We start from the raw sequence: 72,089 nt of genomic DNA on the forward strand, positions 1-72,089 counted from the left end.
ACAGGAAATGACAGGATCTTTAGGAGCATTGATGTACAGGGGGATCTTGGGGTCCAAGTCCATAGCTCCCTGAAAGTAGCAACACAAGTAGATAAGGTGGTAAAGGAGGCTAATGGCATGTTTGTCTTCATCAATCAGGGCATTGAGTATAAGAGTAGAAAGTCACATTGCAGCTGTATAAAACTTTGCTTTTGGCTGCATTTGGAGTATTGTGTGCAGTTTTGGCCGACCTATTACAGGAAGGCTTTGGTGAGGGGTCAGAAGAGTTCACCAGGATGCTGCCTGGATTAGAGTCTTAGCTATAAGGAGAGGTTGGACAAACTTGGATTGTTTTCTCTGGAGCATCAGTGGCTGAGGGGAGACTGTTTTGCTCTCCACAGATGCTGCCTGACCTGCTGGATATTTCCAGCTTTTTGTTTTATTCCTGATAGAGGTTTGAAAAGCTGTGGATGAGTAGAAACCCAACAAGGGTCCATATGCTCAATAGTTTTCTAATGTTTTCTGCAGGAAAGTGCATATAAGTATTGAGTCTGGATAGCATTGGCCTCGACTGCAATTCTCCTCAACTATCAATTTTCTTTGTTCGGGCTCATATATATACTTTTGCTAACTGACATTATATTCATGGGTTGTCAAAGTTGGTTGATTGCAAAAAAGAATCAAAATGGGTAGGTATGTCACTAGAGAGAATGATACTGTAACATTCTCATAGAGTCATAGAATTATACAGCATAGAAACAGGCCCTCCAGCCCACCACATCTATGCCAACCATCATGCCTATCTATACTAATCCCACTTTCCTGCATTAATTCCACATCACAATATGCCTTGCTCATTCAACATCCAGATAGCTCTTAAATATTGTTACTGTTCCTGTCTCCACCACCTCCTCTGACAACTCAACTACTCTTTATGTGAAAAGTTCACTCCTCAGAGGCCTTTAAACCTCCTCTCTCTCAACTTAAACCTATGCCCTCTAGTTCTAGACACCCTTACAATGGGAAACAGACACTGGGTATCAACCCTATCTATGCCTCTTATAATGTCACCTCTCAGCCTCCTTTTCTCCAGGGAAAACAGACCTAGCCTATCCAATCTCTCCTGATAACGCGAGCTCTCCAATCTAGGCAACATCCTTGTGAATCATTTTTGCACTGTCTGTAGCTTAATCACGTCCTTTCTATAGTGTGGTGTCTAGAATTGCACGTTTTGTCTGATATTTAATTAAATATCACAAATACAGCACAGAATATACAGATTGGTTCAAAATCTACATCCTCCTCAAACCACCAAAAACTTATTAAAAAACATTTAATCTACATTATTGCTCTCTGAAAATCCCTTCCATAGATTTTGTGCCATGATCTTTTTCTTCAAATGAAGCAATTGTTGGTTCCTTGAGCACTCCACATTTACCTTCAAAACATGAAAATAAAATTCTGTAAATTTATAAGACACAGTAACTTATTTCAATCTGCCTTCTGATTTTTCTTGAGTTTTGATCCATGAATTGGGCCTTCCCCAACGTCATTTTCTGTACCTTTGCATTTGTGGAAGCAAACCTCAGTACACATTATTATTACTTTTTTTTGCCATGCAGCATCTTGTGCTTTTCAGATCATATCTGCTAGGCTTAGCTGCCCTTGGAACTCAGTCAAAATTAATAGTGTGAAGAGGGAGGAAGAAGTGAGTAATTAGATTTAAAAAACCTAAAGGATAAGAATGGAAAGAAAGCCATTAAACAAAACAGGAAGAAAAGGTGATAGCTTAGATAGGAAAAAAAAGAACTAAGTAAGTTTTTATAAAAGTAAAGTGTGCTTCCTAAGAGATTGCAAGAGTTCATTTCCCTTGACTCCTTATGATTATTTTTAAGCCATACTTTGTATCATCAATTATTTTGAATTCTTAACAACGATACAAAGATCCACTTTGTTAAATAAGGCTAATCATAAAATGTGTTGTTTGTGGCAAAATAAAGACATTGATATGACAATGCGCTGTTGCAAGGAGACATGAACAAAGGGGTTTATACAGTGTCTCAGGATTGAGGATGACTAACTTTCAATCTCATTTTGTGGGTTATCAGGTGGTCAATGAGGCCACAGGCTCTTCCATAATGAGGGCAGGGGGATGGTTTGTGATGTAGTCCACTCCTTCCACTGTTTACACAGGCTTGGATGCATGGACTCAAGGTTCTCAATACCATCTGATTCTTCCTTATATACTTTGAGTGGTCATAGACCTGAAGTTCCCAGTACTCAGTGCGGATGTTGCATTACTTCAAGGAGGCTTCAAATAAATTCTTGAATCTTCTCCTGTTTGCCTGGTAATCTCTTTGCATGACAAATCTCAGAATAAGGTGTCTGTTTTTGGAGTTTGATGTCAAGTATGTGAATGATGTGGCCTGCCCAATATAGCTGACTAAGTGTAACTAGGCCTCAACAGTGGGGATGTTGGCTGAGAGAGGACACTGACGTGGTTTGCTAATCCTTCCAGTGAATTTGAAGGATTTTGAAGAGACAGCGCCACAGCAGTTAATGCCGTGGCCTCACAGCTCCCTCAATTCTGTTGTTTTCTGTGTGGTTTGCACCTTCTGCAGTGATTACTTGGGTTTCCCCAGGATGCCTTTGTTTCCTCCCTCATCCCAAAGTTATGCTGGTCAGTAAGTTAATTGTATACTGTAAATTACCACTAGTGTGGTTGGGTGGTAAGAAAATTAGGGTGGAATTGATGGGAATGGCAAAGAAAATCAGTTACAGGGAAATAAGTGTGTGTCTGTTGGGGGGGGGGGGGTACAAAAAAGATTACTCTGAGAACTGGCGTGGACCCGATGGGCCAAATGGCTTTCTGTGTTGTCTGAGAATTTATGTATGCATTTAAGAGTTTAGTGGTCAGATTTTAGAAATGGTAGATCTTGTATTATATTTCCTTTATCCTCTTTTCACTTAATTGATATCATCGTCCATGGTTATAAGAAACAGTTTGGCCTATCGAACTTATTACGCTGCTGGAGTCTTAAGTGAGACGTTGTGGCCCATTTGCCAAACCAATTAGATTATTTGTGTTGCGGCCTTTTTCGGAAACAAATAATTTCCTCTTTAGTTGCATCCTGAATCTTTCCCCGTAAGGGTCACCAGTCTTTTTAAAATTCTGCTGTTCACTCCCCCAAAAACCCACCTTCCTGCAACTAACCATTTACTCCACAATTTCTCCAACACCCAGTTTAAGGCATCAGCCGTGTATGCACCCATATTAACAAAATTCTTTCCAAAACTACGCAGACAAAAATATAAATCAGCTGTGCCCTCAAGTATTCCTCAAACCACTTCTGTTGCATGATTTAAACGTTGAAAACCTCACCTAACTTCTCATTGGTACTGACGCCTGCCGTAATTCACAGTGCTGGACGTGATGCTGTAAAATTTGATTGGCGGTGTCGTGCTGCAGCCATGGAGATGACCGAAAACTACAGTTAGTGCCGTTACAGGGAGCAGAGGCTGTGAAAAGAGTAACGCAGCAGGCTTTGTGCCAAGCTATGAGGTCCGTCAGTTATGTGGAGAGGGTGGCGTTGGACTTCACTGGAAATTTGTTCACACAGGCCATCTGCCTGGGTGACACAGACAACGACGGGGTAAATCGTTTGGGCGGTCGTCCCGGATACTCGTTATAACCAGCGATACAGACCAGGAATCAGCACCACATTACGGCAGGAACTGGACCAGTATCAGGCCGGTCCCCATAATATGTAAAGGATCTATACCTGTGTGAGGCTGGATCCCTTAATGATTACAGAAAATGTACCACTGTCAGGCCAGAATTTCCCGATCTTTACAGGAACTATACTAATGTTGAGTAGGCCCCTTAACGTTTATGGAAATTACCTGTGTTGGGCTAGGACGCCTTAATATTTACAGAAGCTGTATCAATGTCAGAATAGCGTCCTTAACATTTACAGGAACTGTATTAATGCCTGAACAGGATGCTTTAATATTTACAGGAAGTAAACCAGTGTCAAAAAGAACAAGTTAATATTTACAGGAACCATACCAATTTTGTGTGACACTTCTAACAGTAATTGTCCCAGTGTCAGGCTGGTCCCCCAATGTTTATAGGTACAGTACCAGTGCTTGGCTAGTCCCCTTTAGCATTAACAGGAACTGTAAAAGTTTAAAGCCACACCACTAGTATTTACAGGATTTGTTTCTGTCAGTCCAGACCATTTAATATTTACAGGAACAGTTCCAGTGTCAGGCTAGGACCCCTTAATATTTACAGAAACTGTACCAATGTCATGTTGGAAGAGTGCCAGTCCCAGATCATATTTACAGAACCTTACTGGAGTCAGACTGGGTACCTTAATATTTACAAGAACAGTATCAGGTAGTGCCCTTAATATTTACAAGAACTACACCAGCAATTGGTATGAGTGTTGAGGGGGAGCTCTTTATATTTATTGGAACAATATCAGTGTCACTCCAAACCAGTGCCTGTCCACACCAATTAATGTTTGCAAGATTAGCATCAGTCTCAGGGAAGCACCCCTTAATAACCATAGAAATATCCCAGTGTCAGGAAATACCTATTAGTATTTATAGGAAATGTGCCAGTGTCGGGCCAGGGCCAATTGATACGTGCAGGAACTGTTCCAGTGTCTGGCCAGGATCTCTTCATGTTTACAGGAACTGTACCATGGTCAGACCAAGTCCTCCTCAAGGAAGTAGTACCAGTGATAGTCTGGCAAAGCTTTTCATGTATAGGAACTTTATTAGTACAAGTGGATTCCCTTCTATTTACAGTAGAGATTGCAGTGGCCTTATTAATAGGCAGTATACTAATGGTGCTTCTGGACCTATATCATTAATACTGCAGTGCAATTTTTAGGCAGAGCCCTTTTATTGAACTGTATCAACTGCAGGCTGGGACTCTGATTTTCAGGAACTATACCAATGGCAGGTTAATCCTCTCTAATTAGGGCAATTTTAGTAGTGCTGGCTAGCTATAATGGTGATGTTGACAGGTTGGGCCCCTTTTGTAATGGGACCTGTGCTAGTTCCAGGATGCACTCCTTGCCATTTTACAGAAACAGTACCAGTGGCCAATAATATTTAGAGCAAGTGTAACATTATAAGTGTGATTTCTATTTATAGGAGCTGTATCTGCCACAGGCTAAAATACTTTTCAGTTTCAATAATGAATTCCTCCTTATTGATCAGAAATGTAGCAGTGCAGAGCACAGGCCCCTGCTTACAGGTACTTGTATTTCTGCTGGCTCTTTGAAAGGTCTCTCCAGTAAGCCTATCTAACCTATTCTTTCCCTTAGCCCTGCAATTTCTTTCCGCTTCAGGTATTTTGCACTGTAACAGTAATAGTCTGTGACTCCTTTCATTTAAAATAAAATGTGCCAGTGATACATTGGGCTGCCAGTGACTAGTAGTTTTCCTCTTTACTCATCAACATAAGTGAACTTGTTGCAGCCTTCTAAATGTGTGTCCAACTTTCTCACAAAGCACAGCTTGAATTCCCTGCAATGGGGTTTCTATTCGTGTCGCATTTAAAGCCACTGATTCCATTCTTTGTGAATGTGACACAGCTAATGTCACTTCATCCTCTTGGTGTGCAGCCTTCCTCCAATACCTCTTACCTCTCCACCACTGACCAGCTGGGAACAATATTGAATCCATTTTACTCCTTGACCAGGATTCCTACATTGGTCACAAAAATTTATGATGTTTAAATGGATCATGTTAAGGAAAAGATTGGAAAGCACTGACAACAGGCTTATTGGAATAACACTACTGGGAAGCTCTCCAATTCATACACATTTGTTCTTTATCACTGATTCTAAATTGTACCCTTTCTGTTGAAAGGAACAATAATAATTATAGTCAGATCCATCTCAGTTCAGTCCTGTACCAGTGAAAGGTGGAAACCCTTGTATACTGAGGAATTGTACCAATGACAAGCCAAAGCCCATCTTTTACAGGAACTTTTTGAATTAAGAGCCACTGCTAATGCAGAGTCCTACTATTGAAATTGTCTGTATTAAAATTGTTTCTCTAGACAAACTCAGCAGCATCACCAATTAGCTTCTCTAAACGTAGATCTAAAACTCAAGTCAAAACCTTTCAGTAGCATACATCTCCAGTAAAACTTGCAGATTCCTTTTATTTTCCTTTTGATTCTGTTACAGTTGAATGAACTTGTGGTTGGGGATACCAACGGAAAACTATATGTATACAAGAACGATGACTGCAAGCCATGGATTACCAGATCTTGCATTGGAATGGTATGTACTAACATTTTATGTTAACTTTTTTCCCCTTTGTTATTAAAGCAAGTTGACCCATTTTCACCATTTCTTCCTGTTCCATTCATTGAGGTGCTAAAACAAAGCAAGAAAATTAGAACTTTGAAATAAGAAAGAGTCAATCAAAGTACTTTCCTAACTCTCTAACACTGCCTTACCCCATCCAATTTGCAGAGGAGATCATGAGGAGATTTGCCAGAATAGTATACAGAATGAAGGAATCGCAACCCTAGAGAATTTGGAATTGTTCTCATTAAGATAGATGGTTAAGGAGCTATTGAATAGAAGTGCTTAAAATTATGAGGGCTTTGATAACCTAGATTAGTGGAGGGGATGGGGTGGAAATTGTTTCCATTAGGAGGGTGGGTAGCCAGATGACATATTGGACCAATTGGCAGGAGACCCAGGGAACATTTAGATTATTTGGAATAAATTACCTAAAAGAATGAGTAAGGAGTTTTAACATTTGAAAGGGAGCTGGATATATTCTTGAAGTAGAAGTGAGGGAAGGTGTGATTTCTAGTGAGAGAGACCCTTACTTTGACCTTGAAAGTAATGCAGACTCTTGTATTTGTTTGATAGACAAACCTCTGATAACAAACAAGTACATGTCTGCACTGTCCTCACAGTGAAGTCAGGATTGCCGTCACATTAAGAAATCTTGCCCATGTGTTTACAGGTTGTTGCTGCATATATATCCACACATGACACTTCGCTGCACACTATTGCATTGCAGAAGTAATAATAACAATACTGATAAAATATTTTTGATAAATACAAGTTTTGTAATCACACCTGGAAAGAACTTTTGGCTGCATAGTCAGGCTCCCAAATGTCCAAGCATTTATAGAAGGCATAGGAAGGTAGTAAAAATGTAAATACAAGCAGAAGTAGGCAGTTCAGCCCCTCTGCCGATCATTAAGATCATGGATGAATGTTTTACTTCATTGCCATGTTCCTGTATTAACTCCATATCCCTTGATTTCCCATAATACCTAAAAATGTCATGTTCTTAAATATGCTCAATGACTGAGCCTCCACAGCCACCTGGAGTAGAGAGTTCTAAAGAGTCACTATCCTCTCATTGAAGAAATATCTTTGTATCTCATGGAAGAAAGTTTCCAGGGTGGTGTCCATTTTCTGACTCTTCATTTTGAGGTTGAGATCCCTAAGTGCAGATTCCCCAGCGAGGAAAACATCATCTCTCCATCTACCAAGGTCCTTGAGAATTGTTTCAATAAGAACACCATTCTAGGGCATTCATGTCCTTACAGATGCCACCCTGTGAACTTCCTTCCTGCATACCATCTCTTTTATTAGATACCTTGTTCCTTTTTTTTTAACTGGAATGATGTAAATGGATTTTTTTTAGTACAGGATTTCTTCTGGCCTTCCTGGCCACTTAATTTTGACAGGGAACCTGCTGAAATCACTTTGGATGTACTAAATGGGATTTCATTTTGGGTCAATCTACTTGAAGTTTACTTGGCAGAGAGTTGTGTAGCATTGTGCCAATGTTTGCAGGAGAAATGGTGTATCCTTTAAATGGCATTTAATTTGAGCCTTCAGCATTATTAACATCTAGCTTTCACAGTGCACAACACCAGTTGTGATCCAGACCATTGTGGTTGAAAATCTCGCAGAGACACATTTGGACAAAATTAGTGCTAGTGAAATGGGGTTAGGATACACAAAGTACTTGCACTAAAAATTCGGTACCTTATTAATGGTAGTATTAACATGCACAGAATCATGCACAGAATTGGTTAACAGAATGTTAAAATGATTTTTGTTTGTGAGTGGCAAGTTTTTGTGCTGCTGTAGTTTTTTCTCCTCTTGTTTTTCTCTTCCACCGAAGTTTTAGAATGTAATCATTATTATAATGAAGTGTTTCAAATACAATTTTAGAGCTCTGATAGAAGAATTTTTTTTCTTTTTGATGCAAAATGAATTTATTTAACCAGAATCCCATCTGCAATTACTTAATCTACAGAATACTTTCTGTCTTTAATATTTCAGATTTTAAAAAAAATTGGTTTTATGCTCAATCAACAAACCTCATTATTGAATGTGTAATATTAAATACCCAAACTTGTTTCAAATAGCAATTAAAAAAAATGGCTATTTGCTCTTGGTTTTCTTTGGTACATCAGATTAGGTATGCATTTTTAAAATTTTGTTCAAGAAAAGATAAAACATTTATTGCACAAGCAGATTAGGGCTGTCGTTTCAGACATTCTACATTTGGCAGATTGGATTTAATAAAATTTAGAAATGCTAAATAAATATGATTCTGAATTGATGTTGGTGTAGCTTTGTGTAGTTAGTTAACTTTTGTTCCTTTCTAGGTAACTTGTGTTGGTGTAGGAGATATCTGCAATAAAGGAAAGGTACGTCACTTGCCTTGAACTTCTAAACTGAACAATAGTTTATTTGAGAAAGATGTAATTTTCAGATCCATGGTGGTTTCAGAGATGAAGCTAGCTGGGGATATTTCTTCTGTAACAAAATTGAGAAATGATGAATTTTTGAAATAAATGGAAATGTTACATGTTAGGCAGCATCTCTGGTGAAACAAATAGAATTAACAATTAAAGTTAAAGTATTATTAAATTAACAATTAAAGTTTTTTCAACAGAACTTTAATTTCTTTCCAAGGTAATTTTCATAGAATATCAAAAAATAAAGACTATAAACAATTGCATACTATGTTGTACTAAAGCTGGAGTGCTGATTTTTCTACCTAAATTTACATTCATTCAGGAAATGAATCAATATTAGTAACTGTATCATTACTAATTATTGTTAATGAACAATGAATGATTGTAAGAAAGTTGAACAATCAAATCACAAAATAGGTTAATTTCAAAATTGTTTAACAGTCATATTGCTTTCAGATCCACATTATATTGATTTATGAACATACAAATTAGAAGCAGGAGCAGGCCATTCAGCCCCTCAAGTTTGCTTCACCATTGAGTAAGATGAGGGCTGATCTTATCTTAACTTCAACTCTGCATTCCTGTCTTGCTGTGGTAATCTTTATCCACTTGCAGATCAAGAATCTATCTACCTCAACTTTAAAAATATTTGATAATTAAATTAAATACGAGTTATAACCAGTATTACAAATTGGAACTGCCTTCATCAGTTATTCTCACCATTTTACCTGCATTATTTCTCATCCATATGCTCCAGTTTGGTATTCCACAGTTTTTCTTTTCAGCTCCTTTAAAAATGTAGTTTGTCACTAGCTCTCATTGCACCATTGATGATAATATTAGAAAATTGAATTACAAACCAGGAATAACAAATGAATACATGTAGCACAGAGAAATTATATACTGCATAATAGTAACAGCTGCATTTTGTAGGTTTAGGAGCAGATGCAAGAAGATGCCAGCAAATCCCTTCCAATCCATACTTCCAGAATGAGATGTTGTTATTTCTGTGACCAGTAATTAATTATAACTTGGTTTTCACCAAGAAAGTATGAAAGAAACAGCAAAGGATGTATACAAGGAAATATTTCCCAAATAGTGTGATAATATTTTCCATCCAGAAGTGGAAAATCTTGCTGCTGACCTTTTTATGTGAATCAAATGCAATCATTGGTGAAAATTAGTCAGAAGTTTAGTTAAACATTGCACTGAATTTAAAAGAAGCCCAAAGCAGTTTATTTATCTTCTTTTGAAAAATATACCACGCTCATTGTTAACCTCTTTTGCGTAGCCTAAGAGAAGCTTCGTAAGGATCGGTAGGTGCATGGGAAACTAATTAATTTCAGGAGCATCTCTTAAAGGGCTATGCTTGCAATTTAACTAGCAAGAGAGCTTTTTATTTTTGCTAATGTTTTCTTTCTCAGGAAATAATTGATCATTGGTACGAAACAAAAATGACTGAGCTGCATGTTCCAAAAATATCTGGAAGGTGAATGTGGATAATATTTCCCCTATTTATAAAAGATCTCATTGTAGGGGTCTATGTCTGCAGCAGAAGCCCAAACTCCTGTGAAAGCAATGATCAGAGATGAAAGTACAGTGAAAAAAGTGTCTTAGGACTCCAGCAATTGGAATCAAATGAGGCAAAGTTTTATGGTATCCAGAAGTGTAGCTAAGTGACTATATTTCTGTTTATGTCTGTTATTTTACTAATATGACCTGGTTTTCTTGAGTCAAACTTGAGAGGACAGCATGGTTTAAATATTGAAATTATGGAAGGATGAACAAGGGTGAACAGAAGCAGTAGCTACAGATAGTCCCTGTAAAGAAAGTGAGGCCACATAAGTGTGACCAGATGACTTCATATTAAAGAGATTATCCTCCTTTAGGAGCTTTGCCCTGTGTCCTGCTCAAGCTATTTTTGGGATATATTTTGTTCCAATTTTCGAGGGTCCATCTTTACCAAAGTTACTATATAATTAACTTCTAAAAACACTTGCAGCACATCTGTAAGGATGATTAATCATTGCACTTTTAATAGGATTATATCTTTTCCTTCTTCCAGAATTTTGTTGTTGCTGTGGGTGCTGAGGGTTGGTTCCATATCTTTGATCTGAGCGGCATATCAACCAAGTCAGACACTTCTAGTCACCATGACTGCCTATTTAGTGATGAACAGAAAGCGTTTTACACACAGCATATCCCTGCTAACACCAAGGTGATGCTCATTAGTGATATTGGTGAGTTGAAGTAAACTATTGTCATGATGAACTGAAGTCAATGAGGTGAAAGAGCTTAAATTTGATGTAAACTGCTTGACTGAAAGGAACAGTAAGTAGATGAGAATATTTCATAACATGTAATAGATTTACATAGTCTGGCATAGTTTTAAAAATTGTATGGGGTCTCAAAGTATCTCTAGGACAAAATGGTGACTAAACCACTACTGGGTTTATTTTCATATTTTACTTTTGTATTGAGTTACTTTTGATCATATGTTCTTTGGATGTTTGTGCTGCGGTAGTCTTTGCGAGTCTAATGAAAAGGGATAATAAACATTCATGTCCTCAATATATTTTTAGTAGTATCATTCATGTACCACTTAGAGCCAAAAAAACTAGCTGAGGTATGAAGTCTTTGAAAAGCATTAAACAGAATACACTTTCCACTGTGTTTGCAATAAATTTACCAACCTAATTACATATTTTTGGGATGACATTGCCATTGGAAAGAAAATGAAAATTTCATTGAGAAGATTCTTAGTTATAACACTTAGTTTATTGAGAAAATAAGCAATTACCTACTTGATTTTGTAAATATTAGTACGTGGCTATGGATTTCTCTTGGACAAAGGTGGAAACTGTTTAGCAATCAATAATGAATAAGTTTAAGTATTCCCTGAAGAAATAGGCTGAAACAATTCTTGAGTGAATTTTCTTATCATTTGGAAGACAGACAGTTGGGCACATCCTGTTTTACGTGCAAATAGCAAGAATCATAACTGTACATTGGTCAGGTGTTGAGATGGCCATTTCCATGAAGTCCTAGTCCTAAGACAAAATACTGTCTTTAGAACATGCACTCTCTACATTAATAGTAATTGAAATTGTATTAGCTATATGTCTAATGAGCAAATGTATGAGGTTTTTGAGTACTTTTTACTAGGGATTCCATACTTGAGTGTGTTTAGTTGGCCCATGTGTTCGTGTAGAGTTACTTCTTACACTGATTTTGCCAGCCTCCTGCCAGGAGCTTCTGGCTATAGTCTTAGAGTATATATGTGGCCCTCTTGCAAAAAGAAAATGCTTCCTGGGGGTGGTGTTCTTCACCAACCAATCCAGGTCCCTCTGACCCCCCCCCCCCAGAAACATTCTTTCACCTTCTTCCCATCATTCTGCCTCTATTCTTGAAGTAGTAGTGAGCTCCAAGTGCAAGAAGATTGCTGCTTCTGTTCACAGCTGTGAGGCTAGGTCTCGACGGCTTCAAGGTCTTGCAATAGATCAGTACAGTAGTACATGCTAAAACTGACAGAACATGTCATTACACAGGGAAACTATCACCAATTGAAGATGGCAATGTTTTTGGGACTTTTAAAAACAACATTCAGGGTAGTGCTCCATTAAATGTAGTAAGCCTGTTTTTAGGCGTGCATTGAAATTAGCTTATGTGGGAATTTCAAAATCACTTTATAACTTAATTTTTGCAAATATATTGCTTCACATTTTTCTTGTGTACATTTCATATGCACTGTTATTTGTTTTTTTATTGAGAATGGAAACACAACTGCATGAAGCACTTTGAGGTTGAGCAGTTGTTGTGTAGAGGGTCTGTAAAATGAAATGAAACATAAAAAGCACCTTTTCTGGATTATAGGGTCAATTCGTTGGTTGACATCACTGTGTCAACCAATTAATTTCATTGTGTTGGTTAAATGAGTTGGAGTAGCAAGATTTTCTCATAGAAAACAGCAAAGAAAGTTTACTTGCTCATCAGAGACAATTTAAGTAGCACACTACAGCAATCAGTCCACTAGGTATTATAAATAGTTCTCCAATTTTCAGCAAACAAGACTTGTGACTGAAACAGCAGCAATGTTTCCTGATTAAAAGCAAGATGATTTCTCTATCACCTATTGGTGTGTGGTGGAGTCTAGCTATCAGACTCTAGCCAAACGTGACCTGACTACATCTGTTGGATGTGACAGTGAGAGAGAGAGAGAGAGAGAGAGAGAGAGAAAGAGATGAGCAGTGTATGTGTGAGGGGTGGGGGGTGATGTGAGAGTGAGTGTGAGTGAGTGTAGGCAAGCAGAGGGAGATGATGGTTGAGTTGGGAGTAAAATTATAAACAGTAGGCCAAGCCTCAATTTTATATTGGAGCAGGCCTTCAATGTATGACAGGTATGCATGTAAAGCAAGTTGATTGTTACTCCAACTAACTGCAGTTAGTGGAGGATGGTTACATACAATTAATAGTGTAAAATTAACCCTAGCCACTTCAGGTGTGGTTCACAGTAAATTCTCTGTTTTCAGTTCCATTTGTTTCCACCTATCACCCACCAGCCTCTGTCTCTAAATTTCTTCTCCCTCTTCCTCACCTGAGTCCATCTGCCCATCATCCCCCACCTCACCTGCCTCCCCCTTTCACCTTCCAGGCCCTGTCTCACCCCTCCCTCTCACCTCTTTATTCTGTCTATCTTCCCTCTGCATTCTCAATCCTGGTACAGGGTCTTGACCCGATGCTTCCATAGATGCTGCTTGATCCTCTGAGTTCCTCCAGCAGTTTGCTTTTTGCTCCAATTATCCAATCATCTCCACTTGTGGTCAGAAATAATTGTGCACTGGATGTAGTCATGCAGGTACGTGACGGGGATGGATCGAGTGATTGTAACCCTGTCCTTAGTTTGGCAAACTAGTGAATTAATAATGTGACTGGTAGTAAATGGGTGAAGTCATAGAGACGCAGTGAATTAAAAATGGTGTCAGTTAAAGGTAACGTGACATTAAGTGGCCTTCATTTACAATTCTAAATCTTCTGTTAAGTTGCTGTTACAATAATTTTACGCAGAGTACTTCCAGAACATGGAGACTTGTTACTCTTTCCTAGGTGAGGCAAGATCACCCAACATGATCATACTTTTTTGTATTTCCTATTATTAAGCAATATGTGCAGGACAAAGGTACACCAGTTGCTCTTTGTTCCCTTAGCTGGTTTAATGAAGACAAATGTGGAGGAGCAAAAAGTGTCTGATTTATAATAAATAAGTAGTAAAGATTCTCGAATCTAAAATAAATTAATTGTTTCTTCATGCAGATGGAGATGGAAAGTGTGAAATGGTGGTAGGTTATACTGACCGTGTAGTGAGAGCATTTCGTTGGGAAGACTCCTCGATTGATAGCTCTGGACAGCTGATACTACTGAAAAAATGGCTTCTGGAAGGACAGGTACGGATTTGTAACTTATCATCATGAGGTGCAGGTTCTTGATAGAGGTGTAATTTAGTAAAAGATGCTAAACCACCTGTTAAGAGGTGTTAAGCTTGGTCAAATAGGTGAGATTTAAAGAAGATAAAAATACATGCAATTTCACAAATCTAGGTCATCCTAAAACCCTATATAGCAAATTAAAATGTTGTTCTTTTGTAAGAAATAGACGGCCAATTTGCACACAGGTAGGCCACACATTGAGGGAGTGCATCAGGGAACGAATCTCAGAGTATGAGGCCTAGGTAATTGAAATAATATTCACAAATTAAGTGGCAAGAAGGGAAGAGTGATGAAGAAGACACAACAGAAGTTCTGGGTACAAGGTGTTACAGTGGTGTGGAGAATAAAGGTATAGAGAGGGAACCAAGGAAAAAATTCAAATACCATCTGAGATTTTTTGGCTCTCTGACTCAATCTTTGGCAGTCTGTGAAACTTCCTCATAATTTACTTTCCCCAGCAGTGGAAGCCAGTGAGGTGTAGTGGGGACATTGGAAAGTAATGCTGGCATATGGTTCTTTTATACTGTCCAAATAATTTACATTCTGTTGTGACAGGTAGACAGCCTTACTGTGAATCCAGGGTCAGATGGGTCCCCAGAGCTGATGGTTTCACAGCCAGGCTGTGCATATGCTGTTCTACTTTGCACCTGGAAATTGGATCAAGAGAAGGCACCAAAAAGAAATCCATCTGGAGCATCCAACAGGTAAAGTTCCAAAGAATATGTGGACCGGCAAAAGAATAAATTCAATATAGAGTTCAAGTTAATATCTTTCATCTATTCTTCTAACTAGAAGAATTCAGGTTCAAATTTTCATGGCATTTATATCCTGCATTCATATCACATACGCAGGATATAAATGCCGTGAAAATTTGCTTTTTGCAGCAGCACAGTACATTACAAACGTGACAAACATTAGTTAACATAAACTTAAGAAGATAAATTAATTTTTTCTGGTCCTATCTGATATCCAAGCAATGGTATTATGCAGGGTGCATACTTTAAAGTTGTTTCCAACAAGACAATGGTACCATAGATGGTAGCTGAATTTACGAAATTCTCACTTAAAGTTCTTTAAAGTCAAGTAGGGATTTACTTCCTTATATTTTGATTGCTTTTTGGCGTGAATATGGTATGATCTTTGTGCAGTCATAGCTAGGAGCAGTGATTTCCTAGTGTTGAATTCATTTGCCTAGGTTTATTCTGATTTTTTTTTAAGGCTCTTTGGTTTGGATTGCTTACATTTATTCAAGAGTTTTTCACTTATCTTTACTTATTATATTACTTATTTCTACATTTTTTTTCTTTTTAATCAACAAGAGATGAGAATTGCAGCAGTCCAAGCTGATAGGATGATCATTGCTTCTAGAATTTGCCTTTCCCTAACAAAGTAGTCAGCAAGTTGCTATGCATCATGAAACTAGATTATTTTATTTGAAGTTCATGGTCATGGAAGATAAATGTGGCAAGGTATATCCCAAGGACATGACCTTCTAACATATGAGTATGCATGAGAAACAAAATAGTTTCACTTGAATAAGCAGCTCTCTGTGAGATGATCTTGGGCCATCTGTTAGACATTGCTACTGCTGTGAAGGCTTTCCATGCAAGATACTTCAAAGTCAGCATCTGTTCTTGTGAGCTGCAGGGATGGACTCGGTGTTGAGAAATGACATGGAAGGGAAACCCAATGTGGAATTATAAAACTGACATGATGAAATGGATGTGCAATTGCATGGAAGTTGTAATATTTCCCATTCCAGGGTGCTCTCATTAAAAGTCAATTGTGCACTAATCTTGACTACAGAAATGATCTTTGGGCTTAGTAGTGGCACTCCACCTTGAAGTCACAAGCGTTGGGTTTGAGTCCTACTCCAGATCTCTCAGCAGGTGGAAACTTAGAGCAAGTACTCTGACCATCCCCAGATAAATGTGGACTGGTATCTCAAGCTAAAATTTTGGTTTCCAGCTGCTTTCTGGAGTGGTGCAAGAACCTAATCCTTCTCATTTAGCAGTAATAATACATGAATGAATATTTCTCCACATCCAGTCCCTAAGCCCGGTATTTAGAGACCACATTCCAGACACCAGATGTGAGAATCCTTTGGATTGTGGCTCAAATTAATTGTCAAATCTAAAGAATCTCAAGCTAGCCTTGAGTTAGGTCCAACCTAACACATAATGGATGGACTTCCATGTTGCTATAATTTAAATTTGCTGATTGGACAATATGCTTCTCTCATTGTACTCTGCAAGGATAAAGGCACAAAATAACTATTCACAGAATCACTGTACATTTACAGCACAAAAGAAAGCCACTCAGCCCACTTAATGTATGTTGAATCTATGTAAAAGCAATCCATGTAGTCCCATTCCTTCAGCCTATCCCCATACTCCTGAAGTTTTTTTCCCTTTGTCCAGTTGAACACATGATTGAATCTTCTTGCACTGTTCCAAAGGCAGTGCACTCGAAGTCTTAACCACTACTGTGTAAAATAGATTTTCCTTTTGCCACTTTTTTGGTTCTTTTGTTCATCACCTTTGTTCAATGTTCTTGACACTTCCACCAACTGGAACCATTTTCTCTATCTGCTACGTCCAGACCTTCATAGGCTTCTATCAGATCCTGCCTCGGATAAAGGAAAATAACCGAAGATTTTCTGGTCTATATGCATTAGTGAAGTCCCTCATACCTGGGATTGTTCTAGTAAGTCTCTGCTGCAGCCTATAAGTCATTCACATCTTTAAAGTGTGGTACTGTGATGAAGGTGTTTACATTCTGACAGAGAGAGAGAGAGAGAGAGAGAGAGAGAGACTATCTTTGGGTAATCTTGATCCATTTTCATTCTACTAGATAGTCCTATGCTTCTAAATAAATCAGTTTAGCAACTTTCCATTGTTGCTTGAAATGGTGTTGGAGATAAATATGTGTAAAGACAACCTGAATTAAGCCAATAAAAATGAATAATTAGTTTATTATTATCATGTACTGAGATGCAGTGAAAAGCTTTTGTTTGCATGCCATCTATACAGATCATTCCAGACATAAGTACATTGAGGTAGTACAAAAGGAAAAATAAACAGAAGGCAGAATATAGTGTTAGTTACAGAGAAAGTGTAGTGCAGTTAGACAAATAAAGTGAAAGGGCCTTGACAAGGTAGGTTGAGAGATCAAGAGTTCAAACACTGAAGTAGTCTGGAAAGGATGTTCCATGTCATACTTAATTAAAACAATACTGGATGAAAGGCGACATGCCAAGGTGATCAGGAGACTGTTGCCTAATTGGTCCTACCTGCTAAACTATCTTTGTGACATACTTGGGTCCTAGCAAACGTTCTTGGGACCTGCCTTCTCAGAATCAGCAACACTGTCTTCTGAACACTTGCAGTTACAATACAATCCAGGATATGTGTGACTCCAAATAAGTTTACACCTAAAAGGGTTACCTGCTAGCATCTCTAGATGCCAGTTTTTATGGATAGTTATAGGGTCTTGGTGTGCTCAAAACAAAAAGTTTGTTTACAAATAATTACAAAAAAAATTGCTAGGCCGGTAAGTACTTTGGAATGTCATGTGAATGCGATGGGTACAAAAGAAATTAAGCTTTCTTTTAACTTGCTTTGAAAATCTATTGAGTAACTGGAGGTTTGTACAGGACTGCAAAACTAAATGGAATTGACAGAACTGGTGCATTAACAGCTGATGAAAAATGTGGTCATCTTCTCTGTGCTGTGATACATAAATTCCAAGCTTTCCTTCCCATTGCACTTTCTACTGATAATTTTAAAACCTACTCCTCTTGTTTATCTTCTGCTGGGGCTGCTTCTGTTTCTAAATTAACTGTGAGTGACAGTTTGCTCTATCCTATGTAGTGAGCCTGTATAGTAGTGGTATCTATTAAGTTGCAGTAACATTGCCCTTCCACTATATGGCAGAGGAGTACTATTAATATCACGAACTCTTTGGGAGTTTAATGTAACTGCTCATGAGAAATTGAAAAAGTGTGGTAACACCCAATTTCAGTGATGTCATCTATTTACTTTTATTATTAATTTATTGGATATGGGTATTGCTGACAAGGTCAGCATTTATTGCCCGTCTTTAGTGCTCTTGAACAGATGATGATGAACTGCCACCTTGAACTGCTGCAATCCTTTTGCTGAAAATATTCCCACAGTGCTGTTGGGTGGGAATTAGACAATGAAGGACCAGTGATGTCACAGTAGCTTGGAAGCGGGGCGATTTCTCATGATGTGCCTCCCTTTTTCACTCTTCGTAGTACTGTTCTACTGTGTCAAAACCCCTCCCTGCATGCTAAGTCAGTAATCCGTTGGATGATGTATTGCTGGACTGCTGTGATAGCATGCAATCCAATTGGCATTCTGTGATCCACAGATATATTAGCAGGATTCTGAATTTGAATTGCAGGAAGATAATCAGGCTTGACAGCATTCTGAGCTTTCAGTGCTGTGCTGAGACATTATTGGAGCTTAACCAAACATTAGCTAATCTTGTATTTTAGATGCAGCATCATGATTGAACTCAAAATTGTGCTGATGCTGTTGGCCTCTACTTCTGTCCTGGAAAATTTGGACTTTAAGCTCTGCATAAAGCCCTGTACTATGTTGGTTCTGGATTCCTCCAAGCTCCCCAACAAAAAGATCTCCCAGAATCTGCTCGCCAAAATATATATCCCTTTGACTGTAGGTAGTATAGGCTACCTTTAAAGAGTGCTGTTATGTTACATCTTTGGGCCCCCTGCTGATGTAGTTCACCAGTTAACAGTGCAATATACTACATGCAACAGTCATGATAATGAACAGACAGTTTGAAGATAGTGGGCTGTCTACATTACATCAAGTAATAATCTGGCATTATCCACCCACAATTTTAAGGTCAATGCAATTTAGCCCTAAAAATGTTTTAGAATGCACTTTAATGTCACTTTAAGAAATTTGTGCAGTGTAACTTCTATGTTTGGAGGGAAACCAAATATATCAAGATTAAAATGACATGCAAAATCAGGCTTATTTAAAAGAAATAATCATAATATTTTGATGGCATCTTTGCACTGTGGTGCAGAAATGGATGGTTTGATCTTTGATCTTGCCTTTTTTGTTGTTAAAATTACCTCCATTTTCTTAGTACAATTATGGAATTTCCTACTGTGTCAAATACATTTTGATGGTTTTACTATAATTGTTCTTGTGGGATGAATATTTGGAAAAGTTTAAACATGATGTGCTTGATTACGAAGCAGATTTATACTTGAGATTCTATGAACACTAGCAATGGAGTTGCAAATCTTTTGCGATGTGAAATGTTCACAGTCAATTGTGAATAAAGTTTTGACTTGAGTGGTGCCTTTCAAGATCTTGGGACATTATAAGTGCTTTACTGTGACCAGAGTACATTTGAATTCTGCTCATCCTTGTAATGTAGGAATTGTGGCAACCAGCTTGCTGACAGTTGGGTCCAAAAAAGAATAAAAACATTTGGGAACAGTCTGCATTTGCCTGATTGACTTTGAAGGATTTGAGTGTGGGGTAGAAGAACCATAGTATGAAGTTATAAAAGAAACATAGTTGAGATCGAAATATTAAAAATATATAATTTTTTATGTGCCTTCAGCTAGAAGTTCTCTCGAAACAATTTTTATGCTGCCAGTTTTAGCTGAAATGTTCCAGAACCAGTTCTCCTGGCATATTGTTGCTAATGCCCCTTGCTTCTTTTTCCCACTAATCCTAGAACAAACACCACTCACAGAATTGTACTTTGTATACTTTTCCTGTCTTATCTATTCTTCCTCTATTCTCTTTCCTCTACATCCGTATCTTTTTCAAGTAGAATAGAGGACAGTGGTTGGGGAAGATTGTGTTGGTGACTGTGAGATTGTGTGAGGAAACTTTATAGCAATGTAAGCAAATTAAAATTTCAAGATGAAATGTGAGGATAATGAGTAGAAGTTTAATGGAACTAGAAATTGGGGGCACTAAAGAGAGAATGTATTTAGACACTGTGACCAAGTAAGAAGAAAAAGCAAGTTATGTTTTAAAGGCAGTGTAGATTCTCATAGTTCCTTGCAACATTAAAGGAGGCCGATTGGCCCATCGCATCTATGCTGACTTTCAGAGCAATCCAATTCCCTCACATTTCCCTGTAATCTATTCTCTCATGTGCCCATCAACATCCCACATATTCTCCCTCCACCCATCTACACAAAGGGTAATTTACAGTAGCCATTTCACCTACTGACCAGTATGTCTCTGTGATGTGGGAGGAAACTGGAGCACCAGGAGGAAGCACACTGTCAAAAGGAAAATGTGCAAATTACACTGCACATAAATCTGACCTGTGGTGCTGTCTGTATGTTTCAATGAGATCCCTTTATGTGAATACAGACCTAATTTGCCAAATCCCTCCTCACACAATAGTCACACCATACCAGAAATTGAGATCCTTCACAGAAGCCAATCTTCAGCTAGTTCATTTCACTCTTTGTGATATCAAGAAATGACTGGGAGCACTAGATACAGCAAAGGCTATGGGACCTGACACATTATCGGACACATTATTGATTATTTTCTCAGTAGCCAGCAGTGCCTCAAACTGAGCCGATCCAGTACAGCACTGGCATTTATGTGCCCAAAGGGAAAATTGCCTGGTTATGTCCAATCTAGAGGAAAAGCAGGACAAATTCAAGCTGGCTAATTGCCATTCTGAAGCATCAGCAAAGTGATGGAAGATACTGTTGGCAATGCCATTGAGCACAGTTTACTCACCAATAGCTTGCTCACTCACTGATGCTGTTTGGGATCAACCAGAACTACTCAGCTTCTGTCCTTGTCAGTTTGACATGACATGAACAAAGGAGGCAAGTTTCAAAGGCGAGCTAAGCTTAACTCTCCCTTGACTTTAAGGCAACATTTAATTGAGTGTGGTATTAAAAAATCTTAGTAAAATTGAAATGACAGGAGAACTCTCCACTGCAAAGACTCATACTTACATCGAGGGGTTGCAGGTTTGGATGTGCTGTTGAAGTTGCATAGGGCATGCATCTGCATTTTGTAGATGATGTACACTGAAGCCTCTATGCTGGTGGTGGAGGGAATGGACCTTTAGGGTGTTGTATGGGGTACCAATCAAGTGGGCTGCTTTGTCCTGGATAATATCAAGAGAGTTGTTGGAGCTGCATTCATCTATGCAAATATTCCAACACAATCTGAGCTTATGCCTTGCAGATGGTGGAAAGGCTTTTGGGTGTCAGAAGGTGAATCACTCCTCTTGAGATACCATACCTTTGACCTACTTTTGTAGCCACTATATTTATGAGGCTATTATGGTTGAATTTATCTCCAGGATATTGGCAGTGACAATAATGTCATTGAATAACAAGGGTAGGTAGCTGTAACAAGGGATACAAAATGTGCATTATCTATATTTTAATTTTATTACTGGTCCACTGCTCATGATATTGCGCTGAGTACATTTGAGAATGTTGTCTCACTTGTCTGTGCTGCTGTTTCTCCAAAGCTCTCATTCTTCAGTTTTTCCTTTAACTTCTCTTTAACTAAGTTTGTGTTTAGTGAATGAAGCTGACACCTGATATAGGAATTGTGGATGCTGTTGAATGAAGGAAAATTTAAAGTTTTATTTAGCAAATATTGTTTTAAGCTTTTGTGAATACAGGGGAAAATGAAACTTTTTTCATTCTGGCTGTGCTGCTCTTTATAGAACTTCTTCTCTTGTTAAAGTGCTTTCTTTCAGTGCCCTTAATGTCCTTTTTGCCCACGCAGTGAGGGCCTCATTCGAGATGTAATTCTACACCAGACTTCAGGCCGGATTCATAATAAGAATGTTTCCACTCATTTAATTGGCAGCATAAACCGAGGTATGTCTGTGAACCATTTCATGCTCTTACAACTATTAAATTCAACTGAAGGCACTGCTAGTTACTTACCTTTGTCTTTGTCCAGTTAATAAACATGGTTATACACAGTTGTCTACATAAGCATTCTTATGAGTTACTAAATCTTAATTAATAATAAATAGTCACTTGGCCAGGTAAATGGCCACCTGAGGTCTGGATGTTGTGTATATGTTGTCTGGATGTAATGTACTTGGATTTGAAGATAGACCATTTTTTGGTATTTAGCTTCACATTGTAGGTATATGCAATGTGATAAAATGACAAAACCCACCAGCAAGGCATGCTTTTTGGATAGTACTGTTTTGTGTGCTCCAGCTGAGTATTGAAATGCATTATTATAGCTATTTGATCCTATGCATTCCATTAATGTGTCATGATTTAAGCAAAACTCTGAAATTTGCTGAACTTCCAAGTAATCACTTTAGAACTTTAATTCACTCTCTGGATCTATGAATTAATGGCTAAAATGTAATAACAAGTTCAAGCAGCATTGTTAATTATGAGAGAGGATTTTGCAGTGGCCACTTTAACCATCCATTTAGATTTCAGTCTGTGTGTTGCTCTCATATTATTCTACATGTCAGCCATCTAAATTGCTCAATTAGATCTTGATTGTAACCATGCTTTTGAGTGCACTGGTAATCCATTTGAGTGTTCTAAATAATCAAGAAATCTGAACTTATGAGATGCTTTTTACAGGCTTGGGTCATCCCAAGTGTTTTATAGCTAATGAAGTTTTTTTTAAGTAAAGTTACTGTTTTATGATATAGTAAAGGATCTGTGGTACTTAAGCTGAAGTGCTACTGCCTATGAGATTAACTTTCTTTATTTTTCTTATTGTTGTAATATGATAGATTTTTGCTGACATTTTTAAATGATCTTGGACCTGAAGCTATGTTGAATTATGGTGTAGAAATGCAATGCTATCAGAATAATATTGAAAAATTGCTTAAGAAGTTTCACAAACTTTCACTGTTATTTGTTGCGCACTTTCATCATATGCATTTATTCAATGGTATGTTAGTTGTCTGTTTTTTTTGGCACAGCAGCCACGAATCTTATGTCTTCATGACTGACTTAATTTGTATTTATCTCTTGTTTAATATGAGCTATACCCTAAGTAGCATCACTGAATATTAATTGCCATTTAAAATTGTAAGCATATTGGAGGATGGACATGATTACATGATATCTTCCACTGTCAATGAGTTGCACAATTTAAAAAAATTCTGATGATACAGAAAGTGTTATTTATATCTGGGTCTGATAAACCAGAACCCTCTGGAACACTGTATTGTGATTTTCGGCTATATTTATAGCTTTGAAATAGCAGGTATGTTTTAAGTAGGAACTAAGTAGAACCTATCGCCTGCCAGCTTGTGCTCCTCCCCCTTCCCTGATCACCTCATTCTGGCTTCTGCCCTCTTCCTTTCCAGTCCTGATGAAGGGTCTTGACCCAAAACGTTGGCTGTTTATTTCCCTCCATAGATGCTGCCTGACCTGCTGAGTTCCTCCAGCATTTTGTGTGTGTAGCTAACTAGAAATGTAGCAATTAAGTACACCAGACAGCTTTGCACTTGGCAAGGTCTACTGTCAGTAATGAGATGAAAGACCACTTAACTAGTTTTAGTGGTGCTGGCTGAGAGATGAAAGTTGGCTAGTATACTGGGAGAAATTTCTTCTTTTAATTAGTGTTTGTGGTCCTTGTGCCTTCACTTGATTATAAACCTAAACTGGAACAACTATGTTTAATGTGTCTTTTTGAAAAATAGCACTTTCAACAATGTAGCATATTATTATTAGTGGCTGAATTGATTTTGTCAAATTTACTGTTTCTTTTTGAACGGGGTTCCTAAAAAAGTATACAGAGAAGTGTGAAAGGAAAAAATAGGAAAAAAGCATGAAGCTAGATAGATACATTCAGAAAAGTATAGCATTGAAAGATTTAACATGGGAAAATACATATTTCGTGTACGGTTTGATTTTTACCGGAGGCTGGAATGTGATACAAAACCAACAGTATAAGATAATGAGTTATGATTATCAATTTATCTTAAAGGGTGAGGTAATTTGGGCCAAGTGGTGTTTACCTTTACAATCTTGTTATGGAGCTATAAGGAAAATAAATAACACTTCATACACTTGTTCTGACTTCATATTTCAAAAACAACTCTGCTGAAATAGTAAATATTGCAATATTAATTGTAAAAGTTAACAGAGACCCTGGTAATCCAGATAATTAGATGATGCGACCTGATTTTTAAGTGGGTTGGGATGGGATTTGTTTGGATTTCAGATGTTTGTTCCTCAGTTTAGCTGTACTCATTATGTCTCAGTTTACATGAATCTGATGCATATTGATCATTACCAAAATCCACTGTGGGGACGGTGAAATGTTAAATTTAATTAGTAGATTTCCCAGTGCTCTGATCAAGAGTCAGCTGGATTCTTCAGCCTTCACCCCAAGCTGTTCCTTAAAGGCTAATGTATTTTAATTGGTGCAGCTGGGGCAGATTGGTAGAGGGACTTCAACAAGCGGTTGTTGAGTAAAAGGCATGTTGTCTCTTATGCTTCAATGAACAAGGTCCAATGCTTGGACCTTGGTGTCTGAGTGCAGTGCACACAAAGGCAAGCATCATCTGCACTCTGCAGCTTATTGACTGAGGTTTGGGTGATCTTGGTTCTGGAGGTAGTTGCCATAGTTGAAGAGTTTTCCATTAGGTTTGAAGATTAGCTGTCTTCCCACAAAAAGATTTTTGGAGGTGAAGTGCAACATTGCAGCAAGGAAGATTGAGACTGGTTTTGAGGAAAGGATGCAGCTTTATTTGACGTTGATTTGGAAAGGTGCCACCAATGCTACCTCTGCAGAATCATCCAAATTCACTGGAAGGATAAGTGACCGACATTAGTGTCCTTTTCCTGATCAACATCCTTCTATTCCGGCTCTAGTTGCACTCAGTTGGCTACACAAGGGAGGCCTTGTCATTTGCAAACTTGACACAGATTTGCTGAACCAAATACTCTGTTCCAAGCTCTGTCAAGGGAAGAGATTACCAGGCAGACAGAGGAAAGGATTCAAGGACACATTTAAAGGGCACTAGGACAGGTACATGGATAGGAAATGTTTAGAGGAATATGGGCCAAATGTTCAATGCTACCAATAAGAATATTCTGGGCAATAAATATTTTTGTTTAGTGAATAATGAAATATTTTCATTTGAGGACAACTACTATTATTTTCCCTCGCATCCCCATATTTGGAAAGAAAGTTGCATTCACATTAAACACTGAATGGCATGTTTGATGCACGCTTTTTACAGACTGAAATTTCAGTGTCAATCTGTTGGGTAAGTTGTCATGCTTGGAGGTTGACAAACTGATCCCCTTTGATGACTTTGACACTAATGTTACATAAAATGCAACTCTGTGCAAGACTGATCAGCAAGGAGGCAGCAGGGAAAGCGATCTCCAAAGGGATCCATTTCTAACAAAATACTTGCAGCACAGTCTTGTCTTAACCAACACCTTGTTTGCCATAGAGAACAGCAGAAGACCTCATGGCAACATCCCCAATCCAGGTACAAGCACCTGTTTGTTTATATCATCAGCTCAACAAGAGGCCGCAGGGCTGTCCACTTCACCTGCTTCGGGGCAGATACAGTACCCGTGACTGTTGAACTGAGCACCACCTAATCCATTCTGTTATCTCCATGACCCTGGCCCCAAAGCAATGGCAACAGAAACACTGCTACAAGAAAATCAGTGTTGAAGATCACAATGATCCCACAAACTTAGGTTGTCTGTGAGCTATCTAAAAAGTGCTGTTGACCTCTGCCATCCAGCGGGAACCACAGAGTAGTCCACAGCAAGTAGCGGCTCTGTGTTCTACTGCACTTTAAAATTTGATTCCATTGGAAATGAAATAGAATATGCAGCCATACTATATTGTACTTTTAACGCTGCCAGCTGGGGATGAATGTATAGGAAAATATGTTTAGTCCTCAAACAGGTCAATCCAATTTAGTTTTTGAATGTTCTGTAAAGAAATCTGTTCACAATATTTATCACTGAGATTAACTCTTTTTGTAGGGTTATGTGCTTTGCCATGGGGTTGGATTGAGTTTTTTTTCCTAACCCTGGTTTTCTTGCTTTGAGGAGGAAAGCAAGTATTCTAACAGGTTTTCTCTAACTCAGGCCAAGTGAAGACTATCTAATGTGTATTTTCATTCAACAAGATTGCCTGAGAGTGCTTGTATGTTTGTAGTGGAAGGGCAAAGAAGGGGAAGGGAATAATATTTTGAGGGATATTCAGCTGAATAAATGAGAAATTGTTTTCTTTTTGGTTTTTTCCATAGGCTGCTGTGATGATGCATCCAAGTCTGGCTTGTTTGCACTGTGCACATTGGATGGTAAGAAAAGTATGATTATCCCTATGTATAAATCATTAATAACAAAGTATTAAAAATGATATAATTGAATTTGCATTTGAGGTGTGATGTGTGAAAATAGTAAATAATTTAGAAAAATATTTGATATTATGTACAAGATTGAAACAAATTTGAGGTTATTTTAGTCATTTGCTCTGTTATAGTTGAGCAAGTCTCTCACACAATTTGTCAGTTTGAAGGATATGCTCATTTTGCCCAAATCTGATGAGGTGTAAAAATGGGCAATTATAAAATCTATATCAATAAAGAAAGTAGAATGTGAGAGTAAACTGATACCTAGTTTAGAAAGAATAGCCTGCATTTTACCCAGAAGAGTTCTGTGTTTTGCTGAAAGTGGAGTGTTCATGAAGACAAATATTGTAAGTTCAGAAAACTTGGGAGAATTGGTTTCCCAGCAGTGGTTACCAGTTGGTGAGGGGCATGGGAGAATTGTATGATGGTTAAGGATGTGGTCTGATTGTGGTCAAGGGAAACAAATGGATTATTAGGTTTTTAAAATTTATGTTTGATGTTGCTGACAAGGCTGGTGTTTATTACCTGTCCTTACTTGCCTTTGAGAAACTGGTGGTGAACCACTTTCTGAAACTACTGCAATCCTTCTGGTGAAGCTGCTCTTACAATGCTCCTTCATATATAGTTCTAGGATTTAGTCCTGTGATGATGAAGAAATATGAAGTATGTTTTCAAGTCTATTGCGTGACTTGGAGGGGAACCTTCTGTCGGTAATGTTTCCATGTGACTTCTGCCCTTGTCCTTCTGAACAGTTGGGGTCACAGATTTAGGTGGTACTTTCAGGATAGCATAAGCGAGTACCTGCAATGCATCTTGAAGATGGCACACATGGCAGCCACTGCCTGTTTTATGGAGGAAGTAAATGTGGAACAAATATGCCAATCAAGGGGCTTCTTTGTCCTAGATGGTGTTGAACTGTTTGAATACTATTAAAATTGCACTCATCCTGACAAGTGGAAAGTATTCTATCGCACTTCTGACATGCCTTGTTGATGCTGGAAAGGTTTTGATTGTCAGGAAATGAATCACTCGCTACAGGATATACACTCGCTGACTTGCTGTTATTTATTTGGCTGGTTTAATTGAATTGCTAGTCAAAAGTGATCCCCAGGTTGTTAACGATGAGTGACTCCGTCATGATAATGCTATTTAAAATAATGAATACATGATTAACTTCTCTCTTGTTGAAACTTCTGTGGCACAAATGTTACCTGCTACTCATCAGTCCAAGTCTCAGTGATATCCAGGTCTGACTATACAGAGGCATTGGATGACTTGGAGTCATACAGCACAGAAACAGGCCCTTCGGCCTAACTGGTCCATGCTGACCAAGATGCCCATTTGTCCGCATTTGGCCCATATCCTTCTAAACCTTTCCTATCCACGTACCTGTCCAACTGTCTTTGAAACATTGTAATTGTACCTGCCTCAACCACTTCCTCTGGCAGCTCATTCCATATAAGTACCACCCTCTGCGTTTTCAAAAAAAAATTTGGCCCTCAACTTCCTATTAAATCTTTCCCTTCTCACCTTAAACCTATGCCCTCTAGTTCTTGATTCCCCAAACCTGGGAAAAATACTGAGTGCATTCACCCTTTCTATGCATCTCATGATCTTATACACCTCTATAAGATCACCCCTCTGTCTCCTACACTCTGAAGAAAGAAATCCTAGCCTGTCCAACCTCTCCCTATAACTCAGTCCCTTGAGTCCTGGTAACATCCTTGTAAATCTTTTCTGCATTATTTCCAGTTTAATAACATCTTTTCTATAGTAGGGTGACCAAACTGCACACAAACACTTCAAGTGTGGCCTCACAAACATCTTGTACAACTGCAAAGTGACCTTCCAACTTCTATACTCAATGCCCTGACCTATGAAGGCCAGCATGCCAAAAGCCTTGTTCACCAGCCTGTCTAGTGATGACTCCACTTTCAGGGAATCGTGTTCTTGAATGCCTAGGTTCCTCTGTTTTACAATACTCCCCAGGACTTTCCAAAATGCTTATCTGAATTAAACTCCATTAGCCATTCCTTGGTCCACTTACACAACTGATCAAGATCCCACCATAATTCTTGCTAACCTTCTTCACTGTCTTTGATACCATCTGCTTTTTCTTTGCCCTATTTCCCAGTTGATGAATATCCTTTTGTAACCACCTTCTCTGTCCATTATATTGCCAGTTTTGTGTCATTTGCAATCATGACTTTGGATTCTCTTTGATCTTCTCAAGCCAAAGTTACATTGTGGTTATTAAATTGTGGTTATTCAGCTCTTCTCTTTGGGAAACCTGGCTACCTGTTGTCAACTCCATTAAAATTGAAAGTGGTCAGGTTTGATGTGTGAACACATTTTATTCCAAATTAAGATTTGGATTTCAGATTCATGTCATAATATCAGATTGTAAAAGCTCCTGTAAAGTATGTGAAACAAAGACACATGTAAACACAAAAAGACAACTAAAGGACAAATTATCAGTGGAACAATGATATTGCAGATCTGTCTTCATGGTGGTTAGTATTGGCAAATAAGCTATACTGAATAAAATAATGAAATTAAAAGCTGAATAATCCCCTTCATCTGAACATTATAAAAGTGAATGAATTGACTTTGATCTCTGGAATTTCTTTTTTAAGATGGTTCTGTGAAATTGGAGGATGGCAAATATAACAAAGAAGTGAGAAAGTGGGAACAGTAGGCCAGTTAGCTTGACATCAGTATATTAGTGGTAACAGGGCACTTGGAAAATAGGATATTAGCTGTTTCAGATGAGATTAGACCCACCTGTTAACATCTCCCATGGTTCTTTTAAAATCACTTGAGCTTCCCTGAGATGGTGAGGAGAGAGGATTTTCATTTGAATAGACAACAACCACTAGGATCCTGTGGGATCTCTGATTAGACTATTCAGATAAAAACCCATTCAGATAAAAAGCCAACAGCAAATTTCACACAACAGAAACAAACCTAGCAGGGCAGCTGGGGTATCTGATGTGGTGAGCAGAAGCAAACTGCCTGATGGGACAGAAAATGACATTGAAGGATTGTGTGGACAGCAAATGTAGCTAGTATAGACACTTCAAACAGACCAAGCAATACCATACCCAGCAGTTACCCCTTACTAACCCTGATAGTTATACCTTCAATTCTCCAATAGATTTATCATATATGATTGCCCTTTCAAAAATAAGCTATATGCTTTAGTCAGGATGTTCTGTGATTGCCGGTGAATTAATTAATGCTTCTTGTCACACTTACTTTGGGAGACTTGCACAAAAGTAAGAAAAATAGACAAAACAATACTGCAATATTTTTATATTTCTCAATCTCCCAGAACCAACTGTAAATGTCCTTTCTTTTTAAATAAAAATTCATGCAAAAAAAATCCATTCTTAAGGGGGAGGGTGAGCAGCCAGAAGTCGTGGTACACATAGGCACCAACGACGTAGACAGGAAAATGGATGAGGTCTTGAGTGAGTATAAGGAGTTAGGAAGGAAGCTAAAAAGCAGGACCTCAAGAGTAGTAATCTTTGAATTGTTGACTTTGCCACACACCAGTGACAATAAGAATAGGAAGATATGGCAGACGAATGCATGGCTGAAGGGTTGGTGTAGGGGGCAGGATTTCAGATTTGTGGATCATTGGGATCTCTTCTGGGGAAGGTATGACCTGTACAAAAGGGCCAGGTTACACCTGAACTCAAGAGGGACCAACGTCCTTGTGGGCAAGTTTGCTGGAGCTGTTGGGGGAGGGTTTAAACTAGGTTTTGCAGGGGGATAGGAACCAGAGTGTTAGGTCAGACGATGGAACAGTTGGTGTAAAGGTAGATGCAGTTGGCAGACAGACTGTGAGGAAGGATAGGTAGTGGATAGGGTATAAAAGCAGTCAGTTGAATGGGTTGAAATCTGTTACATTAATTGCGAGAGGTAGGTATTAAGAATAAGGATGATGAACTTAAGGCATGGATCAGTACGTGGAATTATGATGTTGTTGGCATTATAGAGACTTGGCTGTCACAAGGGCAGGATTGGCTGCTTGATGTTCTGGGGTTTAGCTGTTTCAAAAGGGATAGAGAGGGAGGTAAAGGGGGGAGGGAGTGGCATTGCTAATCAGGGGTAGTATCACAGGAGCAGAAAGGGAGGTCTCATGGAGGGATCATCTACTTGAGGCAGTGTGGGTGGAAGTCAGAAACAGGAAGGGAGCAATCACTCTATTGGGAGTATTCTATAGGCCCCCCCAATAGCCACCAGGATACTGGGGAGCAGATAAGTGGGCAGATTTTGGAAAGGTGCAAAAATAACAAGGTTGTTCTCATGAGAAACACAGGACTGCAGATGCTGGAATCTAGATGAAAAACGCAATGATGCTGGAGGAACTCAGCAGGCCAGGCAGTGTCTGTGGAGAAAAGCAGGTGGTCACAATTTGGGGTCAGGACCCTCCTTCAAGGTTGTTGTCATGGGTGACTTCAACTTCCCTAATATTGATTGGCACCTCCTTAGCGCAAAAGGTTTAGATGGGGCAGAATTTGTTAGGTACATCCAGGAAGAATTCCTGACACAGTATGTGGACAGGCCGACTAGAGGAGAGGCCATACTGGATCTAGTATCGGCAATGAACTTGATCAGGTGACAGACCTCTTGGTGGGCGAGCATTTCGGAAATAGTGACCAGAACGCTTTGACCTTTAGCATAGCCATGGACAAGAATAGGAGCAGACAATATGGGAAATATGATTGGGGGAGGGCTAATTACAAAGGTTATTAGGCAGGAACTTGACAGCATAAATTGGGAACAGATGTTCTCTGGGAAATGCACAGCAGAAATGTGGAGGTTGTTTAGGTACCACTTGCATGGGGTTCTGGATAGGTTTGTCCCACTGAGACAGTGAAAGGATGGTAGGGTGAAGGAACCATGATTGACAAGAGAGGTGGAACACTTAATCAAGAGGAAGAAAGAAATGTACTTAAGGTTTAGGAAGCAAAAATCAGGTCAGGCTCTTGAGAATTATAAGGTAGCCAGAAAGGAGCTAAAGAAGGGAGTTAGGAGAGCTAGAAGGGGATATGAGAAGGCCTTTGCAAGTAGGATTAAGGAAAACCCCAAGACATTCTGCATGTACATGAAGAACAGGATGACTAGAATGAGGGTAGGACTGCTCTGGGATAAAGGGGGAAACGTATCTGGAGGCGGAGGAGGTAGGGGAAGTCCTTAATTAATACTTTGCTTCAGAGTTCACCAGAGGGACTTTGACGAATGTGAGGTCAGCGTAGAACAGGCTTATGTGCTGGAGCATGTCAAATTTAAGAAAGAGGTAATGTTGGAGCTTCTGAAAAACATTAGGATAGATAAGTCCCCGAGGCCAGATAGGATATACCCCAGGTTACTACTGGAAGCAAGGGAAGAGATTGCTGGGGCGATGACGATGATCTTTACGTCCTCCCTGGCCACAAGAGTGGCTCCGGAGGATTGGACGATGGCCAATGTTGTTCTGTTGTTCAAGAAAGGTAATAGGGATAATCCTGGGAATTATAGACCAGTGAGTCTTATGTCACTGGTGGGCAAACTATTGGAGAGGATTTTTAGGGACAGGATTTATGAGCATTTGGAGAAGCATGGTCTTATTAAGGATAGTCAGCATGGCTTTGTGAGGGGCAGGTTGTGCCTCACGAGCCTAATTGAGTTTTTTGAGGAGGTGACAAAACAAATTAGTGAAAGTAGAGCGGTGGATGTGGTGTATATGGATTTTAGTAAGGCGCTTGACAAGGTTCTCCATAGTAGGCTCATCCAGTCATGGGGCATGGGATCCATGGAAACTTGGCTGCGTGGATTCGGAATTGGCTTGCCCACAGAATGCAGAGGGGGAGTAGTGGATGGAGAGAATTCTGCCTAGAGTTCGGTGACTATTGGTGTTCTGCAGGGATCTGTTCTGGAATCCCTGCTCTTTGATTTTTATAAATGACTTGGATGAGGAAGTGGAGGGGTGGGTTGGTAAGTTTGCAGATGACATGACGGTTGGAGGTGTTGTGGATAGTGTAGAAGATTGTCGTAGGTTACAACAGGATATAGACAGGATGCAGAGTTGGGCGGAGAAGTGGCAGATGGCGTTTAATCTGGAAAAGTGTGAAGTGATACACTTTGGAAGATCAAACTTGAAGTCGGAGTACAAGGTTAATGGCAGGATTCTTAGGAGTGTAGACGAACAGAGGGATCTTGGGGTCCAAGTCCATAGATCCCCCAAAGTTGCCGCACAAGTTGATGGGGTGGTTAAGAAGGCATATGGTGTGCTGGCCTTCATTAGTCATGGGATTGAGTTCAAGAGCCGCGAGGTAATGTCGCAACTATAAAACTCTGGTTAGACCACATTTAGAGTATTGTGCTCAGTTCTGGTCACATCATTATAGGAAGGATGTGGAAGCTTTAGAGAGAGTGCAGAGGAGATTTACCAGGATGCTGCCTGGATTAGAGAACGTGTCTTATGAGGAGAGGTTGAGTGAGCTGGGGCTTTCCTCTTTGGAGTGACGGAGGATGAGAGGCGACTTGATAGAGGTGCATAAGATTATGAGAGCCTTAGATAGAGTGGACAGCCAGCTCTTTTTCCCAGTGTGGCAATGGCCAATACCAGAGGGAATTCGTTTGAAGTGAGTGGAGGGAAGTTTAGGGGAGATGTCAGAAGTAGGTATTTTACACACAGAGTGGTGGGTGCCTAGAACACACTGCCAGGGGTGCTGGTAGGGGCTGATGCAATGGGGACATCTAAAAGACTCTTAGATAGGTACATGGATGTAAGAAAAATGGAGGGTTATGGGCTGTGGAAGGGTTAGATTGATTGTGGAGTAGGTCTAAAAAGGTCAGCACAACATCGTGGGCCGAAGGGCCCGTACTGTGCTATACTGTTCTATGTTCAAAATTATAACAATTTAGTTTTATTTACTTAAGCTTTAAGTGCAGAATTGTTCAAAATATTTATTTCAGCTCAAGATAAATGGATTGAAATGCTGGAACCATTTTTTAGTATGTACAGTTTCTTAAATATCAGCTTTCAAAAAAAAAATCCTTTTCCTTTGCAATCTAAGTATGCTTGTGTGGCTGTTTGGTTAATTAGGTCTATTATAGCAGCAGGGGGAAGCTCCTTTCTTGGACAACACAGCAGGCTTTAGGCTTATTTTGACATTCTCCTCCTACATCAATGACCTATTTTCCAGAGCATTTCCTGGCTTCACGCAGCAATCTTCTTCACTGTGAACATTGATATTGTGGACTGCAATTAAATTGCTTGATTTAAGTGTCTCAATTAGTTCAATTTACCACTTTTCCTATTCAGAAATCAGTGGAACAGAAATTATAGAGAGGTTGATGATAACTTTCTTCTATATAGAAGAAAGAATTTTTGTGCATGTTATAATTATCTGGGTCATGGGCAATGCTATAAACGGAATACATCCCATATTATGTCCAGTAATTGTTGCTGTGCATTAGACATCATTCAGATGACTAGGATGAGAATAAAAAGACATGGATGTTCTACAAGCAACGTGAACAGGATGTTCTGACATCACAATGACAATACCCAATGTACATGTTGCAAGTAATTATTTCCATTCTTCTTGTACTTACAGTGTTTAGAGCCCTACATTAGAGTCCTAATGAGAGTTTCCATTCCCTGCAGTCTTAATGATAATCCCGGGAAATTAATCCCAGGAAAGCATACTTGACATAAAAACAGAAAATGCTGAAAACACTCAGCAGGTAGGCAGCATCTGTGGAAAGAGAAACAGAGTTAACGTTTCAGGTTGATGACTCTCAGAACTGCATATATGACACTCCAGCATTGAGTGCCTAATTGATTGATTCCAGATGAATTTTGAGAATTGTCATAATTAATGATCAGTTCTGATTAAATTAAATGCAGGTGTTTTGTTTTTGAAAAACCTAATGAATATATTTTGCATATGCAATTATTAAATGTATCAACAGGCAATATAAGGAGGCATATTCTGCTTAAAGCATACACCAAAGCTTTTTTTTCCTCCAAGTAAACTGTCATTAGTTGGTAATTACTTTACTATATTGCTCAAAAAGTGCATTTCTGCTTTCATTTTGGAAAAGGATTATAGTTTAATTGTAAATTTTAATATATTGGGTCCTGACAGGATATTCTGATGAATTTGGAACTGGAGATCTGTACATGTTACAGCACTATTCAAAAGATGAAAACAGGATAAATTTATAAGTTCAGATTGATCAGCTAACACCATTGAGGGTAAAATTTGAAGAAGCTTTGCCAAGACGGAAGGATGTACACTAATATAGCTCCCTTCACAAGCTTGGATTTAATAGCCACTGAAATATTGTAGGAGTTTAGTCACTGTTGTTGTATAGGAAAGAGGCAACAAATTTGGTTCCCCAAAGAGCAATTTGGTAATAACCAGGTGATCTGTTTCTAGAAACATTGATTAAGGGAGGTATTAGTTAGGAAAATGGGAATAACTACCTTATTTTTCTTCAAGATCATCCAGTGGGATTTTAGACATTCTAATCTGAAAGAAAGCACTTCCAACATTGCAAACAAGGACAATAACACCCAATTCTCTGGAGAAGAAGCATTTGATATGAATGGCAATTTTGGTGAATGACTTGGTTAAAAAATGGAGGCCTATGCACAGAGATGAAACGATGAGTTTCTGACTGGAGGGGTGTATAAAATGAGATCAATATTAAGGCCAGTTCTTCATTTGACTTAGGAGTATGGGGTACAATTTTGAAGTTTGTGCAAGATACAAAACTTAGCAATGTAGGAATTATACCACATACATTTTCAAAAGGACATTAGACGTGCACTAGAGTAGAACTAATTTGCAGGTATAATGGGTGCTGTCAGTTTCAAATGGTGTCTGCTGTGTGCATATACTGTATTTGTGATGCAAGTTTGGTGTCCTCTCTTAATCCCAAATAATCAAACATGCTTTCAGTAGCAAGGAGTATGCCCCAATCAATTACTTTCAGATTAGCTTCTGATTTGATTTTTATTTGTTGTTGCCACTGTTATACAAATGTTTTGTCCATTTTTGAGTTCTTTTTAAACTAGAAAGGTCTACAGGTGTTCAAGAACTTAGTACCAATTTCACTGCATCTTTAAAAAATCAATCATACCCAGACATGGGTGAATTGGTAAGCAATCCTTTGGAATGCAATGAGGTTGGGAGAAAGAGCAGGATAAGCTGCTGGAAGTAGGAGAACAAAAATGATAAGAAGAGCTCTTGGCAGGAGGTTGAATCTGCCCAAGGTATTCAATTTTTCTGCTAAACCTCAGTGAAGAAGCATTTGGGACACCTGTGTTGACTATCCTCATTGAAATGTACCACTGGCTCAAACCACAACCTCAATTTTGCACCAGAGTGATAAACACTTTCCCATTTCTGTCAAAGTAAACTTGACCCTGAATTTGAATGCATTTGGCCCCTTCCAAACTAGAACTGGAGCTATTTGCAACATCTTGCAATTTGTCATCAACTGTTATAAAAGGTAGTTCATTGCTGTGCCCAGTTCAGAAAGCTGACTGCATTTCATTCTCTCTGTGAGTGGAAGAGGAGTGTGGGCACTGGGGCCACAGTGAACCGAAGGAAGCATGGGAACCAGGGCCCCAGTGAGTAGAAAGCAAGTGTGGGAACCACGGCTTCTGTGAGTTGGAAGGAAATGCACCAAATATCACCAAGTGGGTCAAGTGCCTAACTATTGGGATTTCCGAATAGTTCGACAGCGAATTATTGGAGGTTGTCTGTGTCTCCTTTAATGTCCAACTGGTAGAAGACCATCACAACTGATTGTGCAAGTCAGTATCTAGGCCTGACTACAGATATGATACATTCATTGTGCATCAGTGCAATGTACTGTCTGCATTTGATGTACTATCTGCATTTGAGCCACCTTAATAAACCACTGGACATAAAGACATGGCTCATGACTAAAGTAGATAAACCATGAACAAGTATGCTGGATGCATGTGACTAAAGGTGTACAGCCATAAAAAAATATAATGAAGCAGACCATCGGTGTGTGGAAACAATGCTTTTGCTGTCTAATTTAGTCTGGAAGCACGACATGGAACAAGACCAATGTTTTATCCAATGCAACCTCAACATCATCATGAGGGCACTGCCCTTGCCAACAGCTATATAGTAACCAGTTGAAGAGCAGGAGGAGGAGAAAACCTAAAGAGTCCCTTTTTGGTCTGGCTTTTCATAAACGACTCATTTGACAGTGATACCAGTAAGGGCAACCCACTTCTCAATTCACAGTCAAACCCAGTACTTATCTTCCCTTTGTTAGTGACGATCATAGCCTTTGTTTGTACACAAAGTAAAGATAAAAGCTAACTCAAAATAAATATTTCAAAGCAAATCTATAAATCAAACATGCCATATTGCATTGAAAAGCCAAAAACCAACGCTTTCACATTTCCTTCACATTATCTGTTGGTGGCACTGAGTAACCAGCAGCAATGAGCCTGGTGTCCCAAAGCAGGTGAAGGTTCTGATGCAGTGACAACTGTATACTGGCTATGTTACCTGAGCCAAATGGACAGACTGTTTATATTTGGTTCAGATAAAGTGCCTCCTTACTTTATTCAGGACAGAATGATTTGCTTGGTATTACTATGTGCTCTGCTCTGGACAATTAACTGACCATTTCTTTGGGATGTGGGAAACCTATGCGGTCACAGAGAATGTGCAAATTGCTTGCTGACGGCACTGGAGGTTGGGATTGAACCCAGGTCATTGGAGCTACAAGGGGGGAGCTCTGCCAGCTGTGCCACTGTGCCCTGGGATATCTTACAGTATTAAAAGTACAAATAAATGCACAGCGTTGTTGCTTGTGTTTCCTAGAGAAGCAGAATCTCATTACATATGTCTACTGTCAGGGCTTAGAAACAGCTTTTAAGAACCTAGGGGCAGACTATGCAAAACCTGCAGCCCCTTCTCTTAATGAGAAACATTTTGTTCCTCCAACATAGTGCACTTCCTCCTTTTAAGACGCGCCAAGTGTTTTCAAGTTATATTGGAGGAATTTCTGGTGAGATGATGTGGGCCTGCATATGCAGTGCCACCTCTGCTCCAAAGAATCATTTTAAGATGGTTTGAATTTTTACATTATTTTTTCTAAGCAAATCAAGGTATAACTTGCAGGAGGAGGAGATCAGATATAACTTGCAATGGCTTGCATTTTATTCAGTGACAATAGCTTTTGAATCTCCCTGTTAGCACAATATCTAATCAAGGAAGCAGATACAGGAAAGGAAGAAAAAGCTGTTCATTTTAATAAGCTCACAACTTCCATTAGGCAACATTGATGATGCATAGTGGTGAAACTAAGGACGCTATAACTTATTTGCTCTACTGAAAGAAGTATGGGAAGGTTGAAATTTAAAAATACTTAGTATTTATCTGACAATTAATATTAGTTTTAAGATTGTGAGAATATTTTCTCCTTTTTTTCCTGATTAGTTCACCGACACAACAGCTTCCTTCTAAAGATTTAATACATTGCTAACTGGAGTTCTGATGATCAAAGAATAAAACTATGTTTATTGTTTCTTTAAACAGGAACCCTGAAACTGATGGATGGGTCAGATAAACTCCTATGGTCTGTTCAAGTGGATCACCAACTCTTTGCCTTGGAAAAGTTAGATGTAACAGTGAGTGTTAGCATTGTGGTTTACTGAAGCTTCTACATAATGCAGCTTCCAAACTGCTTTTCTTTTTATCATCTGGCTATGACCAAATGCCAAGCTATTTCCTATACAATTTTTCTGATCCTAATATAAGTTGAGTTTTCCTTTGAGAATCACAACATGTCCATAAACTGTAAAGACTGAGACCCATGAATTCATTGGCACTAAGTGCTACCAAAGCCTTTGAGTGTGATTGTCATGAGTCTGAAGTATGCTACTAAGCAAATTGATGTTGGCAAAAAAATACTCTTTCAGGCTTGCTCCTGAAACAGGTGATATTATGAAATTTTAGTTTGCACTGGGCTTCCTCGGGGGGATAAAATAATATTAGTCATGCTTTGTGTTTGTCCAGCCAGATCCTGTCTACCTGAATTCCTATTTTGGCATGCAAACTATATTTTTTTCTCATTAATCTTTTGAGTAAAGTTAGTGATCTTTAAAGGAAGTGGATTATGTTTCTACAGTGGTGCTTTAAATACAAATTACTTGTCCTTGTATTTCTTATTTCACGTAGCTGTTAACTTTGTCTTTCTATATTCTTATTAAATAGTCACCCTAGAAGGCAGGAATCACTTTGACAATTTCAGTTACAAATACAAAAGGGCAGCAGGTTTATGGAGCTGTTTGAAAAGTAGTATCTTTCCAGATTCCTTTTACAAATCAACATTTCCTGAAATGAAGCAGCATTTTGTAAACAGGTTTTACAGTTTAAGGAAGTACCATTCCAAGTTGATACTAGAAAGCCTTGTGTTGTTGTGGACCAATAAGTTTTCAAAGCATTGACGATTTGAAGAGACAGGTACATAAGAAAAATAACAATGGAGACATACTGTATTTTGAGAACAATAAGCGTTTGGAGAGTTTGAGTTTGATTATAAACAGATGGATATTTTTTAATTACCAATTTGGTTTTAGTGACATAAAGCAGATAAGAACAATTGAACTCCAAAAAAACACGGCTGAATTTGGAGAAAATGAGCAAATTTAGATATTTGCTGAAATCTAAAATTTAAAAAAAAATTCAAGCTGAATTATATAGTTCACAATTATTTAGAAAGTTAAAAGCAGCCATTTTTATAATGTGCACTCCCCAGCCTTTGCATACATAATTGATCTTAAATCAGAACTTTTGTTTCTTTTTGTTACAGCTGCAGCTATTGAACTGCCACAATGATTAGTTATGTTAAAAAAAATTACTGTAGATTGTGCACAATCACTCTTTGTAGAAAAGTTGTTGATAAGTGGGCATTTGGAATTTCATAGGTTAAAAAATTGTCACAGGATCCCAGTGCAGCCTTTGGAGATTTCCAAGAAATGCATGGAAGATAGCCCTGGCCTTATTTATAATGAATTCAATTTGAATTTGTAGCTGAAGAGTAGGAAGGCTGAAGGATACAATGGGAATGGTGAAGGCTTAAAAATGTCCAATGGGGAAAGGAAAGGGAAGGCAAGACTGGGGAATGTGAAGGAATAAAGGCAGAGAAAGTTGGGAAAGTGGTGAAGAAAGAAAAGATAAATTGAAGTAATTGACTCAGGTTGGGATGGGACCAAATTACCAGATTGTTGTAAAAATTCCATCTTGTTCACTAATGTTCTTCAGAGAGGAAATCTTCTATCCTGGTCTGTGTGTGATGCCAGCAATGCACCAATATGTTTAACTCTTAAACATCATCTGAAATGGCCTAGCAAGCAACTTTCGAACCGTCATGTTAAACCAGATAAAGAATAAAAGCAGACTAATCAGCTGGGACTGACCTCGTCACCAAATTTAGACACGGAGTCATAGAGACATACAGCATAGAATTTTGTGAGAGTCTGTCTCTACTGTACATAATTGCTCTCAGCCCAGTCATCTTTGTAAATTTCTCCTCACAAACATTCGGGTACTGGCATCAAAATCGGAAGAGCTGCCCCTTGGACTAATCGTGCAATCTGATGTAATTGTACTCACAGTATCATACCTTTCTGACAACAAGCTAAACTGCATGGCAGTCCCTGGCTTGTATCCTGTCTCATCCATATAGTAGGCCCACTAGAGGGAGGAGAACAGTGCTATATAGGCAGAAGGGAGAATCCTTGGGAGTCTTCAATATTGGATTCCAGCTCCTGTGATGTTTCATGGCATCTTGATTACTACCTACTGTCCTCCTCCAGCTGATGAATCAATACTCTTCCATGTTGAGTAACACTAAAATGAACAGTTCAGACAGATCATGTTTGAACTATTCTGCTAAGATTTTATTCCTCAAAGACCATATTTTCACAGCATATAAACAGACTGATACTCTAGAAAGCACAACTCTTTTGTGTAGTGTTCCTTGAGGGAAGCATATAATTGTTGTCTGCACTTTCTTCAGGGTGATGGACGAGAAGAAGTGGTGGCCTGTGCTTGGGATGGTCAAACCTATATCATCGACCAGAATAGATCTGTTGTTCGCTTTCAGTTTGATGAGAACGTCAGTGCATTTTGTGCTGGTAAGTGTTAATTTTTAGATAACTTTTTCTGAAAGGGTGAATTGAAGTTGTGTCCCTTTTTTTTTAGAAACTTACCATTATTGACCTTAATAAATGAAATTGCTGCAAACACTGAGGAGGCTAATTAGGATTTGTGAAGAGAACAGATTTTTTTTTGGTGTTGTCCCAATTTTGTTGGAAAATGATTTGCTTTTCTATTCAGATTTCTAGCATCTGCAATTTCTTTGCCCTATGTTTATATCATGGAGTTCAGTGTTCTCTAATCATCTCTTGGATTACCTTACCGCTGTAGTTTTTTTTTGTTAGGGTAATTATTAGGAGCTCCATCGCGCAAATACAAAATGAGTTTAATGTGATGAATAACTAAATGAATCTATTCAAAGATTAACAGAGCAAATTTATATGAGAAACAGTGTTATTATCAGGAAGAGAGGGAGTGATGGAGGCAAAAAATGAACTGCTAGAGGAACTCAACAGATCAGGCAGTGTCTGTGGAGGGAAACAGACAATGTTTCAGGTTGAGACCCTTCCTCTGGACTGAAAGGGTAGAGGGGAGATAGCCAGTATAAAGAGATGAGGGGGAAGGGCGGGGTGAGAACTGGCAAGCGATAGGTGGATCCAGGTGATGGGGGTAACTGTTTGGACCAAGATCTAACTCCTAATTCTGCTGAAGTGGTTGGATTTACCAGTAGTGTGTAGTATCATCAATCCAGTTTGTTTTAAAACAATTGTTTCACTGAGTAGATTTTGATTTTGAGCAAAAATGTAAATCGGACATAGTAAATTGGCAGCCCATTTTACAACTCTTCTGTTTTATATTTCCATTAACAAATGGTGTTTGAATTTTATTTTAGTTTTAATCATATGTGTTGAAAGAAAATTAATGTAATCCTCTAATTTTTCTCCATCTCCAAGTAGATATAGAGAGGACATTTTTGTATCTCCCTTTTTATTCTCTTTATTACCTTGTAGAGCAAATCCAATTAAATGAAGATAATGTAACTGAAGATCAAAACAATCATGTTTCAGCAATCCAGAAAGTATTACATTCAGTATGAAATAGTTCTGGATATGTTTCAACTTACTGTTGTATAGCTTAAGTACTTGTGCTAACCTGAAAATCTCATGTTTGTTCCTACTCTCTTCTGTCGATCAGTTCTCATTTTCTCGTACTGCACCAATCTCAAAATTGTTTATTTTGCACATTAGTCTTGTGTGTGGCACTTTAACAATGCCTTTTTAAAAAAATTAGATGTTCAATATCCTCTTTCTAACCTCATCTATTGTACCAGGTACATACTTTTTAAAAAAAAAAGTAGCTTTGTCTGGAACAGTTTTCTTTTCACTAAATTACGTTAGGTATATCTAATTATATTATGATTTTCGAAGTGACTTGTCACCACTTGCTTAATAATGGATTCCTGTATTTTCCAAGTAACTGATGTGGAGTTAATTAGTCCATAGTTCCCCACTTACTCTTTCCCTTCTTTCTTAAATACCTGTAATTCATTTGTTACTTTACAATCCAAAACCTGCCAACACATTCACCATCTTTGGAGGCTCAGCCCATAATAGAGGCCATCAGGTCTAGGAGATTTCAGCTTTAAGTTAATGGCCCAAGTATTTTTATGTTTAATGTTACATTTCTCTTTCTGGTTTTCCCTTATTTCTGGTATGCAGTTTGTCTTTTGTACAGTAAAAACATACAAAATATTAATGTCTCAACTCTTTTCCTTATTACCTGTTATAATTTCACTCATCTCTGGTTTTAAATGACCCAGGTTTACTTTCACTACTCTCCCCACTTTCATTTGCTCATAGAGAACCTTGGGATTTGTTTTTATATTTCTTGCTAATTACTATTCTCTTCAATGCTCAGTACCTGACACTCCTTTTACCTTGAAATATTTAGTTTCTAAACTTAGTCATCCTACAGTCATGCCTTTTAATGGTATTGGGTCAAACCTGTTGATGTTCATGTGTATCATTAATTTGCCTGTCTTGTTACCAATGTTTCATGCCTTCAGTTGAGACCAAGATCTTGCTATCAGAAGTAATAATGATTCTTTCAGAATATTCCCATCTTCAGGATTTCTCCCTACACTTTCTAAGTAATAACTTTTCTTTCCATGCACCCCCATTCCATGTTTGATCTCTTAACTCTCAAAGAGCCACCCATTGCTTGTTCACCATTACCATCATTAACTTTGGCATATTGATTTTTAAGAAGGAGCTGCATAGATTTCTAGACACAAGTCATCAAGAAGGATGGGTGGAGAGCAGGAATATGGTACTGAGATAGAGGATCAACTATGATCATTTTGAGTGATGGAGCAGGCTCTTGGGGCTGAGAAGCATAATCCTGCTCTTATTTTTCTGTTCTGTGTTTCCTTTACCTTAATTAAAGAGGTTCTTCCAGTTAGGCATTCCATAATATCCTCCTTCCTAATCTCTATTGAGCAAGAATGAACTTCATTTTTGACATGCGTTATTCCTCTTCTATTTTCCATATACTTGGATAATGTACCCTTAGTTTTCCCAATCCATTAAGAACTTTCATTTCTTAAAAAATATCCTCAAAATTTTGCATTTCTAGATATTTAGTAGATATTTCTACATGGAAGATGTAGTGCAAACAAAAGTTGTTGTTACAATTAGTAAAACGCTAGATGGGCCAGATTCAGATGACCTTTACTGCTGATTCTAATCAGAAGCCAAAGACTTACTGACATATTGGAAAGATTAAATCTCTTAATTTTCTATGGCGCTGGGGAAGTGCTGGTAGGTTCCTGTGCCAGTTTCAACATCGTTGATTTTAAAATCAACTGTCCTGCAAAAATTTAGGAAGCAGAGGGAACGCAAGTTATTTTTCTAAATTATTTTTGGTTTAATGTTTTAATTAGGAATAATTTAATTGGTTTAGTTAATTTTATTTGTCACAAAAAATAATAGTAATTTTATTAAATATTTAATTAAATTTTAAAATGTTTACATGTCTTTGGAGACATTTTAAAAACTATTAAAATCACTTACAATTTCACAGTTGGCAAAGTGCAGCCTCCAGATTTGCCAGATATGAAAGGAAATTTTGGGGCAAGGGTCACTGCATTGCATTGTTTGGAGCCCAGTGGCCATTCAGATCACATCACTGGACTCCAGGGCACGGAAAGTCAGGCAGACAGCACTTCTACATCCGACCTAGATAAATGTGAGCATGGGTAGACCACAGACAATGATTTTGGTAACCAGCCAGTACAAACCAGCCCAATGTCAGATTATTTGACAAAGCTGAATGATAAAGAAGTACTTAGAAGTTGTTTATAAACCTATGACACACTTCTGAGTATGGGAATGAAAGTAATACCATTTTCTGAAATAAATTATAATTTAAAACTAAATTAGTTTGTAATTATTTTCTGATAGTAAATATAGATTATCCAATTGTTGTGGTAATATCAGATTACAACACAATTTTTTTAATGCTTGCTTAAATTCAGTGTGCATGCAGGAGTTTTAGGTTTAAGAATCTGAATGTAGTATAATTTTCATATCTTGCAATTGAATTTGCTTCCACAAAAATGATAGCCCATCCCTCCCATAATATAAAAGTAACTAGTAGATCTGTAAACTTCTCGTTGGCTTCATCCAATTGACATCTTTAATTGGGTGGTTGATCAGAAAATCCACCATACCTCCTGATTTAAAATAGGTTATGATTAATGTGAGATAAATAATCTGGTATATAATTAAAGATTTTGTTATCCTAGAGTTGCCTTTAACATTACATTTGGCAATCTTCAAATTAATATCTTTTGTGAACAAGACAATGACCTGAATTTTGTGATCATGATAAGCTGACAGCATTTGTCACTGATCTTGATTAAAATCTGCTCACTAACCTTCATTGGCGTCTTCTGTGCAAATTTAGACAAAATACAGGAAGATGTTTCTGCAATGTTTCCTTCACTTGTGTTGTATCATGCAGGCTTAAGAGTGCCATCGTGTGGAGTGATTAAGAAAAGCCTTGTCCACAAAAACATAAAAAAAGTCATCATTTGGCTAAACACATCCTCTAATTTGTCTGAAGTGTTTTGAGTTTAAAAGCTTTCAATAAAAACATTACAATGGCTTATTAACGTTGCTTTAGAGATTGATTTTTAAAAATTTTTGACAGTTAACAATATTCAAATTAACGAGCCATTTAACATATGTTTTTTTCCATTAAAATATTACCCCACAAGGGAAAACATTCTTTATAGCTCCTCAGATCTGGTGCAGAGGCTTTATATGAGTCATCAATGCAGAATCAAGTGGGATAATTGACAGCTGTTTCGGAATTCCATCATTAGCACACAGATGCAGAAATTCCAAAGGATTATGCCATTCATGTGCTGACAGCTGCAAGGAGCAATGGAGGCAAGCAGATGTAGTGTCATCTTCATTTACTTTCTCAAAATCCAGGCCAACTTTAAAGGTACTTTCTGCAAATAATGACAGGAACTACCAGAACTACTCAACAGGTTACACAGATAATCCATAGTTAAATGTTTCAGGTTAGTGAAATGTATAGCTTTCATCATAACCGTAAAAGGTCATCTTAGGCCTTTGTATATACCCAAGTAAATCTGCTGATAGGAATGACCATTTGGCAACTTATCTGAAACACAGTACCTCTGACAGTTCATTTGTTGATGCCTTGCACTTGTACGTTCTCCCTGTATCTGTGTGTGTTTCCTCCAGGTGCTTCAGTTTCTTCCCACATTCCAAAGACATACGGGTTAGGAAGTTGTGGGCATGCTGTGTTGGCGCCCACAAGCATGTGGCAACACTTGCGGGCTGCCCCCAGAACACTCTGCGTAAAAGATGCATTTCACTCTGTGTTTTGATGTACATGTGACTTATAAAGATATCTTTTCGTTCTCCAGGAGTTCTATAATAGAAGTCGCTGTTTTTAAAAAAAAAACTGTTACTTTATCAGTTTATTTCTGGAACAGAGTGTCTGCAGGAAACCAGTACACTTCAAAAATGTTGCCTGTGCCTGAAGTCCTAAAAAGTAACATTTGAATGAGGTCCTGTACTGAACTAATGAAACTATCAGAGATTGGATGTGAATATTTTTTAAACTCAAGCATGGGCAGCCTCTTTACCCATATCTTAAAGGAAGAAACCTGCTAGGATAAAGGTTGTTACCCTCTAAGTTTTAAATCACACATGAAAAATACTTTTTTGATTGTAAAGTGCTTTAGGATGGCCCAGTGTCATGCAAGGTGTGATATAAATGCAAGTCATTGTCTTCTGCCTATCTTTGTGTTCATGTATCCAGAACTTGCTCAGTGCCAGGATCCTTGTAGAAAGTAGCTTCATTCCACTTGTTCTGGAATAACATTGTTCAAAATGCCCCAAACTGACAGTAATTGAAAGATGCTACTGAATTAACATAAATTCTTTCTTAATGGGGGAAAACGAAGCCTGTTCATGCCCCATAAACAAATTTCTTAGAATTTAAAGGGTACTCACTTTTCATTTCTTACTGTTCTCCATTCTGGCACATCCAGGCATGTACGCGTGCAAAGATGGTCGGAATAGCCCTTGTTTGGTGTATGTCAGCTTCAACCACAAAATCTATGTGTACTGGAAGGTGGAATTGGAGAGAATGGAATCTACCAACATTTTGAAGGTGCTGGAGACAGATGAGTTCAGGAACCTACTGCAAGCAACATCTGTTGGTAAGTGTTTCTGTGGTTGCCTTTCTCACTGGTGAGCAGAACAACATTCGTTGGATGTGCAGTCCTGGATTATTTAAAGGTTTATTCAGAATCATCGAGTATGTGAAATTGCCTTATTTTTCTTCCATGTCATATTTCACTTTCTATCTCTCAATAAAGCAGCGAAAGGTTCAAAGAGGTAATGATAAGGTAGCACTGAGTGTCATCAGCATTCTCTGGCTCGGTTTGCCATAATAACAGATTTTTTAAAAAAAACTCCTATATTGTGGCTTCCTTTGCAGTGAGTTACTTCAAATACACAGAAAGAACAAATTCAGGAGAGCCAAGGCATCATAGATATTCAGGCAGATATTCTAAAGCTGTGCCAAAGTTTCTGAGAGCTGAGTGTTTTAGTGCTAACCTCCTTTTCCCAGTGCTGTTCAAAGCTCCCTGCTCCTATTAATCACAAAAGGGCATAGTTTTAAGATGAGAGATTTAAAGGAAATCCTAGGGATAAGTTTTTTTTACACAATGGTTGATATCGGAATGCACCTGCCAAAGGAGATGGTGGAATCAGATACAATTACTATGTTTATGAGGCATTTAGACAGGCACTTAAATAGACAAGGCATAGAAGGATATGGTCCGAATGCAGGCAAATGGGATTCGTGTAGATGGGGAAAAGGTGGGTATGGACATAGTGGCTGGAGGACTCATTACAATGCTGCATGACTCAGTGACAGTTAGGGCTGTGCTACAAGAGGCTGGCTGGATGAAAATTTGTTCATTTTGCCCTTCAATCTCAAATCTCTTCAGTAACATGTTTTACAACAATTTAGAAATGCTTTACATTTTAAACAATGTGTGAACCTTGTTATCAGCAAAGAGTAAAACCAAAGGAGTGTTCCCCAGATTCTAAAAGTGAAATACAGTAAAACTCCAATAATCTGGCATCCTCAGGAATTTGATGGTGCCAGGCTGGCATAGAACCTGATGTCTACAATAAAACAGAAATAGTAAAATACTTGTCAGATCAGACTACATCTATGGAGAGAGAAGCCTTTAATTATAGGGTAGAAGACCTTCTACATACTCTATCCTGAATTGGGCACGTCATTGCTAATCCACTCACCTGCTTTGTTGCTCCATTTTTGCCCATTATCCACTCCACTGCAAACACTGCCTCTTCTTTCCCCAACCCCTCCCCCTGAACACTAAGCACCACAAGTCTTGGCTTTTCCCAACAGGATAACCTTATCTGTATCTCTGGGCTGGCTGTACATAGGGACAGACCAAGTCCAAAATACAGTTGTGAACAAACAACTGCCATGCCACAGATTTTGTCAGGTTCTGACAAGCAAATTAAAAAAAAACAGGAAAAAGTTCAAGAAGGGCAGATAACAGAAATCTGGCTGGCTTTCCAAAAGCCTGGAACAGGCTCCCTTTTTCATTACTTTTGTGACTCTTGAGGCTATCACCTTTCCTGGCCCCTATTAATTAGAAACTGCCTCCTGCTGAAGTTTTTCAGCAGAAATGTTCCTAGTATCAAACATTCTGCCAGCTGCTGTGAAAGGAAATTAGATGAGGGTCAGCTCTGAAATTGTGGGCAAGAAAATAGAGCATTTGAGTCAAAATCGCATCTTAATGCTTTGGGTCATCAATTAGCAATTGCACAATTTTCAAAAGACCACTAAAGCCAAAGGTTTATCAGAACAGTAATGTATAATTGGAAGCATCCAAGTTTATTCTCTGCATTATTTGCTATGCCACAGGCCAGCAAAATTTTGACAGCTGGCATGTCTGAGGGTAGGGCCTCAGCAGCTGTCAAAGCCATTCAGGAATGGAGTTGACCATGAAGACTGGAAAAGGCCTGCCCTGTCCAGAGCCTCACCAATAAGCTGGAAACCAGTTCCCCTCAGACGTTAGACCACAGTACTCCACTGGAATAAACACTGGGGGGAAGACCAGATGGCAGGTAAACTTGGACAGCTCAGTGGTCATCAGAAGATCTGGCTTCATCAGTCATAATTCTTTGGTTATTTCAATTTGTTTGCCTTTGTCTTTTTCAATATTTTTGTTTGCTTTTTCATTTAAAATGTGTTACTGTCTCTTTGGTCTTTCAATACCTATTCTCCCTTCTACTTTTGCCCCTAAATCTTTCTATTTCCTTTCCTCTCCTCCTCTCTCAGTATTACTGCTTTGTATATTTACTCCTTCCTACTTTCTTGCTTGAATGTCATGTCATCCTGATATTTCATATAATGCTAATACTTAACTACTATTGTTGCTATTATTCAATTATTGATTGGATGTTTGGATTTGTACATTTTATGTATCACAGAGCACATGCTTATGTTTGAATCTCTCCAAGCAGTTTTCTACTGTGCCAGGGCACTGAAATGGTCTTAAAGCTAGGCTGTTTGTCTAAGGTGCACTCTTGGAACCACAATTTCATCCATTTATAGAATCTTTCAAGTGCTTGCCACAAACTCTATGCATATGCCATCAGTTCCATCCTTCTCTCCAACCACTGTCTCAATTTGAACTAGACTCCTTGAGCTTCAGCGTCCTATTCCATCACAAGCTCAGCTTCAAAACACTTATCTTCTCCACCACATACCCCATCTCCTTCCACATCTACAGTGTTACAAATCCTGTTAGCATATTTGCTACTGATGCCCTTATTTGACTATTTCAGGTTCGACTTTTCCAAAGCTCTTCTCCATGGTCCTGTTGAAGAGAGAGCTTATCAATTGTGAAACACCATATTGTTGGATGATTTGTGGCACTAGCTATTAACTTTGCCAAAATGTTATTGTATACTTAACATTTTCATGTTTTATAAAATTGTTACATTTACACATTAATAACTTATTGGCCTCATAAATATTTAAATCTCATAATTAATTGCAAAGTACTAATTTTAACAATGTAATAATTGTTAATAATTGTGCACCACTCTGACTAAAAAAAAGAGCAATTAAGACTGTTCCCTCAAGTAGTGAATTGGAGATTTCAAAAATATAAATTTAATTTTTTTTAAAATTACCTATCCTTTTTGACTATCTCCTTTTCTCAGCAGTACTTTGGTATACATCTGATTTGATATTAAATTTAATCATTCTGATCCACCCTGCTTCTCAATCATTCCTACTTTTGTTCTTCATCCTTGTATATCATTGGTTAATGAGTACCCTGTACATTCAGTCATTTACCAGGATCCGAGTTGTTCATGCTTTGCATCCTTTCACCAATGACTTAAATAGTGTAGGAAAATGTTTAATTTTTTTTTATTCGGGTGCAGAATGTAGGGATATGGTCATTGCTGTCTAGGTTAGAAATTCTTCTTCTTCCCTAACTGATGTTGAAGTTACTTGCTTGGTTTTAAAAGACTTTAAGTATTAAAGCAAAAATAAAAATTGAATCCCAAGAGTATTTATGAATGAGTTTTCTTTTCAACAATCAAGTAATTTCATAGTCATCTTTACCGACATTAAAATTTCAGAATTCATTTAATTAATTGAAGTTAAATTCCCCGTCTACTGTGGTTGCATTTGATCATTTCTCTGGGTCATCAGTGCAGGTCTTTGGGATTTCACTCTTGTAACTTCAGCATATTAATACCTGCAGTGATTGAACTGCCCGTTGCAACAAACTTTACACTGCTATTTTTTTCAAAAGCAAAATACTGCAGACAGAGAACAGAGCTCCAAAGTATTCACCAAGTAATACCAGGAGGATAGTTCACTTCACCGAGTACTTAAACTTGGTGATTGCTAGCAAACTATACTTTTAACTACAGTTGCATATTCTGGACAGTAAATGAATGGAAGTAGTCCTGGTACTTAGTACAAAAAGTCTCCCCTTTGTCCTTGTGACTGTCACTGTGATGCAAGTCAACACTGTGTCACTGAATACAAATTTTACAGGGAAATTTTCCAGCAAAAACTTAATATTTATTGTAAGCAATCAGAAATTCCTGGCCACGAATTATTTTAGTACTAGTTAATTATTTGTGTCCACAGATCCATGCATGAATAATAACAATGTTTTGATTCGGAACCATTAGCGGTATTGAGTCAAAGAATCCCAGCAAAATTAAGTTTCAAACTATTTCTGGAGCATCAAGGGACAGAATGTTCTTATAGACCACTCAAGAATAACCTGGACCATCCTACAGCAACCTGCATTGCTGCTGGCTGGTGTTGTGCAATGTATTGTTTTACCATAATCTGATAATCTATACCATAATCCACTCTATGCAAATTAAACCAGAACTTCAAAATCACAGCTGCCTCTTTGTGGACATGAATAACACCCTAATAGACTCTGCTCAATAGGGACATCAGAATCAAAATTGAGTTGATTTTTTTTTAAAGATACAAAGAATCTATGTAGCAGTGGCAGAAAAACTTTCAGAGAAATGCAAGGTTGTTAGGTCCTTTTAAAGGACAGACATATTTCAGAAGAGAAAAGGTTGGCATAGGGTTATAGAAAGGCCATGTAGTTTTTTTTGGCATTCTCTGGAGATATTACTAATTTTTTACATTGCAAAAACATGATAAATTGTTGCTTTATCTAAAAATATTAACTGTGGGAACAAGAGTTTTGTCTGACATTTACCCCTTGTTAATGAAAAACCAGCTGTACCCACGGTTTGTTTCCCTTGAGAGTCTACTGAAATGCACTGTTAAAGTTTGAGGGAGAAGGAAACATACCACTTAAACATGGTCAAAAAGAGCTAAATTTCTAAATTTTCTTGACGTTCACATTAAATACTTTGACTTAGGTTTCCTGGGGTGGGGGGGGTGTCTCTGATCAAGCTAAAACCACATTAATGTGACTAAGAAAATATCATAAACCTGAGAGCCATCATAGTCTTTGCTTTCCAAAGCAGCAATCCAACAAGCTCCATAAACGAGCTGAATTACAACATTCAAGGGAAAGCAATATTCCACTTGGAGCAAGAAGAAACAATAAACAGAAGAAGGCAAGAAAAAAGGTGACAAGATTTGATCTTGAGTAAAAGTCAAAAATCTTCCCCTGTCAGATCCCAAATGTGTCGTCACAGAGGACTGAGTTTCATCCTCCAATGTTCCCAGCTTTCATGAATTCTGAGCCCAGTATGATCTTGAACTCTTCTTCTGCATCTGTCTCAATGGCATTTTCTTTGGTCAGGTGTTTTCACCACAGACTATGGATCTTTTGGCTCTTTCCTGGAATTCCTGATCTACCTTCCTCTGCTTTCTTACCCTCTCTAGACCTACTTATTGCTAACTGCTGACATGATGTTGACGGTCTTGAATTTTCCACTCCCTACTCACTCTAACTTACCCCTTTGAACTTGTAGCACACCTTTTGCTGAGGGCTAACCCTGGTATTGTCATCAAATCCATTGCCAAGGGTGGTGATATTGTGATGTGGCAAACTGGCCTTTATCTTGCAGAGTCCAAATGTTAGTTCTTAGACACCTCCTCATACCACCCACTGGATCATGAATCCACAGTGAACATCAGACCATTAGCTCCCAGAAAGTCACAGGCCTAATTTCCTCAAGAGATCTTGCCTCCACAGCCTCCAATTTTACACTCTTTCAACTCCACACAGCCCTCTTCTACATCCTGGCCAAGGTCCACAAGTAGGACTTCTTGGGCAGGCCCACTGTTACAGCCTGCTCTTGTCCCACCAGATTTATTCCTTCCTACCTTTACTCCATCCTTTCTGTCCTTGTCCAGTCTGTTCCCACTTACATCAACGACACCTTTGACGCCCTCCACCACTTTGACAGTTTTCAATTTTCTGGTCCCAACAGGCTCATCTTTAACATGGATATACAGTTCCTTCCCACTTCCATCCCACACTAGGACAGTCTGAGGGCATCTCTGCTTCTTTCTTGAGCAGAGTCCCAACCAGTTTCCCTCTACTGAAGCCCCAATTCACCTGCCTGAACTTGTTCTAACGTAGAGTGACTTCTTCAACTCGTTACTTGCTCCTAATTACAGATGTGTGTGTGGGAAGGCCCCATATGCTTATTTTTTTGTGGGATATATGGAACAGTCCTTGTTTCAGTTCTCTTAGGCCCTCTCCTTCAACACTTTTATTGGTACGTTGGTGACTGCAGTGCTGTTTCCTGCACATCCAGCATTCTGAAAATTCTATTACTTTTGCTGCAGATTTCCTTCTTACTCTTACTTTCATACTATCCATCTCTGAGTCTTCCTTTTTCTCTCTGTTTCTATCTCCATCTCAGCTGATAGATCAGTGACAAATACCCACAGCCATCTCAACTACACTTCCTCCTATCCCACTTCCTGTATGAACACTATTCCATTCTCCCAGTTCCTTCATTTCCATCTTATCTACTCTGATGATGAGACTTTCCATACAGGGTGCCTCTGAGATGTCTTCCTACTTCTTTAATCATTGGATGCCCCTCTACCATAGCTGACAGATCCCTTTACTGTAGCTCATCTATTTCCTGTATCTCTGCTTTCACCCCTTCCCCTCCGGGACAGACCAGGGATAGAGTTCCATGCTCACTAGATCATTCTACTCAATTTCTGTCACCAGAGACAACTTGTCCACACATCCTCTTTCAGCATTTCAAATTAACAGTTCCCTTCACAATTCCTTTGTTCCCTCATCCTCCACCAACCATTTTCTTTTTCACTGCACTTTCCCATGCACCTGTTGTTTTATCACTTACCTTCCCACCATCTGTCAACCCAAACAGTCCTTCCGGGTGAAGCAGTGATTTATTCACATTTCTTCCAATCTAGTGTGTTGCATTCAGAGCTCATGATGCAGTCACCACTGTGTTGCAGAAACCAAATGCAAATTGGGACTGTTTTATGGAATACCTATATTCAGTCTGCATGGGTGACCCTTGTCTTCCTTTAATTCTCCATCCACTCTAACAGACCCATCTGACTGTGGCCTCCTGATTCCTTGGATGACTATGAAACAGTGAATACACAGCACTGCTAAGATTATTTCCTTAACTTGATAAAGATTCTCTCCTTGAAGGAGTTACTCAGTGGCAATAGATCTGAGTTGATCATTGTCAATGAGAAAACGGACTTATCAACAGCACCTGAACTCAATAAGAAAGTTTGTTTCCATACCTGGAAAATTTCAGTTTTCTTTTCAGCTTCCTCAACTGGAGTATTGTATTCAATTCTGGTCACCACATTATAGGAAACATGTAATGGTATTAGCATCAAGGAAAGGTATGGTTGGCAAATTGAATCTTCAATAGTGCCTCACCACCATGTAAGTTATATTCAGTATTGTTCCTTTTCCCATGAATTGCAGCATCTAGTCTGTTCAACCATTCAAACTGGAAGGGTTCCCCCACCAACTGCTGCAAATGCCTCTAGTTTATCACAAGCTTTTCTTGCAAGACAAAGGTAAAAATGTGAAATAAAGCAATGTGACTGCCACAGCAGATAAGTGATCTGTTTGCAAGATGTGTGAATGGTTCAACAATAATGAGAATCTGAAAGCTGTGGGCAGTTTGAAGTGTCAGAATACTAATCTTGACCACACAAATGAAATCGTGGAATTTTTGCAGCATTGGTACCAAATCCTAGAACTCATTCCTGGCATTGGTTTCTCTGGCCACTTGTCAATGCTGTTTCATCTCATTTCCAAGTGCCCATGTGCCATTCATGGTGCAGAGTACTTCGCTCCATCTCATCAACCATATTATTCAGTTCCCTGCCTAGTTGAACTCCATTTCAGTGCAGTGCTCCACTACTCTGCTATAGAGTTCAGGTAAACTTTTGAATCTGGAGCCCTGAAGTCAATTAGAGCATGAGGTATGTGAAATTTAAGTATTAATAAGTTCTTTCTTCACCGTAATAGGAAGAATAATGATGTGCACATTGAAAATGCACATTGAAAATGCACATACTCATTTACATGATATTTGCAATAGAAAACCTGACACCACTGGTTGTGGTTACCAATGCAGCGCTAGTTTAATGCAGCCATTTATTAATAAAAGTTTATAACCCTTGCAGTTTGAATACCTTCCAATATCTTATTTATAAGTTTTCTTTTTTATTGTATACTGGATAATTTCCATTTTATTTTTCTGAAATTAGTCTCATTTATGTTGAATTATTTTATCTGTTTATTTGTTGGACCTAATGATATTAGGTTTTTTTATTAGATGCTTCCCTACCTTTGTTACCAATTTATTGTCCAATACACTTCATATTTGTTCACCAACATTAAGCATTGCCTCTTTACCCCTATGTGGACAAACCAGATATGGTGCCTTCATGGTCAGCATTGTGTACCCTTTAGAGGTGGCTCTCTCTGCCTCTGGAATTTAAGTAGGCCTGTATGGTTTCAAATGACCAAGAGGATCAGGACTTGGCCTTGGGGGAGTGGGAGAAAGGCGGTTGGGAACAGTGTTAGAGGATTTAAGAAGATTGGTGTGGTTTTGAGGGTTGTGGTGCAGAAGAATGATGGGTAAGTAAAGTATTTGCCTTGCAGGATTCTCAATCCAGACCATATAATCCTCAGAAAACCCAAAAGTAAGATCTCTTGTAACAACTTAGTCTGAATTCACACACAGTACTCCAAAGGGAATGTTGCACAGGGAAGGAAGCTATCCCATCTGTGACTGACATGGAAATTACATCAAGAGCATTAGATTGATGTACATCAAGAAGTGCCCAATTGAATTTCTAGTGTGACTCAGAAATTATTATTATGAGGCTTCAGTCTGGAAAAAAGTCAAATTGAGTTGCATAAACTGGGAAAAATAGTGAAATATGAGTGAGCACTAGCCCTTTCTAACTTATTTTGTTGAAATAATTGGATCATGAAAATGTTCTCCTGGTGCATTTTATGTGAACCAATTTTATAAACCTCAATATAATCCATCCCATAATCTAGGCTTTCCTAAAGTGTGCAGTCTAGAGCATATCTGGGTAACAAAGGTATTTGAAGTGAACTATTAATCTTGGAGTCTTTTTTACATTTTTTTTCTAGCAATTTAATACCCCAAACCATGCAAGGAAACCAAAGCTGGACAGGCTGAAGTATTTGCAGTGATGTTCAGCCAGAGGTGCCAAATAGATGATTTATCTCAACTTCTGATTCCGCTCCCCATTCCCACTTCTTCCTTGGCCTTCTCCACTGCCAGGGTGGGACTAAACGCAAACCAGAGGAACGACACCTTGTATTCTACCTGGGTAGTCTGCTACATGATGGCCTGAACGTTGAATTCTCCAATTTCAGATAAACTGCTCCCCCTCTGTTCCTTTTTCTCTCTCCTCCTGATCTACCCATTTCCTCCTTCACCCATCCCAGCCTCCCATCACTCTGCTTCTTTCCCTTCCATCTGCTCATCATCATACACTACTTTCACTGGTTCCCCTCTCCCACTGTTCCCATCTGCTCACCCCACCTCCCTCATTTGATTCCATGCTCCACTTTCCTATCAGATTCCATAACCTGCAGCCCTTTGTTGCCTCCACCTGTCACCTCCCAACCTCTGTCACTATTTCCACTCTTCCCTCCTCCATCTGCTTATTACCCCACGTCACCTGAATCCACCTATCCTTTGCTAGCTCTTGCTCCATCCCTTCCCTTCAACTCTTTATACTGGGTATCTCCTCATTATCTTTCAGTCTAGATAAAGGGTCTCAACCTGATATGTCGACTGTCCGTTTCCCTTCACAGATGCTGCCTGACCCACTAGGTTCCTCCAGCATTTTGTTTGTTGTTCCATCTCAGATTCTACCTGAGGTACCCTCTATCACGTAAGCTAGTTTTCAGCCAATTCAATTCACTTCACGTGATACCAAGAAAATGCTGAGAACACTGGATATAGCAAAGGCTACAGGATCAGATGATATCCCAAACCATAATACTGTAGATCTGCACTTGATCTCTAGTCAAAGTGTTCCAATACAGCTACAACACTGGTGCCTACCTGATAATATGAAAAATTGCCCAGCTATGATCTAATCACAGAAAGCAAAACAAATCCAATCGGGCTAATTACCACCCAATCAATTTTCTCAATCAGTTTAGGGATGCAATCTGGACATAGTGCTATCAAGCAGCACTTACAAATAACCTGCTCACCTCAGTGTTCAGTTTGGGCTTTGCCTGGAGTACTCAGCTCAGACCTGAGTCCAAACATGGCACAAAGAGCTGATGAGGTAAGCATTTGACCAATTGTGGCATCAAGGTACTCCAGTAAAACTGAAGTCCCTGGCCCTCAAGGGGAAAATACTCCTATCACACAGGAAGATAGTTGTTTTGGAGGTCAGTCATCCCAGTCACAACATACCATTACAGGAGTTCCTCAGAGCAATGAACTAGCCCCAACCAAATTCAGCTGCTTCATCAATAACCTTTCTCCACCACCCCCCCAAATGATAGATTCAGATGTTTGCTGATGAATGTACGTAGTTCCATTCACAACATTGCAGCAAATGAAACAATTTATTGCCATGTGCAGCATGATCTAAATGCATTCAGCGTGGCAAGTAACGATTGTGTAACAAAAGTGCCAGACAATGACCTTCTCCAGAAAGAGAGTCTAACCATCTACCCTTGATATTCAATGGTATTATCATTGCAAGTCCCTCGTCATCAACATCCCAGGAATCCTAATCGACCAGAAACTCAACTGTAACCCCCACATAATTACTGTGCCCACAAGAACAGATCAGAAGCTGAGTATCCTATGCCAAGAGACTCACTTTTTAGTAACTCAAGCTTTTCTACTATTTACAAGGCACAAGTTAGGACTGTCATGAAACCCTTGCCTTTTGCATGGTTGAGCACAACTCCAAACAGCTCTCAAAAATCTCAACACCATCTAGATCAAGTGGCTTGCTTGATTGGCATTCTATCAACTGTCTAAAACACTCATTCCCTCCACCACCAGCACACAGTTGCTGAAGTCCATACCATCCACAAAATGCACTACAGTTACTTCCCTAGGCTGCTTCAACGGCACCTCCCAAACATACAACCTCTGCCACCAAGAAGGATGAGGGCAGCAGGGCACAAGTGAACACCACCACCTACAAGTTCACACCCTAGTTGTACACCTTCCTGAGTTGGAACTATATCACCAGTCCTTCATTGTTGCTGGGTCTGAATCCTGGAATGTCCTTCCCAACAGCACTGTAAGGGCATCTTTACTAGAAGGACTGCAGCATTTCAAAGAAGTATCTCCCCACCACCTTCTCGAGGGTAGTTAAGGATATGTTATATGTTAACCCTGAAAAATGAATAAACAGAAAAAATAGATAGGGATGGTTAGAGAAGAGTATGACGGTTTTGGGGGAAAATTTCAGAAAAGCTTCAGAGAGCACTTTAAAGATAACTAAGAAAATAAAAACAAGAGCCAAGTAGGACTTAAAGTGGCACTTTGAAGTTTTCTGATCATCCTATATTATTGCTGATCCCCCTCCCACTCAATCTGCATAACCAAAAATTTGTTGATCTTGAGCCATAAATTTATTTATAAAACACCTGAGTTTCCATGATGCTCTGGGGTAGAGAATTCCAAAATGATCTCATGATAATCGTAGTCTTAAGTAGCTGGACTCTTGTCCTGGGTCGCTGTTCATAGTTCTTGACCCTCTAGATAGGTAAATAGTTCTGAAAACTATAGATCCGTCCATCTATCTCTCATCATAGGACAACCTCTGCATCCCAGAAATCAATCTTGCGAACCTTTTTGCATCATTCCTAAATTAAGTATATTCTTCCTAAGGTATGGAGAGCAAGACTGTTTATCTCAAACCATGATCAACCCTCTTGGAGGCTGAAAGACCAGGGAATTAAATAACAAGTAGAAATGAATAAAAGGAACCTTATTGCCTATGGAAGTAATGGAGTGCCTCATCGTTTTACAGCTACTATGATGATTGATGAAGTGGGTGAAGCTGAACAAAATGTTTCCAAAAAGATTGCTTTTAAGTCTTTAATAATCCTTTAAAAGCACAATAAGCTTAAATCCAATTCCCATTCACAGGGACAGTATTCATCATGTTAGCTAGAGATCCTGTCATTTCTTCATGGGCTAAGAGTGGATCAGGCTGGAATGTCAGCTGTGGGAATTTCCAGTAAGGTCAATGTCCAGGCTGCAACTGTTTTTGGAGCCAGGAAGAACAAACCCAATTATATCTCAGATATGGAATACATCACCTAACTTAGAGCTGAGAGTTGAGACGGTACAAGGAGAGCTTAGTAAATATAGATATTTGTGAAAAAGTGGTCTGAGACCCCACATAATGGTGAAGTCCCACATACTGTGACATGATTTATTGGAAAAAGTACTGGCACACTGCCCACAATCTTCCATCTATTTATGTATATAGGAATTGCCAAAAAGCTGCCTAATGCATGACAGACAAGCTTGGAAAATCTTTATAGTTTATGTATTTAACAGATGAAATGAAAATAGCACGACACAGGAATTAGTCATGGGTGACTAAGTGAAAGTGTACACAGATGCAGAATGTATAATGTATTATTATATTTAAATGTTCCATGCTGTTAGTATTTCATATCTATTAAACCTGCAAATTGCATTACAAGCATAACATATGTCATAAAGGTGGCATGGTACAACTATTTAAGCAGAAAGAGGAAAGTCAGTTTTGGAGACATGAGGATAACGTCTTTTTTTAATAAAAGCTCTCCTAGATCCTTGAACTAGGAAACAATTTGAAAAACAAATTCTGGAACAAACAGAAAAGTAGTTGTGACCATAGCCAATTGGACAAAAATCAGTGCGATGAAAGCAACACTTAAAAAAAGTACTCGCTGTTTGTGGGGAAGAGAAAAAATTAAACTGAATAATGAAAAGTCTGACTTTCCAAAAGCAAAATGTTGAAATCATTGGCTGCATGGTGGTGTGAGAGGAAGTTATTGAGCAATTTCCACCTCACTGAATGTTAGTTTCCCAAATTCTATTTTTAGCTTTACAGAGTGGGATAGGTTTTATGAGCATTATGGATTTTAGCTTTTACAGACTAGTTTAGAAGTGATGTGCGACTTACTTTGTTATATGGTGAGTGAAGCTATGGACTTTCTGAAATGGCTGACTCCTTCAGAGACTATGATATGCAAATTAAAGAAAATTATAAATGAGATAACTCATATTTTATCTCCATGTATTGCAGATACAAGTAACAACAGTGCTGTCCAGGCTATGCTACACCAGACACTCTACTTTCCTGATCAGCTTGACGACATAAACTCAAGAAGGATAAACAGCAGAAAAAATGATGAGTTGGAACTATATAATGAACCGTAAGCTGTTTGAGGGGAAAAAAAATGAAATGACTTTTAGTACTGGCCCAGTTCATGAGCCAACAAGATAGTTTTCATGTCATATTACAAGTAATCATTCTGAGGCATCCTGAAACTACAAGTAAACAATTATAAACTGTCTCTGAGCAGAGAAGAAAGTGTTTGACTGTTTATTAAGTCAACCATGCTCATTCCTTTATGTAACAACATGTAATGATAAATCTAATATAAAAGAATGTTTTAACATTGTAGAAAAATAAAATTTTATCTAGTATCCCATGAGATGTTACCTTTATTAATCATTTGTATCTAAACTTGTGGATAAATACCAGCGGAAAAAATCATATTTCCATTGTTTAGAATCATAAAACTGAAGAAAATTTTTGTCATAATTCACCTTCTCCCTATTTAGGACATTCTATACTGTGTATGGAGTATGGCCTAACAAAAATTATGAGTGAAAAAGAATTAGAAGACAGTTTATCAAGGAAATTTAGATTGTTTAACAATGTACTTATTGGGAGATGTAAAGAACTCAGAGGGCTAAATTGACCTACAAACCCAGCAAGCTGAAGCTCAAAGGGTCTTGTTTGTGACAAAGCATGTAAGATGCCAAAACCTTCTGGACAAGCAACATACAAAGTAAGTACAATGTTTTATTCTATTGTTAGATCAGATTATTATAAACTGCTTTTAATGTGCAATTCTCAGATAAAATTTCACATTGAGTACTTTGCACAGTTTTGACGACCAAAGCATAATGGATGCATTAATATCATGAAAGTGGCCTTCAAAAAAAGCACATTTACATCTAGTGTGAAAAGATTGATTTATAGTGACAGATAAGACAAATTAATGCCATTTAGCCTCGAAAGAAGGGCATTGAGTAGAACCCAGAAAAAAGTTAACTTGAGAGAATATTACAAAATATATTAGGATATTGGAACAAAGTAGCTTGTTAAAATGGATGCAGTAAAAATTACAGGCAGATAATTACACATTAGACAATTCAATGCCATTTGGTATCGAATGGAGGGCATTGAGTAGAAATCTGATAGAAAAAAATTAACTTGGCAAAAGCTAGAGTAATCCATCATGTATTAAAATAATTGAACAAAGTAGCTTAATTTAAAATGATTGAAGTAAAATTTTCAGGTCAATAACATAAAAATAACTGTATAAAGAACATTTAGGTAAGGCAGCAAAGAAAAAAAGCCTCATTCATTCAAGGAATGGGTGTGTGGAGGGTAAAACACTTTTCTAGTAAATTAACTGAGTAGGTCTCTGTCAACAATTTCTAATGTGATAGAAGGCACAAGTTTCTGAAGTTTGATACGCATTTGCTGAAATAAATGTACTGGTACAAGTAATTCTTAGACACTCTGCTGAAATGAGCTTGTGAATAATTGTAGAGAGGTAGTGAGTATCTACGGGAAAGATATGTGAAGATCTGTGGGCTAATGCACATATTGTTGAGTTGTATAGACAAGGCAAGATGGAATGAGTAGAGAAAGCCACAATCCAGGACCACTAGTTGAAGGACCATTTACTAAAATTGAGCTGACTCGGATGCAACTTACACTAGTAAAATTTAGAATAAATATGCTGCTGTTTTAAAGAGACAGCTGATGGTTTTAGTTAATTTTTTTCAAAAATACTTAAGTAAGTGTGGAGCCAAAAGGAACAGTATTCCAAGTTTACAGTTCTTGACATACTAGTTCTGAAGGTGATTAGGTTTCTTATACAGATTGTGATCTGTACCATATTACATATTTAAGGAGATTTTCTCACCACCAAACCTCATCTTCTGCAATAAAATTCTCACGTTAAGGAGAAAATGATGCTAACGTTTTTCAGAAAAGGAGATTGCATAAATTAACTCGATAATCTGCAAATTTAGGGAAGATTGGCATATGAATGAAATAAAAACAGAAAATGCTGGAAACCATTCAGGAGATCAGGCAGCATTTGTCAGAACTGGTAAAGAGAGAAGAGAAGTTGATTTTAAATTGCAGCGAGAATGGGGGAAGGATGGATATGACAAATAGAATAAACCTGGTAAGGTGAGGTCAGGTTGCCGTGGGCAAAAGTTGTAATTGAAATCTTCAGATTGAAAGGTTAAAGAGGGAGGTTAGGGAAAGAGAAAACTAACAAAGAGCATAAAAGAAGGAATTTAAAAATTGCGAAATGCAAAGCTCTAGGAAATGCCCAGAAGGTCGGACAGTCCTTATGGGGAGAAAAAACCTGAGCCAATATTACAGATAATTCTGTTTCTCTTTCTACTCAACCTGAAACATTAACTGTTTCTCTTTCCACAGATGATTCCTGACCTGTTGAGTGTTCCCAACATTTTATGCCTTTGTTTCAGGTTTCCAGCATCTGCTGTTTGATTGGTGTATGAATGATTAGCCAGTACACTATAAACACTTGCCAATGAAAGATCCAGTCAGGAACTGTTATTCCTGTCTAACTGTGGCATTGGATCCCTCACACAAATAAGGACTTATACCCTAGAACTTGGATTGTGTAGTGCCAATGTTTTTAGGTGCTAATCATGCAAAGTTCATTTCTTCCTGAAGTAGGTGTGCTACTGATAGTTTTTGGCTGAAATCGTAAAGTGGGACTTGGAACTTCTAGCTTAAATTCATTAGCACACCTGACCTTTACCATTACTAGTTGCACAACACTCATTTCATCGATACCAAGATAAATTGGAACTTGGAGTTCCATCCTGTGACTGTCATGGAGCAACCTTGGTAGAACTAAGAGCATGTTGCACTGGCTTGTTGTTTTTCTTGCTATTTAAAGGGACATTGCTGACATCCAAAGACTTGACTGGGCTGTTATGCAACTACTGCAGGGTGCTCAAACACCTTCAAAGTTCACAGGAAGTGCCTACACTCAGTAGTGAGTATATTTTTCTGGCATTTAACTACTGACATATTCTTTCCATGGCTGGCTACTTAGGGCAAGTCAAGGGCCTTTGGGTCAGGAAGGGTCCACTCCTAGAGAGTCTGGAGATGCCAGATCCACACTAGTCCTCCCTGATGAATGATGCATTTGCAGGCTCAGGTTTTCCAAGGCTGTTATCACTGAAATATTTGACATTCTTCTCGAATCTGGAATACTGTCTAAAGATCTAGACTGCATTGACTCTCATCTTCTTTGCTACAGGACCTTTTGAAGTGGCTTTGGAAGATCTCTAACATCTCTCCCAATCTGCTGCAATCCACTGTATCAGAGAGGTCAACCAGGCACTGTGTTTGCAAAGCAATGATTTCACCAGCCTAAATTTAGGTGACATCCTAGGCACAGGGAATTGTTGCCTTCTCATGCGTTAAATCAGCTATTAAGAACCCAGTACTTTTCATCAACAGGGAGAGTTTCCACTCCTTCTATTAGTGTTGCGACCCTTCCCAAAACATTGACTGTTTATTTCTCTCCATCAATGCTACCTGACCTGCTGAGTTTCTCCAGTATTTTGTGTGTATTGCTGCAGAATCCAGCATCTGCAGAATCTCGTGTCTCCTTCTATTAGTGTGTTGTGGATCATGAGATAAATTTCCTCTTAGTGAATAGCACATTTCGGAAAGCACACATGACTTCATCCTGAAGGAGAATGCACTTCTGGACAATTTCAGCAGCCAGCTGTGCCCAGAAGGATGATTCTTGAGGAACAAAGGCTGCTCACTATGTTCTCTAATCACAGCAGCTGAGTGCCATACAAGCACCTGGATAGTAGTGGTCAATAGCATAAACCTTTCATGATAAGATTTTGTTGGACACATCAGCCTGGGGAAAACCCTGCAGAAGATGCCAGGTAGATGTGGGAATTTAATAATTATGCTGCATGCTACGCCATTTTGTAAACTGAGACAGCAGCTAGTGCTAGGAAAGGGAAAGCAGCAAGGAGACTCAGAGCATATCAAAGTACATATTGCAGGAAATTACATTTCTTTGCCAGTATCTCCATGTTGTATAACAATCATCTAAAACACAAGTCCTCAAAAATTACCACAAAATTGCCTTGGGTTATTAACTTATGGCTTACATCTGACTCTAATGCAGGCACATTTGACTTTGTTTTCGATCACAGAATTAGACCTTGTCCTTCATCCCACAAAGAACTGGCAAAATGCTGATGGAATGCCTCGTGGCATTTCATCAATTCTTATGGAAGGTTATTAACCTGAAACATTAGTTCAATCTCCATCTCCGAGAATGTTGCCTGACCGAGAGTATTTGCAGAATTTTAGGTCACCAGTATTCTCAGTATTTTGCTTTTACCATTAAGGAAAAAGATATTAAACAAACCTAGAGAATGAACTGCATACATTTTTGGTGTGCTAAAACATCATACTATTTGGTGCTAATGCAAAATTGGGTTTACTGATGTAACAAAATAGCAAAATTGGCCTAAATCCAGAGGGAAATTACATTAGGGTTGTTTGCATCCAGAAATAAGCAGCAAACCAAGATTTGCTCAATTCTTGATGGGACCTCACTCAATTTAGTGCCTCTCCTAACACTTTGCTGTGCAGCAATCGGAAAAGGCCATCAGCCATTACAGCCATACGGTATTAGTACACATTATAGCTGTCCTGAAAGAGACGGAGACAGCTCCCACATTCACAGAGACATGTAAATCCTAGTCAATGAGATACATGGAGGGAGGAGCTATCTTCGTTTTGCATTCATACCTTTACCAGCCTTATTTCGCTCTGGACCATCATCTGTTTTGTCATTTGATCCCTTCTGCCTATCCTATCACATCACAAACCTTTTTCATTCTGCCTCTTCCCCTTCTTCTGTATTTTAAATGATTTATTCCAGTTCTGATCAAAGGTCATTGACCTGAAAAGTTAACTCTATTACTCTCTCCACTGATGCTGCCTTGCTTGCGGAGCATTTCCAGCATTTTCTATTTTGTTTCATTGATTGGATTAATCATGGTGCGAACAATTATATAGCCTGGTAAATTATCCAGGTGTGTTTTGCTATCAGTAAAGTTGGAATTCAGAGGGCTATAAGTTTGCAACATGGAATAGAAATAGTTCAGGAAGATATTGCAAATAAATCAGAACAAGAGGTCAGAACTATTTAAACTAGGGAAGAAGGATTAAAAAATGACTTTATGGAGAATGCCATAGTTTTCCACTAACACATTTGTGTCTGTGAACTGAGAATGCATACTCAACAAAGCCCTACCATCCCATTTTAAAAACTATGTGATGGAATTTTGGTATTTTTGTGAGTAAATTGCAAAAACATAGAGATCTTATGAGAATCACATACTTCATGAAGTTGTACCTGGCACTTTTGATAGCAACACCCATCATGCACTTTGCATGGTTTGAGATTTGCCAGATGAATTGGATCACTACTTTCTGATTTTAAAAAATTGTTGGCTCCTTATATGGGAACATATTTTCATAGTGCTCCAGCCACTGCAACTGCCCACTTTAATTGACGTAACACTGCCACACCCTGCTGCAGAACACTCTTTAAGTGGTGACGCACAGCATTTGTCAAAAGGCCTCATCAAGCTCTTGGTTGGAATGATTCTGAGTGGTGAACTTCGTGCATGGAAATAAGTAGAAGGGGATTGAAGGGGATGCTGTGAGAGCTGGCATTGAGCAAGTGGGTTAAATAGCTGTTTTCCATGTTGTAAAGAAATGTAAATGTGAATGCAAATGTGAGAAATCAGCCCTGCCCAAATACACTTCTATGAACTTCAGGAGGAAGAATTGCTTCAGACCCACTCTGTGTCTTCTGAAGAAACAGGAATACTTAACTTCATAGTTAAGTAATTCAGATAATTATTAAACCAATATACAGTGGCATGCAAAAGTTTGGGCACCCCTGGTCAAAATTTCTGTTACTGTGAATAGATAAGCGGGTAAAAGATGACCTGATTTCCAAAAGGCATAAAGTTAAAGATGACGCATTTCTTTAATATTTTAAGCAAGATTACTTTTTTATTTCCATCTTTTACAGTTTCAAAATAACAAAAAAGGAAAAGGGCCCAAAGCAAAATTTTGGGCACCCTGCATGGTCAGTACTTAGTAACACCCCCTTTGGCAAGTATCACAGCTTGTAAACACTTTCTGCAGCCAGCTAAGAGTCTTTCAATTTTTGTTTGGGGGATTTTCGCCCATTCTTCCTTGCAAAAGGCTTCTGGTTCTGTGAGATTCTTGGGCCGTCTTGCACGCACTACTCTTTTGAGGTCTATCCACAGATTTTCAATGATGTTTAGGTCAGGGGACTGTGAGGACCATGGCAAAACCTTCAGCTTGTGCCTCTTGAGGTAGTCCATTGTGGATTTTGAGGTGTGTTTAGGATCGTTATGCTGTTGTAGAAGCGATCCTCTTTTCATCTTCAGCTTTTTTACAGACGGTGTGACGTTTGCTTCCAGAATTTGCTGGTACTTAATTGAATTCATTCTTCCCTCCACCAGTGAAATGTTCCCCGTGCCACTGGCTGCAACACAAGCCCAAAGCATGACTGATCCATCTCCGTGCTTAACAGTTGGAGAGGTGTTCCTTTCATGAAATTCTGCACCCTTTTTTCTCCAAACTTTCCTGCGTCCTCACCACAAAATTCAGCATCAGATGTTCGCAAAGGAACATCTAAACAAGCCTGATGCATTTTGGAAACAAGTCCTGTGGACTGATGAAGTTAAAGTAGAACTTTTTGGCTGCAATGGACAAAGGTATGAGCACAGTAACAGAAATTTTGACCAGGGGTGCCCAAACTTTTGCATGCCACGGTAGCATCCTTTTCCTTCAAGCCCAATCATGAGCAATTTAATTTATTTCTCTTTCAACCCCAAGTAATTGATACATGCCAGTTAAAATCTTAATTTCAGAAAGTATCAGGCTTAATGCAGGGAACTGACTCAAATAGCTAAAATGTTCAATATCACAGTCCCAGAAACACATAATCCTGCTGTTTAATAATTGAATGGAATAGGAGTTAAAATGGGAATTTCACTCATTACTCATTAGAAAGCATATGCCTTGTTGCCCATGCCCCCCAAGTCACCATTGTTAGATGGTTAAGCTGGTTCACAAGCCATCTACATACATTGAAGAACCATTCAAAAACTATTAAAAAGGAATCTTACTATTAAGGAAGTGTCTTTAAAAATAATCAGAATACTATTCAAAACATTAGAAAACAATAAAATAATTTAATAAGTACATTTAAATTAACTCAATTAATTGAAAGATTGTGAGATGATTGAAACTTGCCCATTTCTCTTGGACCCATTTCTTCCCATCGAAATGAATAGCTATGTACCTGTATTACAGATTTAATGGAACAGAGACAGGTTTAGTGTCCAGATTTCCCAGTATAATTGCCATAAGTTGGTATTTGTATGACTGGCACTCTTAGAAGTGATTTGGATTGTCAGCTACCCACCCATTAGCTATTATAGAGTATAAAAAACAGGAAGATTAATGCAATTTTACACAGTGCTGGTAAAATTGCACATAGGGTACTATGTATGGTTTCCATACTTATGGAAGGATCTTGCATTGGAGGCAATATGGGTTGATTCCTGGGATGAAGGGGTCATCGTGTAAAGACAGTTTGGTCCTATAATCATTGGAGTACAGGAGAATGGGCAGTGATCATATTGAAATACACATACTGAGGGGTGTTGGCAGGGTGGAAGCTGAGAGGATGTTTCCCCTAGTGGAGCTATCTGGAACTAGGGAACATAGTTTTGGAATAAGGGGTTGCCCATTTCAGGTATTTCTTCTCTCAACCGGTCATAAATCTTTGAAATTCTCTACCACAGAGAGCTGTGGAGGTGAAGTAATTTATAGTTTTAAAGGCAGAGATTGATAGACACATAAACAACAAGGTAGTCAAAACCATCAGTGAAAGCAGTGACGTAAGGTTTATGAGCATAGGTTTCCCAAAGGATCAGAAGTCCCCTTCCAAATATGGAACTCTACATGATCTGTCACTGAATATACAACATATGGTTAACCAATTTCTTATGGTCACCAGCATGTTTCAGGAGAGTTCATATATTTTATTCCAGCAATCCTTGTTGTCTTCCATACTTTATCTGCCTTCTGCTCATGTGGATATATCCAGAGGGATAAGAAATTTCCATTCCTTCCCTAACATCCTACTCTAGTTTATTCTCCACTAGTGCATCTAAGGGCCATTGTAATGATTACCATTTAGAGCTAGTGGAGAATACCATTGGGATCTTCAAGTTGCTATTCCTGGGATGAAGAGGTTGTCGTGTAAAGACAGTTTGGGCCTATAATCATTGGAGTACAGGAGAATGGGCAGTGATCTTATTGAAACACCCATACTGAGGGGTATTGACACCTTAGGGCACCCTATTGGACTCCAGAGAGAGATGCCTACTTCATCATCTGCTGCATCCAACACAACCTTGCCATGAGGAGCGCTCATCCTTTGCCTGAGGCTCTCTAGCAGCAGGAGGCAGAGGAGCAAGCACAGCAAGTGGCAGAGAAGGTGGATCTTGGCAGATGCCAGTGAAGGAAGGCACTCTTAGGCCTAGGTCATTGCCCAAAGGTGCTCTTGAGAACTTCACCTCATTAGATTCTGTGCCCGTGCAGGCAAAATACCATGCCAAGAGGTGACTACATGGCTCTCACTCTGCTCTTCACCTGCAGCACGCCTCACTCACATGCATTTTGGAAAGCCTTAACCCATGCTAACTGTGGAAGACTGACCACAAGAGCTGACCAGCTGCTGCTGGAGCATGGAATGTCTATCAGATTCCCAGGCAGCAGTAACAAAGCCGTGGGGGAAAAAGAACTACTTTCTTATCTCCAAAATGATTCTCTGCCTAAAGCAGCTAGTCAGTCCTGGACTTTCTGATTTAATGAAAGAAATTTATAGAGATATTATTACAGTAGTACTTATGAGGATTTGTCATGTTCAGTGGAATCACTCAAGTTTTTTGCATTAAGGATCCTTATAAAGAAGTAATAAGATTTGAATCTACCCTTCTCTGGACTAGTTAAGCCAAGAAACCTTTCAGTCTGTCACTGTCTCAGCTAAATCACTTCAGACTTTGCAGCTGTGTTACCAATCTATTTGACTACGTAGTGTGACAGAGCATTGAACCCAGAGTAATATCTTGGGAAGCAGCAATATATTGATGTTACTAATCCTTAACTTTACAAATCAATGTTGCCACATCAAGCACTGTGACAGCAAGGAGAGCTCTGATTGGAGTGGCCTGAGACTCCACTGGGACTTAAAGACTGGATCACCGCCATCTATGTTCAATGGGAGCTGAAACCTGCACCATGGAAGTATCACTGCTGGCTGATACTGCATGTATCGCATATCTAGACTGGAAAAAATGTGCTTCTTACTCCACAAAAAAGATCTGTGGGAGGTTGGAGAAGCATTTCCTCCTGCTACTTGATATCTGTTACATTCATGAATTGAATGATAATGTGCCAAGCTTTCCCATGTGGATCTGCATCAGTCTTTCCATATATGCTCCACTATCACAGTCTTCATCCAACTCCTCAGGGGCAATACTATTATACAGCCTCTTCCTCCAGAAAGCTGGCACATTTGCCTTCCCTTGCCACTAGTCTAATTGTTGGTTGATAGTGCCAGGGTATCCCTATATGTGAAGTGCATGCATTAAACCTAATCCCTTTAATCCTGCTGATGCTAGTATCTAAATTTCTGCTTGATGGTGTCAGGTGCAAACATATAGTATCTTCTTCTCCACTGCTTTACAGGGAGTGAATTGGTTGGGCAGTACCATATGAGGAATTGGCACGATAACAGCACAAGTGCTGATGGTGAGTGCATGATGTTATTGGGAGAACAACCCAATGGACATGCAGACAGAACATTCGTTGTTGTGATGGAAGGAGGCATTAAAAGTCTTCTGAATACTTGGATGCTTTTGATACCTGTTACATCATCAGATGTAGCATCATTTTTGGTATATTACTTGGATGTCTATGAAGTGCTTCTGTAGCTAAAATGATCCCTATTTATTATGTTGTGCCAGACATCTGTGGCAGACTATGTTATCCAGGGAGACAAAGGTTGGTTTCAAATGCTGTAACAATATTATTGTGATGGTTGAATTGTTGTGAGCATATGTGTTTCGTGTATACTTTGAACTGCTCAGGAGCACCAAATGAGGAGACTAACGGGGGAACTTGGGACATGGCTGCCATAATGGATCCTGTGTGTGTGCACATGTCATAAATGAGTCATAGAATCGTACAGCATGGAAACAATCCATTCTACCCAATTCGTTCATGCTGATCAGTGGGTACCCTTCTGTATTAGTCCCATCTCTCAGCAATTGGTCCATAGCCTTCTATCCCTAGGCAATTCAAGTGCTCATTGAGATAATTCTTTAATGCTGTCAGCAATCCATCTTCAACCACTCTCTCAGGCAGTGCGTTCCAGGTACTTACCGCTATCTAGGTGAAGAAGGTCCCCCTCATATCCTCGCTATATCTCTTTCCCCCCCACCCCCGCAACCCCCCAACTACCCTAACTCTATGTCCTCTTGGGGGTGTGTGTGTGTGCGTGCGTGCGTGCGTGCGTGCGCGCGCACCTGTATCTTTAAGTCTGGAGAATTATCGATGCAGTTCAAAGTGTCAGAGCACTAAGTATGACGTATCTTTGTAAAGTCATGGATTTTTTTTTGTGACACTGCTTCCTAGTCAGGGGTGAATCATTCCTGGAGGTGGTCTCTGCGGCCATTTCATGCCTCTTAGATTAGTTCTGCTGTGGGGCTTCCTGAAACTCCTGCTGCAGATTTATGCCTCCTGTTCTCTATTTCATCAACTAAGATATTGAGATTAGAACCCGAAATGTGTGTGGGGATCGGTGGGGCTGAGGGTGGAAGGCAATGGGCACATACACTGTTGTAGTTTCCCTTGCAGCCATTTTAACACATAGAAGTATACTTCAAGCAGTTCTTTACCTCAGTGGAGTATCCTTTCATGGCTGAGCCCTTATATTAATCAGTTCAGAATGCAAAGTTAAGGATTAGTAACATCAATATATTGCTGCTTCCCAAGATATTCCTCTGGGTTCAATGCTCTATCACGATAGGTAGTCAAATAGATCACAATCAAATATTGCATCTGACTGCAACAGCAGAAATTAAGGAGGGATTAACAATGCAGCATAGATCTAATGCTCTTATTTGTGAGCAATTGAACTTGTAGGCTCTTCTTTCCAAACAGAAATGTTTCTTATGAACTATCAAAACTAACTTAATTGTGGAACTTTCTCATTTACCCTGTCAGCGGTGGTGGTAGTCTGTGCCATTTCTGGTCTAGAATGTAACTATTTAGGCTCCTTCCGTTACAACTTGAGGTACCTCGAGGTGATTTGGGGTAATTTCCCTCTTCTCTCTGTGGATGAAACCCAGCACTTACACCTAATGGCAGAACAGATTGGGAATTCAGTTTGCCCAAAATTCTGCTATCATAAGTTACATAGTATTAAGACTGTTTATTGCAACTGCACTAGAATCAGATTTTGCTTATAAATTGCATGGAAGAAAACAAACGTCCAACAACACGGCATGGAAATAAGAAGTTCAAGCATTGCACACCATCAGGGATTCCTATGCATAAAATCTTATCAAACCTAAAGCACTATAACAACCAATCCATCCACGACAACCCTGCCTTCCTTCCAATACCTCGCATAATCACTAATAACTTTAATGAATAAAGCAGACCCATGCTGACATATTTGTAGATTTCAGTTAGCTTCTCCAATGAGTTTGCTATCCTGCATCTTTATGTTGACCTTTGCAAAGTCCTGTATGACAGCTTCAACCATTGCCAGAAATTTAATCCCAGAGGCCCCACTGACAGACATTTATTCTCTAGTCTCCCGTCCAATCCGTGAATAAATTTCTAATCATTGCTTGATGCAGATATTTCCCTTAATTTTTTGATGTACAACTGACCTGTTTTAAAGCTAGTCATCTCATATAGCCTTTACATGCACTGACATTATGAATTTATTTTCAATGAACAAATGAGGCCCTCTGGCACATTTTAATTCAGAAATAATTACTTAAAAATATAAGATTTAGAAATAGAACTATGCAGATTTACTTTGAGTAAGAAAATCCTTGTATCCATTAGTGACGAAAAACGTCAGTAACAATTTGCACTTGTGCTTCTGCACTCAAATGACTTGAGAACTGTGCAGGGATTGAAGCTGTGCATCCTGGACTCATGATGCCCTAAAGTGAA

General features: G+C 38.8%; 1 protein-coding gene across 2 annotated transcripts; it reads left to right on the plus strand.

Annotated features, from left to right (window-relative positions):
• Positions 1-3,377: 3,377 nt before the first annotated feature.
• Positions 3,378-60,100, plus strand: itfg2 (integrin alpha FG-GAP repeat containing 2). Of its 2 annotated transcripts, none has more exons than XM_052030036.1 (12): positions 3,378-3,632; positions 6,192-6,287; positions 8,657-8,698; positions 10,815-10,989; positions 14,060-14,190; positions 14,788-14,936; positions 22,029-22,123; positions 26,518-26,571; positions 38,220-38,311; positions 40,705-40,822; positions 46,378-46,548; positions 49,226-49,961. In XM_052030036.1, the coding sequence occupies exons 1-12, from the start codon at positions 3,537-3,539 to the stop codon at positions 49,324-49,326; spliced, it is 1,320 nt and encodes a 439-aa protein (XP_051885996.1). In that variant the 5' UTR covers positions 3,378-3,536; the 3' UTR covers positions 49,327-49,961. The 2 variants fall into 2 exon arrangements, with proteins under 2 accessions (XP_051885996.1, XP_051885995.1); XM_052030035.1 differs by lacking the exon at positions 49,226-49,961 and adding an exon at positions 59,697-60,100 and having other exon boundaries at positions 3,423-3,632.
• The last annotated feature ends 11,989 nt before the right edge of the window (positions 60,101-72,089 follow it).

The sequence above is a fragment of the Pristis pectinata genome, chromosome 15 (genome assembly GCF_009764475.1).
Source record: "Pristis pectinata isolate sPriPec2 chromosome 15, sPriPec2.1.pri, whole genome shotgun sequence".
NCBI classification, from domain to species: Eukaryota; Metazoa; Chordata; class Chondrichthyes; order Rhinopristiformes; family Pristidae; genus Pristis; species Pristis pectinata.

Bases quoted from the DNA above. Each gene is read 5' to 3' on its own strand.
- itfg2 (XM_052030035.1), top strand. From the start codon at position 3,537: ATGAGGTCCGTCAGTTATGTGGAGAGGGTGGCGTTGGACTTCACTGGA. The intron at 14,191-14,787 runs GTACGGATTTGT...CTGTTGTGACAG, and splicing joins AATGGCTTCTGGAAGGACAG to GTAGACAGCCTTACTGTGAA. The intron at 38,312-40,704 runs GTGAGTGTTAGC...CACTTTCTTCAG, and splicing joins TGGAAAAGTTAGATGTAACA to GGTGATGGACGAGAAGAAGT.